A 67,858-nucleotide genomic window follows, 5' to 3' on the forward strand; every position below is an offset into this window, starting at 1 on the left:
TCTTAAACTGGTGATCGTATGAAAAAAAACATAAACCGTTACAATAGTCTGTCTGGGAAGTAACAAATGCATGTATTATTTTTTTTTCCCATTTGCATTTCGCTTACCGTATACAGCCAGAGATGAAATGAAGTCTGGTGATATCAATTACTTATCCTCGGAAACTTTTTTCTTTTGAGTTTCAAATTGCGCCACAGTGAACCAAGAACTCTCATTTTTTTTTAAACAGTTTATTGTATCCCATGTTATACATGTGTAATTGAGTTTTTGTTTCATGTTCAAAGTTGAGTTTGAGAGCTTTCACTTTGATGAAATTGTTGACGATTTAATGTAATTTCAGTTGATGATGTGACACTATATCAGTAAATTACACAATTATGATTCTATAGTATATATTTGATTTTACGGAGAAAAAAATCCAAGTATACATTTCAGAATGTGCTCTGTTAAGCAGCTAAACCGATTTAAGCACAGAAATTAATCATATAACATGTAATCAGTATCGAATATAAATATTCGAAAACTGTATTTTGAACATTACTTTAATTTAACATTTAGCTTTTAACAATGTGGAAAACCTTGTCCCACTCGTAATACATTCCATCAAATTCCTCTTAAGAAAGTTAAATTACAGAGAAATGTTGTCGTTGAAATGAACGAGCAAATCCCAGTCTGGCTCCTGCGAACAAAAAAATTCTTATTAAGTACTTAAATCTGTGATTATAGTTAACAATTTTAATCCCTTTGATTTTACAAATTATTGCAAACAAAGTCAGTTAATTACCTGTATTTTTGTCCATTTTTGTTTGTTTTGACTTCTAGATTTGGGGATCGTGTTAATGAAAGCCCGGGTTAACATTGTTTGAGGATGGATGGGGTGGAGGATGAATGATTAGTGGTGTCGAGGGGGTTAGGGATTGAAGATGAGGGGCGAGGAGCAACATATGATGCCGATTGTTACTTATCTTTCAATAATTCATCAAGAACAATGAATGGCACTAAGACGATGGTGTAGTCTACTTATCCCATTTACCCCACGGATTCTTTAAAAAAAATGCTGGATGTCAGGCCCATCTTTGCCCCCCCCCTCCCCCAATACAACCGGAAGCCCACCGACAAAGTTGTTCTGCATCCACCTGTGAAGGGCAGGGTGTTTAGGTGGGCTTGGGTTTGAAGGGGACAGGTTGCGTTTCGCAGATTAATGTGGGGGGGGGGTTACCACCCCCACCCCCAATATTTTGTAAAGACTGTCCTTTTCCATTCAAATGCCCCTTTTCAACGGGCTTACCCCCCCCCCATAATTTGTAAAGAGTGCCCTTTTTTTGAAGAAGAAGTGCCTTTTTTCTGATCAAGTGCCATTTTAAAAAAAAGTACTGGTGCCCTTTTTTGTGGGACATGCCGTTTTGGCTGCCCTTTTTCAGATGTTGGCACATGTATCGCGTAAAAAGCACCATATTATTGGCCGTTTGTGTGCATAATTGTTTGTTTTACACAACGCCCCCATCGACAGATGGTACCAGCCCCCCCCCCCCCCCCCCCCCCACGCTTTTCTATTTTACGGAGGCCAAGCGTCCGGAGAAAAAAAACTGTCTACATTTCACCACGGATGTGCAAGTGCCCTTTTCAAAAGAAAATTACCCCCCCCAATATAAATTACCATGCTCCGCCCCTGGAGATGGATGAGAATGAGAGAGAGAGAGCATTGGTGAGAGAGGCTAAATAGGGGGGGGGGGAGCTGTACGATTTTCTCACACGCTCATCTTTCAAACGCCGGGTATGTTAGGGCCAGGGTCGTCGCCACGTGCATGGGAGGGGTGGGTGGATGTGTGCAGGGGCGGAATTTTCGCGGAGGGGTTCATCTGCAAAACAAATCTGAAGGGAAATAGAGTCCGAATTTCATCACGTTTGAATTCATTTCTTTTTTTTGGAATTTATATTTTCTTCTCACGTTTTTAGAAAAGTAAATTCCAAAGCGACCACCGTGTACCAATTATGCGGCTGACGTTTGGGAGAGAAAAAACAAATCCCGCCCATGCAGGATGGTAAAGGGTGCAAACCGGTAAATAGGCTTAAACCCATCCGCCGAGTACATGAGAGAAAGTTATACCCTCAACATAATATTAGAGAGTTCTGAGAGACATACAATTGGGGATTTGAAGAGAGATTGTAATGAACTCTTTGGCCCGGACTTGGGGCTTCCAATTATGAGCATTTTGGATGCAATTGGGCTCGAAAGTGGCGCTATTGTGCAATGTTGTGGAGGGATCGTTTTTGAAGATGGCTACTATTCCACTTTGGGAATAAATAGGCGTCGCCCTCTTTGGGTAAGAATATCTCGAAAAGTCAATGGTCAACCCACAAAAAAATGAAAATAAAATAACAGATGACATGTTGATTACCTTTTTTTTTCTCTGCAATTATACCTGTGAGAGTTCTGAGTGTTTTTACAAGAATTTTGAAGTATGGGCATTTAGCATTGGTGTCTATGGGAATTGCACCCCAAGACCTGTAAATCGACACCTAAGGACATAAGTTATAATAACACGTACTTCCCGATTTTTTTAAATTTTTTTTAGTAATACTTATGACTGTAGATCTCCAACGCATGGTGTTTGACATTTTTATTGAATACATGTAGTATTTCTTGAGTTGTTGCCCCCAAAACGAGTTAATTCTGTATTTCAAAATTAGAATTTCGTCCAGTGATTTGTCATGATGACTGCGTAACATTATGATATTTAATATTATGGGGAAACTGTCAAACAATGAAATAATCATACAATATAGTATCTTAAACGCGAAAAATACAAACCGAATGAAAACAAAAAGTCAACGTCAAAGAAATATGACACACGCAATAACCCGAGCCTACCACGCCCAGGTGTTTTAAGTTGTAAGTTCGGCCAGTAATTGGTCTTGATGTATTATTCATAAGGAGATTTTATTTCTCGAGAAACCGTCGAACAACTGATGAAAGTTTAATTCGAGAAAGGCCGCGCTAAGCTAGTGTTAAGTTTCCATCAATAGAGGGGGCGCCTCATAAATAGTGGTCTCCACAAAGCGAGCAACTGCCAAGCCCCCTCTAGCAAAAACCATAAGCTTAGTTGAGAAATTATTCGCACACGGTGTTTCCGCAAACCTTTCATTATTTGTTAAACGTATTTACCAAATTGAACTCAATGTACAAGTTACACACTTGTTTGCACACTTGATTATGCGGGTAATGAAGATACCCTGAAACATTGTTATATTTTCGCTAAACTCAACTGGTTGCGAAAACACTTGCCCATGTTTTAGTGCATTTGAAATAAAGTTTTGCATCTTTGAATGAGCGGGGGTGAGAAATTGGACTAAAATTTGAATGAAGATGCTGCTTTAAAACTCACATAGATATGTCTTCTAAAAACATTAATGTGATTGACTTACCAACACACAATTATTGGTTAAACTCTCTTGCGTGAGCGGTCACTCTACTAATTATCACCACCTAGACACTCACTATAATATTAATGAGTCTGTATTTCATAGGGTCCTAAATTCACGCTACCAGGGATAAGAGACACCCCGGCGGAGACACGCCCAATGTACTATCATTTATTACTCTTCCGAAGGATTTGTTTTCTTTCTAAAAAACAAAAACAAACAAAGAAATGAGTTTGAATTGCACCATAGTGGACCAATGACTCTTAAATGTCAATATTGTTTTTTCTTTCTTGTGTGCCAAATTATTTTCATTGGATTTTTACCGTGTTAAAAGTTTCGTCTTAGAGTTTAATTCTGATGAAATAATTGTTAACGGTTTAATACCTTTTTTCGTTGTTAATGTGATAATATCAGAGCATTGTTAAAATGCGGTTATAATTCTATTAAAAGGTGGTGTTTATTTTCAAGTGTATTTACATTTCATAATATCTCTTTCTTAAATAAGCTTAACTAATTTAGTAATATCATTTGATAAGATATAGAATATAAATTCTAAAAAAACAATGTTTTGAAAACTCTAGTATTTGATAATGTGGGACATACATGCCCCTTGTAATACACTCTGAAAGAATGAAATCGAATTCTCTGGAAAATACAATTATTAAGACATTTTGAATATTTACTAAAAAGAAAGTTAAAGAAATCGTTTGTCATCGAAATGAACGAGCAAATACCAATTTAGCTCTTGTGAACAAATGTCTTATTAATTACTTAAATCAGTGATTATTATTAACAATTCTAGTCAATTTGATATTAAAAATATGTGCACTAATTCAGTGAATTACTTTGTATTTCTGTATAGTTATTTTGCTGTTTTGTCGTCTTGAATTTGGGGTTCGTGTTCAAGGCCCGGTACAGATGTGTGTCGAGGGGGTTAGGGGTTGAAAATGGGAGGGGGCAACAAAACTGATACCAATAGTTATTTATCTTTCAATAATTGAACAAGAGCAGTAAATATTACTAAGACGGTGGTGTAGTCCACTCGTTTTATTTCCCCCACGGATTCTTGAATTATAATAATTAATAATTTTGGAGGCTAATCATCCTTACTCGCAGCTGGGATGCTGAATTGCGAAGGACGCGGCTACAACGTGGTCGGGCCGCTGGCATGTAAAGGCGCCTATGGCTGCCGACCACATCGACCCATATATGACCACGGAGCACAGCCTGAGATCGAAAGTGTTTGAGGTCTGAGTACCCGATTTAGTAAACATGGTCTGCGCATTAAAGCTATAGTCCATCATTTGTAATTAGTGCATTTTGTTCGTTTGAAGCAACAAGAGTGTTCAAAATCTAATGAAGGATACTGAGCAACTAACCTGATGAAGTTTCAGCTAAGCTTCAGCTGTACATTCCGAGAAAAGCAGCATTCTAAGATCTCCATTTCAAATCAAAAGTTACTGAATTGTTTTGATTTGTTTTGAATTGCAGCTATACGCGGCGTCGCGCACTGTTCCGACGAATTATAACAACCGCGCGCGCGTGTGCGTCGTTCCAATACTTGTGCGCGCTGCGCTGAATAACAAAACGAACTACTTATTTAAATTTTCCTACGGTGCTTCTTAAGAATAACCGTTGGAAATGCTTTCTTTCGTTGATTACTTGAAAATTACAGTTTCCCAGAAAAAATAATTTCACAGGGAGTTTAGTTCCCTTACTATCTTTCAACCAAGTTTGTTTTTCAACAATAATTACGCCAGTTACTTTTCGGATGGCTGCAAATGATGAACTATAGCTTTAAACACGCGGCCAGCTCCTATAGGCCAGACGGCGTAGTATGGACGTCCTGTCCTCTTTGCCCCTGGTTTTAGCTGTCCCAACACCCCCCGTGATTTTTAAATTTTCGATGGCAGATTATTTCAGTAAAAATAGTATTGCTGTACGTTCCCATCGTGGTCAAACTCATGGTCCCGGCCAGATGTTGAGATACGATACGTCACTTCAAACTCAGTGGCGTAACCCGGAGAGCTAGAGAGGGCGTGACTCACCACTCAGCCTGCCTGGGATTCGGGGGAGGCGCGTAACTCTTTTGAATGCTTCCTCCAAAAAATGAGGAGTCTTAATTAAGGTCCCTTTAATGAACCACGTCAATGAGTAATACGTGGCAGCGTAATATCTCTCGAAAATACTAGGTTTAAAAACGACACACCCTAGATAGGTAAAATAACAGGTACTGTCTGGAATTGTGGGAAGTATTGTTCCGCTAGAAATCAGGGGCACACTTAGTGATCATTTTGGACTTTCGGTAGAATATGGGCCACCGTCTTTTCAAATTTTCTCAGTAGGTATTCTGATGGGCCGGTCTATTTTAGAGGGGAAAATTGTTAGTTGTCATTAGCAGAAAATTGATGAGTGAATAACTAAAAACAGTGGCACTCGATAGGTTACCCAACGAAAAACAAAATGTCACGACACGACTGATAATGCTGTAAAAATAGATTTACTCGTCCTCTTCCTTTCGACGAAACTATTAATAGAAAGGGGAACAACAGCACTCAGCATTAAATAAGCACCCCTTTCTCCGCCTCAGCCTATTGGTTCGGGATCCGCTGTTGGCTGCCAAGGGTGGTTAGGAGGGGGAAGGGATGGTGGGGGCAGGGGTTCAATATGGGGATTCGTGCTTGGCTTGGAGATCAGGCTAATGAAGGCTGGTGTTTCCTAAGGAAAGAAGTTTGTTGCACATGGTTTGATCATAGCAGTTGGGTAAGTTTGGGATTAGGTTTGATTGGGCGAGGGTCAAAATCGGAGTTGGCATGATTATGTATGTGGTTTTAGGTATAGGTTGGGCTCAATAAGCGGAGATTGGAGGGCCTCAATTAGCAGGGAGGGGGTCTGCAGGTGCAAGGTCGATTGCATGCCGAGAAGTTGCCGAGCAGAGCGCGCGTTTGACTAGTGGAAGGGGATAGATGAATGGTTGTAAATAAGTTGCCTTTGGGAACGGCTGGGTTCTGCATAAAAAGTATTCTTCACCGTTCGAGGGCGGCAACTGTACATGGACCTGATATTATGCACACAATATACTGAAGTTCTTATTACTTTTTCTTTTCAAGCTAAATTATTACGCCTTCACTTTTCTATTAAACATGTAGACTACATAACCTGACTTCAAAATACTAGCCACCAAATGCTTGGCTCCATTTAATAACACGAAGCGCAAAACAAACACTGATTGAATCACGTATGGCCGATGTACGTCATTATTCTATCCACCAATCAGAGTTAGTCACCCAACAAGTCGGTGACCACAAGTGAGTGGTCTGTGATTGACAGGTGCCAATCACAATCCACGTGTTTGAATGTGTCACCGACATCCATACAGTCATTCCACCAATTAGATGCGTCTATTTGAGTGTCGGCGATACAAGCTTCGGGTTTAACGTGTGGCAATGTAACATTAACATCATTTCCCTCTCATCAATATGAAGCGAGTCAGTGATGTGTGATTGACAGCGCGCAGGGGCCAATCACAAACCAGGCATGCAAGTTCCTCAGTCACTGCTCGGGAAATCGACGTCAATATTTAAGGCACAAGCTGCCGGCTCACTCCTAACAACAACGGCAGCTCACGTCCACGTTCAGACGACAACCCGAGAGAACTGCTTGCAAGATCGAACAAGAATTGCACGGTGAGTGTTTGAAACAATCTTTTGCGCTTGATATTCAGCTAAACTTTAGGATTGATCTTTTGCGATATGCATGTATGATATTGACACAAAATTGCTTATGGCCAAAACAGCGAGCTGTCAATATTTCAGACAAGGTGATTGCATTCCCATACAGTAACTCGATTACTTGGTGGTTGAATAATAACCAGCTTATTATGTTGTATAAAATATAGCTGAATCAACTTAGTCTCAACAGCTGATGCGGATTTGGACCAAATTTTTGTGAGGCCAAATTTTCAGGTAATAAATGCTATTGCTAAGAGCAAATGAGGCCAAAACAAGTCTCCGGTTTCTGGTCTGCGCCCGCGTTACCATACGCGTAGTCATGCACGTCGGCAACCAGTTATTTTTTTTTCCATCCAAGATTGGATCGAAATCCTGCTGCTTCACAATTTAAACATGTTTTTAGATGGGGTAACGATCGAGTGTGAGCTTTATGTGGCCTCTCTGCGCTTCCATATATTTTTCACTGATTTTTGTCGGGCAGCGGCTCCATTTGCAGATTTTGCAATTTCGTAATTGTGTGTCTGGAAGCCAAACTAAGGGTGTGATGGTCGTGTATCTATAACCTGTAAATGTTTAGAACCACAATATGTAACGGAGCAGACTAATGAACAGCCAGACAGCTCATGCACGATATTTGTCGCTGTATGGTGTGACGTCACCGATTTCTCTGATTTTTGTCTTGACTATCGTAATGCCCCCCCCCAAAAAAAAAAACAACATGTTTGTGTCGGTCGAGATAATAAGTGGGTGCAGAATTATCAAGCCTTGTGGCCTTCCTGGGGTCACCTCAAGCTCAACTCTGAAGGATATATTTTAAGAGAGTTTCAAGGGATCGAATCTTCATCGGCAACATGATCAGCCGCATCAGCCGACATTTTGAAGATAAAATCAGTTTGGGCAAAACAAAAACAAACAAAAAACACCCAAACCGCGCCGCACCACTTTCGGGGCAAGCTCCATACCAGATTTTTTTGGGCCTAATCAGGTTTTTATTTATTTGTTCAGATTTAGGAATTCCTGTCTGACAATATTTCCGCTTCTACTTCCATGGTGCACTCTCAACGCACAATAATATTTGTCAAATATACTGACTGATTTCTCTCGTTTTTTGAAAACTTGAATTTTTGTCGCTACAGGTAGCACACTCCAAATTCATGGAAGTTTTATAGTTTTGTGTTATTGTTCGCCAGTCAGATTCGCCAGTTTTCTAGTCAAATCTAGCTGCAGGTTTGTCAAAAGTGTAATACATCAAGTTCCCTAATGTTATGGAAAATCACGCACTTACACAATATTTCCGATGATAAATTAAACTCTTTTTTGTTGAGAAAAAAATCTTGAGAAAGCTCGACACTTAACCCATAATATCAGTTTGACCATTCACCCCTTTATTTTCTTGCTAGTTTTCCCTGCTTACTGTATCAAACATAAAATCCCGATGCGATGCGCTCACATTTCCCGGCAATCACTGTAACCAATTCAGGATAAAAGGTGATGCGGAAGTTGGCCACGGAAGAACGTATAAAGGAAATCGAGACATCTCAAACATCCTGTCCTATGCTGTGTTATTTAAAATTGGGATAATCTCAATACCTTTTGCACTTCGTTTTGAAACTGTGTCATTTCGCTAGTTGACAGTGCGCCATTCCTGTTTGATCTTTATATATCCGCTCCGTTAAAAAGGTATCCCCTCACTGGCAAAGAAGGAACAGTTGGGGGTGACCGACCGACGCCACCTTGCCTGACTGCAATTTTGCCACGACGCGCTGCCGTACCACTGCTCGTATACAGTACAAATCCCCTGGTGTTCGTGCGTCACACAACCAGCTACCTTAACCAGCTAAATGTCCCGCCCACTGAACTTCGTTGTTAGGTAAAAAGGGCCCCTCCTTGTTGGCGCACGGAGCCCATACGCCTAAGCGTTACTTTTAAGTATTAGGCGATACAAGTGTCACTGGTCAGAATAGACTAGTGGCGTACATACGAACGGACCGGACCATGAGAACACACTTTATTCAAGTTCAAATTGCTTTATGTAGCTGGATTCATTTCTAGGAATCATGTAAAGAGTTGATGTTCGTACAAATTATTCGGGCCGTCTCTCTGCTGTCCGACTTCAACGTTTGAAGCACCAGCTTTCAGTGAATTCAGAATTTAAAGAAGTGAGGGATCCCCCTGCCCTACAACCACCGTGAAACAGTGACAAATGGCCAATCACTGCTTTGAAATCCTGTTTGAAGCATACAAATTATTTAAAGACCGTCATTAATGTGGGATTTCCGGCTGAATTCGTTAAATTCAAATGTAATTGTGTTTTTTCAAATAAAAACAGTTTTGCTAACTCCTAAATCACTTAAAGTCATTCTCAGACTTGCTATTTTGTATACAAAGACTATCAATTTAGATTTTGCAGCTTTCTTTTTAGAAAGGCAGATTACTCGTCATGGCGTCACCGGGTTCTCCGGAAAAAAAAGTTTCATTTTTGTGTATGCCTACATCCAATTTACAAACTACAAAAATCAAAACAAAAATCAAAGAACTAAAAGAACTAAAATAGAGATACAGATACCAAAGATTGAAGACTGCATTAACCTTCAATCGTATTGGCGAAAAGAAATTTGATTGATTTTCAGTATTTTGTTTTCCATTAAGGGCTATCTTTTTATTTTCACATAGTGATAACAAAAATTAACTGGTCAATATAAACTGGTCTTTTTTCGTAAGAGGCCGATTTTGGGGCGAGTGCTAAAAAGTTCATTCTTTCTGTCACTTGATAGACACTTAACCCTGAGAGCAGCTTAGCAAAACAAACCACACCGTGGAACCACGTGGATAATTTGATCACCACATGTGTTTCGAGGTCAATAACCCCCGCATGCCTGTACATGCACAAGATATAGGTAATTCACATCGTCAGGGATTATTTACAACCTGCCTGAGCTCTGGGCGGCACGAGGGGTTGACAAAAAGAGATCGGCGGCACAAAAGTCTGGCCACCATTTTCTCCAATTACTGCACAAAGGCATGAGCCGCCATCTTGGCTTCTGTCTTTCAACACTCCTTACTCCGGAGTGGCTAAGGCCTGGCCAGTGGGAGTCTACAGGCTTGTGGTGTATAGTAGGGGTGAGGATTAGATGGAAGATGATTAGATGGCCAAATTGGTCCATTGAAAAAAAAAATGCCCACATTTGCAAACTGTGGAGAATTTTACCACCGCTTTGCTGCTCGGAGGGTTAACAATAAATTGTAAACTTCTGATTTGCACGTTTCATGATTCTTTCGCTGGCATTTAAAAAAATGGTACATTCCCGTATTCAACTTTTCCAAACATCATGTCATTTTATACCTTGTTTTAACACTGCCACATTATTTTCAAGGTCGGATCCAGAGAGTTTATTGCCGGGGGCGAAGTTTGTACTGGGAGAAAGGGTGAGGGTTGAAGGGCTCCCTCAATTGAAATTGGCTTTTAAGATACATTTTCGGTCACTGTCGGGGGGGGGGGCGCCCCCTCCAAGCCCACTGATTCGCCACTAATCTTGCTAAACTGCCGGATTTTATTATACATGTTCTACTTTTGTAAACGTATGCATGAATGTGAATTCCCGAGCAGGACTGAAATCAAAAGCACAATACATCCAATGCAAATGTAGTAGCTGGGAAGCCACATATCAAGGGTCACCTCGTCGGCAGGCCTCGCCGTTGTTTTATTCAACAGATGACATGACAAATGACAAGCTTCGGATCTATCTCTTATCTAGCTTTATTATCCCGAAGACAAGACTTCTTTCAGTAGAAGTAAAAACCCTGAAAAATTACAATAAGTGAGGTGACAATTAAGTTTCTAACAAAGTAATCGGTCTGATTTATAAACATTATTAAATAATAAATTATACAGATAAACCTACCCCAGTGCCTTTGGCTTCCGTTATTTAAGGATACACAAAAACAGCACAGCTCACAGCTTGGAGAGAAAGCCCTCGAACTGGTCTACACGTCGCAGACTTGGTATGTCTGGCTATGCTAGGCTCAGCCAACAGGAAAGTTATCGTCTAGCACTTCGATAATAGTACGCCAAAACAGCGTTATCTCCCTGCGTCTGCAGCATGCACTGGCTTTTGTGCGATGTGTCATATAGGTCCCAAAGTATACATTTGCCACGCAATGTATACATTTGCATCCAAAAAGTATGGCGTGCTTAAGCACGGGGTGACAAAATACGTTTTGATGATTTTCAAATTATTATAAATCGCCACAATTTCCCTGCTTTAAGTATCAGTCGCCCTCGAACGATCCTTAAGTCAAAAAATCATTTTTTTTCCGTAGTGATTTTGTACTAAATAAGTCAAAAAGGGTAACTACATATTACTCTTTATATATAATCCTCTTGCATGCATACACGGTTAAAGTATGACTAAAATATGTGAATCTGCCACAATATTCCTGCTTTTGGAATTCCTATTCCAAATCTTATCCAACACAAACTGGTTCCATTCCAGTAACTTTTAAACTACACGTGCAAACAAAGGGACTGAGTGATTTTTCAAGACTCAATATATGACAATAGTCAAGCACAAATAATATCATATTAAGTTAACGGTTTCCGTACTGAACTACTAATGGTGGGTACGATATAATTCAACATTTTTCCTTTTTGGAAATAAAAGCTTAAATCAGCAGTAACTTTACAATACAAGTTTGGTCACACGCTATTCAACTCAGAATGTGTGTAGCGGTTTTCTGAAAAGGTAATCAATAATGTGAACAAGCTTTACTTAAGCTTCGACTTTGGTTCCCATAAATCATATAGTGTATATGAACCCTGGATATAAAAGTGTAAGTTGAACAATATAAAATAAAAGTTAAACAGTGCACCGGAATCTCTTGATACACTTGTCAAGAGCAAACACTGCAGATAAACTCTATATAAAGGGTAATCAGTGTGATGATGTTTAAAGTCGCGATCAAAGCACGGATATGCCAAGACAGGGGCCGTGCACAGTACGTCTTTCAAAACATTGAAAGCGACGTCGGCCTCTTCTGTCCAAACAAATGGGGCTGTGGCCTTCCCTGCTTTTGATTGTGCTTTACCGGTGAGCGCGTGTAATGGCTCTGCAATTTTGGCGAAGTCGCGCACGAAACGCCTGTAGTACGAGGCTAACCCAAGGAAGGAACGCAGTTGATTTGCAGTTGTTGGGGTAGGCCAAGACCTCACTCGTTCGGTTTTATCAGGATCTACTGACACTCCGTTAGAGTCTACGACATGACCCAAATGAACCACGGAATCTCTAAATAACTGACACTTTGACCCGTTTAGTTTGAGATCGAATTGTTTGAAACGACTGACAACTTTGTCAAGTCTCTCAATGTGGCTGTCAAATGTGGCAGAGTAGACTAACAGGTCATCTAGATAGAGAATCAGCTCCGACAGGTTCAGATCTCCGAAAATGTGTTCCATTATTCTCTGAAACGTACTTGGGCTGTTGATGAGACCCTGGGGAGGACGTAAAAATTCATAGAGTCCCCAAGGTACCCTATCTTATCAATAGAATCTTCTTCCATGGCTACTTGAAAGAAAGAAAACACTTTAGCGCCACCAAGAGCCTCTAGGGTCTCGTCTATCCTCGGCAATGGAAATGAATCTTTGGCTGTCTTCGCGTTTAAGCACCTGTAGTCAATACATAATCTGAGTTGGCCACTTTTCTTACGCACAAGAACGATGGGACTCGCGTAAGGACTAGATGATCGACGTATTATGCCCCTATCGAGAAGATCCTGAAGCAGGGTCTTCACTTCTCCAACCTTAGAAGGTAATATTCTCCGATAAGGGAGGTTCACTGGAGTATCATCGCTCAGCCGTATTTTGTGAGGGATGATGTCACAATAACCCATATCAAAGGGCCCGGCTGAGAAAACATCGATATACTTTTTAATTAATTCCGCTGCCTTAATAGCGTCTTCTGGTGCCAAGTGTTTAAGGGTAAGACCAGGAGGCATGACCACATTGGTGCCGTCTGGAAAAACAAAGGTTTCCCTATTTTGGCTATCTGTCAGTGCATCCTCTTTTAACTCATGCTCATTGCAAGGCAAATTGCTATCTATGGAGTCATTCGGTTCGTTTTCTTCGCGAACACTGGCTACAACACGGTGTACTGACACGTAAAGTCCATCCCCATCCTGCTCAAGGAAAATCTGCTCCTCAGTATTAATTGCAGATAAAACTGCTACCTGAGTGAGCGCCGGGATAATCAAGGGCTCTGCACTAGCATTTGCTATATACACGTTAATATTTGCACCGTCAATTTGTCCGACGCCTTCAAGCACCTGACATTTGGCCAATGAACCATCTTCGTTACCTGACTTTACTTCTCGGAAACTACCATTGTTAGACAAGCAAAGAGGAATGCTGCTCACTAAAAACTCCTTGTTATGCAACGAATTTAAGTTGTGGTCATTCAACATACACATGACACTAGCCACGGTTTGTGGGGGCACAACAACACGTTCACACGTGTACACGTCTGCTGACGTGTACTCTGCGGTATGCAGGTCATCAACCAATACCGCGGTTTGCAACCAACGGAGTGCTAGATCCCAGTCTGGATCTAGCTGAACAGACCCATTTATCTTCGAATTGGCTGCAATTCGCCTCAAAATGTTACAGCCAAGTATCACGGGGCAATAGTTTCTCTGGGAGACGTTAGCGGATGCTGCCGTCTCTCTAGAAACTAAGAAAGTAGCCTTAAAACTTTGGCCCAAAACGTCTAATGAGGTCTCTATGTAGCCTTCTACTGGGATTTCGAGATCATTGGCGCCCATCAGTTTGATGAGCTTGCCCACGGGCTGTAATTTCCCCAAGGTGTTTGCTACATGTTTTTGATAAAACTGGCTTGACAGTAAAGAGACCTCAGCGCCTGTGTCAAGCAAACACTTTGTGGTGACCCCATTCACGATAACAGTTGCAGTAGGGCATTTACCGAGGAGCCTTTTACGAATCTCGGAAGCGGAAAGATTGACACTCCCGGCCAGTGGCTCATCCCTTTCAATAACAGAATTAGAAACAACTGAAATATCGGGTACAAAGTCCGTGGGCAAAAATACGGTATGAGCCTCCGTTACACTGCCGTCTGCGACGGAGGATCCACGTTTCCCGAGGTATGGCCTTCTGCGTTCTTGCCAGCATGTTCTACAGGCTTTGTATTTTCGATTCGCTTTCGCTTGTAGCAATTTTCAGCAGTATGCCCCGGCCTGTTGCGGAATGAGCATTTGACCACAGGCTTCTTAGGCCGCTGTGAAGTTAGCAAGTGCTTCACACCATCACAAATGACTTTTATGTCTGCATTCATCGAGGTCTGCTGCGCTACAAATTGCTGTACAGAAGTAACAAGCTGTTTTTGGTTCTCTAGAACTTCAGAAAGCGCTTTGCTATCGGGTACTGCGGCGGCCCTATAAGCAGTTGCAGTTGCAACATCAGAGTCATCAGGCGCCGAATTATTGGGGTGTGACTGTTCCGTGGTAGGAAATAATTCCAACGCAAACTCACGCAGCTCACAAAACAAGATATCGGCCCGGCTGTGACAGAGTTTTCGCAATTCTCGCTTGACTGAAGTATCCTCCACACCTTTCATGAATTGTTCTTTCAAGGTGCTTTCTCGAAGCTGAGCAAGTGCATTTTTCTCTTGCGCATTTACTGCAGCGGCTTCGATCCGATCATGCAACCGAATTAGTACACGACTGTAATCTGTAAGGCTTTCACCTTGCAACTGCATTCGGCCGTACAGGGTTCTTGTCAAGGATTGAACGGACTCTGGAGAACCGAACCGTTTTTTCAGCAGCGCGGTAAGCTTATTGAAATCATCCCTTTGTTGGTTAGGGGTACATAGCACTTCTTCCTTGGCAATCCCGCCCAAGTAATCTAAGGCAGTACTCAATTTTTCCCCATCTCCAAGTCCAACTTGCCTACAATATGTCCCGATATCGGCCAACCACTCATGTATGGTCTGATCCCCAGCTCTAGTGGGAGGCCCACAAAATTTCACCAGTCGTACTGTGCTGACTCGCTGGTACTTTAAATTCTGAAATGCCCCTGCAAGAGTGTCTGCGAGAGCTTGGTTCGATTGCAATATGGCATCAGCCACATCTGCAGGTAAGGCCATGATGCAAATATCAAATTGTCAGGACAATACGGTAAGCAAGTGAGGAGATTCAAGTCACACCGAACAGTAATATAATTTAAAAAGACTAACACATGTGTGGCATCTTCATTGTGTACAAAAACATGTAAAATCGCCAGTCAATCACAACAGTGTATCATTCATTGTCCATAAATACCAATGTGAATCGTGTAAATAAAATATCAATGGGACCAAAAACACAAATAACACGACCTGATATTCTACATGTAACTCCAAACCATGTGCCAACTTGCACGACGGGCTAAAATTGAAACTTGAACAAAGCTTAAAGCTTCTTCAAATAATCCCAATTAAACTCTTAAAACACATTTTATAATGAACAAATCTTTGATACAGCCCTATAATGATAACTTTGGACTAAATTTGACACTAGGGGTCTTGTCTGGAAGTGGAAAACGGCATGTCATCCGATCCTCGTCGCCATTTTGTAGTAGCTGGGAAGCCACATATCAAGGGTCGCCTCGTCGGCAGGCCTCGCCGTTGTTTTATTCAACAGATGACATGACAAATGACAAGCTTCGGATCTATCTCTTATCTAGCTTTATTATCCCGAAGACAAGACTTCTTTCAGTAGAAGTAAAAACCCTGAAAAATTACAATAAGTGAGGTGACAATTAAGTTTCTAACAAAGTAATCGGTCTGATTTATAAACATTATTAAATAATGTTTTATACAGATAAACCTACCCCAGTGCCTTTGGCTTCCTTTATTTAAGGATACACAAAAACAGCACAGCTCACAGCTTGGAGAGAAAGCCCTCGAACTGGTCTACACGTCGCAGACTTGGTATGTCTGGCTATGCTAGGCTCAGCCAACAGGAAAGTAATCGTCCAGCACTTCAATAATAGTACGCCAAAACAGCGTTATCTCTCTGCGTCTGCCGCATGCACTGGCTTTTGTGCGCTGTGTCATATAGGTCTCAATGTATACATTTGCCACGCAATGTATACATTTGCATCCACAAAGTATGGCGTGCTTAAGCACGGGGTGACAAAATACGTTTTGATGATTTTCAAATTATTATGAATCGCCACACAAATACCTAAATTGCCTACTTTTTTTACGCGTGAAGTGAAGATACCCTTAAATATTTTGATCGTTCGCTAAATTCAACTGGGTTTGAAAATGCTATCGTGTTTATATTCGAATTTTAAAGAAAGTGTTCGAATATTAAACGGGCAAATTGTGCAATTTGACGGGGAAAAAAGCTATTGGAATGCAGAATTTGCTGGTTTAAAAACTCGCATTATGCTTTCAAAAACTATTCAGTCGCTTTATAGTGCCTTAAAAATCCATACATTTGGGCGAGGGAGGAATTGTGTTTGAATAAATTGAACGGTGATTTCAGGCAGCATTTAGTTTCCCGAGAAATTTCACATAGCCACATTAAAACATGTTGTTTTTCTGGAGGTATTCGGCCAGGAAAATACTGGTCAAATAATAGTTTGTCTATAATTTACAAGTGTGTAACTGTTCCTGTTTTCGAATGATGATTTATAAAAATGAAAAAAAACCTCACAGTTTAATTAAAACCAATAATAACATTATTTCATTCCTTACTCAAGTATAAACGTTACCGGTTTTCTTTGTTCTTTTTTTTTCAGCCTACACTGAACTCCTTGTGGTCTCTTCTTGGACCTGATCTTTAAGTCTTCAAAAGCAAACCATCGAGGTCGGTGTGATGATGTTTAATTGATTCTATCATGACCGTGGAAAGGGCGTGCCGTCCCCATAGAAAAAAATAATGAAATTCGGTCTCCTTTACAAACTTTTATCTGCGGGCAAAACAATAATACTAACAAGTATGGATTGCCCGTAGTTGCCATGGCAACAGATTTAAAAAGAACCCATCTTTTTATTTACTTGTTATCCCCTTGCTCTCGGATAGGCCACTGCCGACACATTCTCTGAATAATGATTCCTCCAAATTATGTCTCGTATACAAATTCTTCAGTTTATGTAGTGATTTTGTTGGTAATTTTAGGCCCTGTATTGTTTTCCTTTCAGATGAAGATCTGCGTGGCCACCATTCTGTCAATCGCCTTCCTTCTGGGTAACTCTGTCAAGCTCCGAGCTTCCGTTACTGGGCCGGTTCCCTCGGATGGCGATGGTCCTGCGTCTCAGGTGTGTCAGCAGTGCTGCCAGGGACCTGCTGCAATACCCGGCATACCAGGTCTGCCTGGCCCAGTTGGACCGATGGGGCCGTACGGTCAGCCGGGGTCAAAGGGCGATGCAGGTCAGCAAGGTGAGATTGGCACTATTGGACCTATGGGTGAGCGGGGAGCACCTGGGAACACTGGGTCTAAAGGTAATGATGGGATTAGTCTGCCCGGCAAGATAGGTCCGAGAGGGCTACCTAGTTTTGTTGGAGGAACTGGGGAAACTGGTGTCAAAGGTCAGAAGGGTGAGCCAGGGGAGACACCAGACGACTCCAACCAGCGGGTCGCATTCACCGTGGTCAGGACGAGCAGCTCTGATACCTCTACGAGTCACGACACCCGTTTGCCATTCCAGCAGGCCGAGACGCTTCTGCCGGGTACCAGCTTCGATCTCGAGACCGGTTCGTTTACCTGTAGTGTGCCGGGCACCTACGTATTTACGTTTTCTGTTCTTAAGTATAGCAACAGCGATGGCCTTACCATCCATCTTGTTAAAAATGACTACACGGTGATCAGTACCCATGGTACATCAAATCAACTTGGTCAATTGTCTGGTAGCGCGGTGCTGGTTCTGCAACGAGGAGACACGGTGTATGTTGCCATGTACGGTAGGGTGCAAAGTGGTTCCATCTCTCACTACACCTCATTCAGTGGCTTCCTCCTTTACCCGGAGTCATTCAATTAATTAATAAATAATCACCACGCATAAATATACAGGAGCTGTGTTCCCACCCCCCCCCTTCAACATTTTCTTTGTTTTTTTTTTGGCCGAAACAATGACCAATTATTTAACAGAAATAATGTTCAATGTAATAATAATAAACAAAATGTCTGCTATTGGTACCATTAACAGGCATGATAAGAATTATTAATTTTAATATATATGTTCAGCGTTGATATATCAAAACAGTTTACAAAACATCAACACTCCTTTTTTAAAAATCATTAAAAATAAGATAAAAATAAAACTCTCATGTTTAGAAAGAAATATTTTAAACTGTTATTGAAAAAATCCAAATTCATAAATATTTCTCAATTAAGCTGGAAGTCTGTTCCCCAGATGTATACATGGTAAAAGCACAATCCCTGTGTCTTGGTAGGCTTTGGACAAACTTTAAAGTGGCTGAACTGAACCCCGTCGCAGCTTTTAGTGCGAATGTTAAACTCATGAACTGATCTCAACTCGACGGATAAGTCTGAAAACTAACAAAAGATCTTGAAGTCAACCCTTACCGTATTTATAACTGGGAGCAAATGTAGTTACTGAAGTATGGATGCATGTCCGCTTGACGATCTATCCTTCTTGGGATAACCAGTCGGACAGCAGCATTCTAAATCTTTTGTTCATTTTTTAAGCTGGTAATCATATGAACCAATAAATAAGAAATATAAATCAGGTCCTATAATCTAATCGGGAATTTAGATGCATGGTTGAATAAATTATGTACTTCTTTACATTTGCACTGCACAGTTCCGTATAGGCAATACATTTACAAGTTTGAGTGCTCGTTATAATTAGCTTTTCGTAGAAAGGTTTGAGAAATATTAAACAAGTATGCATTAAAATTGTTGACAACAATTATATTTGTATCCACTGTGGCATGAAATATTGTTAATAGAGTTTTAATAACAATGTGAACAAATAAATTATTTAAGAAAATATGTTATTTGTTCACTTTGTATGTGAACATGCATAATAAGTAATGCCGATTGAAAAACGTACATATTTCTGCACCGGTTGGGTTATTCTTAGGTGGGTGGAGACTCGCCCCGAGTCATTATTTAAATCTTGGAACGATTTTGTTTATTGCTGAAAAATGTATTAATTTGAATTTCACCGCAGAAGCGAATGTATTGTATATAAATGAGTGACGTTACGTACCTTTTTCATATTACGAACCACGGCATATATCAAAGTGTAGACCTTTTTAATATAAAATGCTTTGTTTCTGAAAAACTGTATGCATCCACTTTTTTAAATTAGAGTTTAGTTCAAGCTCGAACAAGCTTTGTGTTTGAACTGTTTTGTTGCTATATTAATAGTTTTTGGAGTGGTTCATAATTAGATGTCACTTTGTAGAGATATTTGGCTGTTTCCGACTCTGTTTTTTAGTGCACCCAATTTTCACAATCAGAATACGCAATTATTAAAGTAATGTTATGAATGTATTGTATTTTTTGAAAAGGTTTTACAGATGTTTGGAAAGTTTAAAAAGAGTACTGTTGTGTTTATGGGTCCTTTCAAACCAGTAAATAATGGAACGAACTCACCGAGTCTTCACACGAACTTGTGGCATGGGCGCCGCCATTTTAATACACACTGTAACTCATAGAACGTGTAGTTGGTGTCTCTCACAGAACGTATGGACATACGACAAGAACGTGACAAAAATTCCTTTAGTTATAAATTTTTGCAATGTGCACGAACTAACAGTTTTATAAACAGCTCAAATTTGAACTGCATTGAAGCATTTTTGCTTTATTTTTTTAGATCTCTTTGATAATTTGATCTTTGCAGTATTTAAAAAGAATATAGCAAAGTCAACATGTGCCTTCTGGAAGTAGCATAAATATTTAGATGAACGATGCTGCACTTAAAACAGTCAAATATGTAGAATTGTGTGCATTGAATGGTTTGTTTTAATAGCATTGTAGCTTTGGTACATCGATCGATAGGAATACATCACACCCATGGGCGTAGCACGGTCATTTTTATGGGGGGGGGGGGTTAACATTTGTTGATAAAGGCACTTGCACATTCGTTGTGAAATGTAGACAGGTGTTTTCTCCGGACACTTGGCTGGTACCATCTGTCGATGGGGGCGGTGTTCAAAACCGACAATTATGCACACAAAGGGCCAATATATGGTGCTTTTCAGGGCGGATACATGTGCGAAATTCCGAAAAAGGCACCCAAAACGGCAGATGCCGCAAAACAAAGGCACCACTTCTTTTTTGAAAAGGGCACTTGTTCAGAAAAGGGGGGGGGGGGGTAAGTCCGTTAAAAAAGGCATGTAAGTGGTAAAAGGCAGTTTTTACAAAATATTGGGGGGTAAATATCCCCTTACCCCCCCCCCCCCCACGCTGGCTACGCCTATCACACACATATATAGCGATTTTTGATATACATTTTCAACAATAAAAATTATCGTGATGGATTGTCAAATCCCACCCCATCATTTTTATACAAAAATAAATAAACCATGTTTTTTTTTTTGCTTTATTGATTACAAATTAAAAGCTCAAGATTTATATTGATAATCAGGTTGTTGAGATGTGTCCTATTATCAAACAAAGCGGCCCTTTTTCACTTTAGAGAACAAGAAGTAAAGAAACTTAAATGAAATCGACCTCGGAAATCAACCCAAAACACGTAAACGTAGTGAATATTTAGTTTATTACAGCCCCATCTTTTTTTTTCCCCTGGAGTTTTGCCCCGAAGAAAATATTGCTTTAAGGCTACAAAGGTTATTCACTTGTGAATAAGCCGCCGACCAAAACAATCGGCCCACGTTTAGTCTTTTGTTTGTAAAATACGCTTCATAACCTGGAACTTTAGACATTTCTAGTTTATATTTATTTAATTTGTAGCCTGACATTTATTTGTTTCTTGCAGTGTACAATGCATAGTCCTCACCTCCGTTTTTTTAGGCTTGATAATATAGGAAACCCGAACCGGTCTACTAGCAGCAGTGTAGCCAGAGTTCCCACCATGGGGGATTGGTGGTACAAGATGTTATTCCAGTGGGAGGGAAGGGGGGGCAAAATTCTGTTATACCTCTTAATCGCATGGTCATTTATTGGAATTAATTATTTCCGAGGGGGGGGGGGGACTGCGGGACATTATGTTCTACTGGTGCGTGTAAGCCCAAGTACCTTACACCACCCGACCCCACCTGGCTACGCCGCTGTCTACCAGCAGGGCAGATTAGATATATCTTTTAAGCAAATTAAAGCGGCCACGTCAATTGGGAAAAAAAACTATTATTTTAAAACGAATACAATAGACTATATGACTGTTGTAAAATCAACTAAGTATCCTCTTCCTCTTGATGGAAATATTAATGGAAAGGAGAACAACAGAACCCTGGCATTAAATAAACGCCCCCCCCCCACATCTTGATGCCACCTTACCGTAAATTTGGGGTATTGGGGATCCGCCGTAGGCTGCCCAGGGTGGTCAGGAGGTAGAGGGATGCATAGGCGTAGGCAGCGGTGGGGGGTGATTTACTCCCGCCCCCAATATTTTGTAAAGAGTGTCCTTTTCCATTGAAATGCCCTTATTTCACCACCGCTTACCACCCAATAATTTGTAAAGAGTGCCCTCTTTGTTAAGTGCCCTTTATAAAAAGAAGTGGTGCCCTTTTTTGTGTGATATACCGTTTCGGATGCCTCTTTTTTTTAAAAGCACGCCTGTATCGCCCAGAAAAGCACCATTTTATTGTCGGTTATAGTGTTCATAATTGTCGGTTGTAAACAGCGCCCCCCTCGACAGATGGTACCAGCGTAACCACCAACCCCTCCCCCCTGCTTTTTGATTTTACGGCGGCTAAATGTCCGGTGAAAAAATGTGTCTATATTTCACCACGGATGTTCGAAAACATTTTAACCCCCGACTCAATAAATATGACCGTGCTACGCCACTTTTTGCTTCGGCTATTGAATGTTGGGATTTTGATGAGGAAAGAGGTATGTTGTATACGGTTGGTTCCAAACAGTTGGGTGAATTTGGGATTAGGTGTTGGTTGGGCAAGTGTCAAGATTGGGGTTGGCATATTTCTGTGTTTGGTTTTGGCATAGAGGTCTTGTTCAATAAGCAGAGAGGGGGTTTTGCAGGTGCAAGGTCAATTGCATGCCGAGAAGGTGGTCTGTTCGAGCGCGCGTGTGGATGGGGGTAGATCAATGATTATAATAAAGTTGCCTTTGGGATCGAATGGGATGAGCAAAATAAGTATATTTTCACCGTTAGAGGGCGGCAACTGTACATGAACCGGATATTATGCACACACAGTATATTCACGTTCTTTTTTTCTTTTTTCTTTTTCAAGCTAAATTCATTTCATCTTCACTTTGTTATCATAAATATAGACTGCATAACCTGACTACAAAATATATACTTGCCACCAAATGCGTGGTTCCATTAAAATCACGAAGCGCAAAACAAACACTGATTAAATCACTTAAGACCGGTGTACGTCATTATTCTATCCACCAATCAGAGTTAGTCACCCAACAAGTCGGTGACCACAAGTAAGTGGTCTGTGATTGACAGATGCCAATCACAATCCATATATTTGAATGTGTCACCGACATTCATACGATCATTCCACTAATTGGATGTGTATATTTGAGTGTCGGTGATACAAGCTTCGGGTTTAACGTGTGGCAATGTAACATCATTTTCGTCTCATCAACATGAAGCGGGTCAGTGATGTGTGATTGACAGCGTGCAGGGGCCAATCGCAAACCGGGCATGCAAGTTCCTCAGTCACTGCTCGGGAAATCGACGTCAATATTTAAGTCACAAGCTGCCGGCTAATTCCTCACAACGACCGCAGCTCATGTCCACTTCCAGACGACAACCCGAGAGAACTGTTTGCAAGATCGAACAAGAATTGCACGGTGAGTGTTTGAAACAGTCTTTTACGATAATTCTGCAAACTTTGGGATTGATCTTTTGTGATACATGATATTGACACAATGTGCTTATAGCCAAAACAGTGCGCTGTAAATATTTCCGACCATGATGATTCCATTTCCATACGGTTGTTCGATAACTTATCATGCGATATTGGTGCTTGAATCATAACCAGGTATTATGATGCATAGACTACAGCTGAATAAGCTGTAGTCTGAAAAGTTGATGCGTATTCAGACCAAAATTTTGTGAGGCCAAAAGCAGGCAATAATATAGCTAAGAGCAAATACATGTGTATAGTCACGATTTTTTGTATTTGTTCGGGATTCCTGTCTGACAATATTTCAGCTTCTACTTACACCCTCGACGCATTTTAATTGTTCTAAATACTGAATAGTGAAAAAAAAAATATAAATTCCTGGAAGTTTTGTAGTTTTATTGTCATTCAGATTCGCAAGTTTTCCAGTCAAACCTGGCTGTAGGTTTTTCAAGAGTGTATTACATCAAGTTCCTTATTGTTATTGAAGTTCATGCACTTTCACAATTGTGTCAGATGATACATTTAAACCTGTTCGTATTTAACGAAAGAAATCTTGCGAAAGCTCGACCGCCCATAATATCACTATGATCAATCACCTCCTTTATTTTCTCGCTAGTTTTCCCTGTTTATTGTCAAACCTGAAATCCCGATGCGATGCACTCACCTTTTTCCACCGGAAATCACTCTAGCTAATACAGTATAAAAGGTTATGCGGAAGTTGGCCACGGAAAAACATTTAAAGGAAATCTTGACATCTGAAACATCCTGTTCTATGTTGTGTTATTGAAAATTCGGATAATCTCAATACCTTTTGCGTAATGTGTATTTTAAACTGTGTCTTCAAACCATTTCTGTTTGATCACTACATGGGTGCAGGCCAGCAAATCAGGTCGAAATTGCCTTCGCCGGCAAAATCACGAACTGCATGCCCTCAAATTCTTCAGAATTAGAGCATTTTGAAGGCCGTGAACTTGATTTTTTTTTTAAAGAAGAAGGTTTGAAGCCGTGCAGAGGACTGCGAGCTCGTATTTCTGTGAAATGTGGATAATGATTCGTCCCTAATGGCTCTATTTCGCAATGGAGCGTAGGCGTCCATTTTCAAAATGGCGATGGGCTTCAGGACTGCTTTTAGGGGTGATCATCTTTGATCACCTAGATGATTGAACCACAGAAAAATGAACAGAAAATTAAAGATGGTGAAATAATCTTTAATTTGATGTGTGTTTCACCTCAATTCTTGAAGTGGGGACATAAAACTTTTAACATGGGGTCTATTGAAATGCATTACTGGTCTGCAACGATAGGTCTAAGCGTTATTTTCAAGCGTTGCAGGATAAAAGTGTCAATTGTCAGAATAGACTTTCGGGCGCAACGAACAAATCGGATCATGATCACACACATTTTATTCATGTTTAAATTGTCCCCCGGACATGCAAACAAAACAGAAACAGGAGAAAAAAAAATTAAAAGAAAAAGAAGAAAGAGGTGCGAATATCATATTGTTGTTAATTTAATTGGTTGGGGTGCAAATGTCCCTGGACACCCTCAAAAATGTATCAATCGGGAAAATGATATGGGGGGGGGGTGTGCTTTGTCCTCCTCTACACACAACAAATCCTGGCGACGCCCATGGCTGGATACATTTGTAGAATCATGTTAAGAGTTGAGGTTTGCACAAATTATTCGAGCGTCTATTTCGATTTTGCATCTTCCCTTTAAAAAAAAGCAGATTTCTTGTCCTAATTTTACCCGGTTCTTCATATTGGTTAATGACGAAACACGAGCGAGATTTTTTCTTTCATGTTGACGTACATACATTCAGTTTCGTAAAACAAACCTCCCCCCCCCCAAAAAAAAAAGAGAACTAAAAGAACTAAAAGAGAGATATGCATGCAAACTATAGAAACAAGATTGAAGACTGCATTAACCGTTTATCGTGATGGCGATAACAAAATGAATTTGATTGATTTCGAGTATCTTTTTAATTATCTCATTATTTCCACAGAGTGATTACAAGTAACAAACTGGTTCATATGGTCTAAATATGAAAAAAAGTATATTTTGGCGCAATAAACCTCATTTTGGACGTGTGCTCAAAATGTCATTCTTTCTATAATCTAGCCACCTAACAGTGTTCCTGTCATGTTTCCTTCCCTGACAATTAAAACAAAAGTGTGTAAATTGCTTCATGAAATTTTATCAAAAGTCATGTCATTTTATCATTTGTTTTAACACTGCCACATAATATTTTCAAGGGCGAATCCTGAGAGTTTATTGCCGGGCGAAGTTTGAGCCGGGAGAAAGGGTGAGGGTGGAAGGGCTCTCTCAATCGAAATTTGCCTTTTTTGATAAATATTCGGTCACTGCCTGGGGAGGGCGCCCCCTCCGCACCCCTAGAGCCGCCACTGATCTGGCTAAACTACCGAATTTTATTAAACATGTATGACTTTATTGAACTTAAGCATGAAGTTGAATTCCCGAGCTCGACTGAAATCCAAAGCAAAATATATTCAATACAAATACGTCAATTGCCTACTTTTTTTAAGCGTATAGTGGAGATACCCTTAAATAATTTGAACGTTCGCTAAATTCAACTGGGTTTGAGAAGGCTTACACGTTTGTATGCGAATTAGATGGAAAATGTTCACACATATAAAGTAAGGTGTGAAATTGGACGGGAAAAACATATTTAAATGAAGAATATCCGGTTTTAAAAACTCAGATAATTATGCTTTCAAAAAGATTCAATGACTTACTTGTGCCTCAAAAATACACAGATTTTTTTTTTGTATAATGAATATGAACAAAGGCTTTCATGAAAGCGTTTGAATCAATTTAATGTTGATTTCCGGGAGCATTCAGGTTCCAGAGAAATATGTCACAAAGCGTCATTAAAACATGTTGCTTTTTCTGGGCGTATTCGGTCACGAAAATGCAAATAATCTTTCACCATTGTTTTTTTTGTGAATAATTGTTCCTGGTTTCGAATGATTATTGATCAAAGTGAAAAAAAAACCTCAAAGTTGTATTAAAATCAATGATTAAAGTGTTTCTTTCTTTACTCAAGCATAAACGTTACCGGTTTTCTTTGTTTATTATTTTTCAGCCTACAGTGAACTAATTTTGATCTCTTCTTGGACCTGATCTTTAAGACTTCAAGACCGAACCATCGAGGTCGGTTTATGTAACATGTTTATCGTTTCGTATTGATTTTTGTTTTGGTTTATAAATAAGCCCTTTATTCTTTTCTTAACAGATGAAGATCTGCGTGGCCACCATTCTGTCAATCGCCCTCCTTCTGGGTAACTCTGTCAAGCTCCGAGCTTCCGTTACTGGGCCGGTTCCCTCGGACGGTGATGGTCCTGCGTCTCAGGTGTGTCAGCAGTGCTGCCAGGGACCTGCTGCAATACCCGGCATACCAGGTCTGCCTGGTCCAGTAGGACCGATGGGGCCGTACGGTCAGCCGGGGTCAAAGGGCGATGCAGGTCAGCAAGGTGCGATTGGCCCTATTGGACCTATGGGTGATCGGGGAGCAACTGGGAACACTGGGTTTAAAGGTGATGATGGGATTGGTCTGCCCGGCAAGAAAGGTCCGAGAGGGCTACCTGGTGTTGTCGGAGGAACTGGGGAAACTGGTGTCAAAGGTCAGAAGGGTGAACCAGGGGAGACACCAGACGACTCCAACCAGCGGGTGGCATTCACCGTGGTGAGGACGAGCCACTCGGATACCTCTACGAGTCACGACACCCGTTTGCCATTCCAGCAGGCCGAGACGCTTCTGCCGGGTACCAGCTTCGATCTCGAGACCGGCACGTTCACCTGTAGTGTGCCGGGCACTTACGTATTTGCCTTTTCTGTTCTTAGGCTAAGCAACAACGTTTACCTTTACGTACATCTTGTTAAAAACGACTACAAGGTAATCACTACCTTTGGTACATCAAATCAACTTGGTCAGTTGTCTGGAACCGCGGTGATGGTCCTGCAGCGAGGAGACACTGTGTATATTACCATGTACGGTGGGGCGCAAGGTGGTTCCACCTATCACTACACCTCATTCAGTGGCTTCCTCCTTTTCTCCGAATAAATAAATATTTCACGTAATAAAATTAAATAAATATAATGAGATCACAACGCATAAATATACAGGAGCAGTGCTACACTACGCTTTCCATTTTGCCAACACAGTAACCAATGAATTAAAAGAAAAAAATGTTCAATGTCATTATAATAAGAAAGATAATTGATTCTTAATACAAAGCATTTTACATTCAAGTATCAAAACTACGTAAAAAACGTTAATTTAAAAGAAGTTAAATATATGACTTTTGAAAAAGAAGGTTTTAGATGCGATTGAAAAACACTTCAAATGCATTATTTTTCGCTAAAATAACGTGGAAGTCTGCACGGTCACTATATGCCTTGCCAGGCTTTGGACGAACTTTAGGAAGGTTAAACTGAACCCCATCACAGCTTTTAGTGCGAATGTTAAACGCATGAACTGATATTTACTCTGTGAGGTACCGTAACGCTGCCTCACCATGGCGGATAAGTTTGAAAAGTACCGAAAAATCTTGAATTCATTCCGCACCGTAACCAAGAGCCAACGTAGTTCCTGTCGTATTGGCATACGACCCTTCCTTCTGCATATATGTTGTCATTTCTTAAACTGGTAATCGTATGAAAACAAAACATAAACCGTTACAATAGTCTGTCTGGGAAGTAACAAATGCATGTATTAAAAAAATATATATATATATATATATTTTTTTTTTCATTTGCATTTCGCATACCGTATACAGCCAGAGATTAAATGAAGCCTGGTGATATCATTTATTTATCCTCGGAAACTTCTTTTCTTAAAAAACAACAACAAGAGTTTCAAATTGCGCCACAGTGAACCAAGAACTCTCAACTTTTGTTAAACACCTCATTTTGTATCCCATGTTATACATGTATAATTGAGTTTTTGTTTCATGTGAAAAGTTGAGTTTTAGAGCTTTCACTATGATGAAATTGTTTACGATTTAATGTAGTTTGAGTTGATAATGTGACACTATATAAGCAGATTACGCAATTATGATTATATGGTATATAGTTGATTCTAAGACACATTTTTTTTCCAAGTATACCTTTGAGGATGTGCTCTGTTTATAACAGCTTAACTAATTTCAGCACAGAAATTAATCATATAACATGTAATCAGAATCGAATATAAATACTCGAAAACTGTATTTTGAACATAACTTTAATTGATCATCCCTCACGATGACTGCGTAACATTATGAGATCTAATATTATGTGGAAACTGTCAAACAATGAAATAATAATACATGTTTGACCGAAACAAATATAGTATCTTAAACGCGAAAAATACAAACCGAACGAAAACAGAAAGTCAACGTCCAAGAAATATGACACACTCTTTTTTTTACGGCCGGACAATAACCCGAGCCTACCAGGCCCAGATGTTTTAAGTTGTAAGTTCGGCCAGTAATCGGTCTTGATGTATTATTCATGAGGACATTCTATTTCGCGAGAAACCGTCGAACAACTAATGCAAGTTTATTCCGAGAAAGGGCGCGCGAAATTAAACTAGTGTTAAGTTCCATCATTAGAGGGGGCACCACAAAGCAAGCAACTGCCAAGCCCCCATTGGCAAAAACCATAAGCTTAGTTGAGGAATTATTTGCACACGGTGTTTCGGCAAACCTTTCATTATTTGTTTACCAAATTGAACTCAATGTACAAGTTACCTAGATTGTTATGCGGGTAATGAAGATACCCTGTAACATTTTTATATTTTCGCTAAACTCAACCGGGTGCGAAAACACTTGCCCATGTTTAAGTGCATTTGAAAGAAAGTTTTGCATTTTTGAATGAGCGGGGGTGAGATATTGGACTAAAATTTGAATGAAGATGCTGCTTAAAAACTCACATAATTATGTCTTCTACAAACATTAATGTGATAATAATAATAATAATAATAATAATAATAATAAGCAAAGATTTATATAGCGCCCAATCCATCGAAAAAACAATGCTCCAGGGCGCTTACAGAGTAACATATAGAAAATCCCTTTAAACACAAAGTAATTATTAGAATTAACAAGAAAAATGTAAAAATCAGTTTAAAATCAGCATGAAATTACAAACAAAAAATGACAAGTAAATATAGAAATATACAATATTTTAAATTCCAAAGGTAAGTAAATGTAAAACAGACCAGCTGTGACCGCATATTCACTAAAATGTGTGTTAAAAGAGACATACACCAAAACTTAATTCCTAAAGAAAATTAAGAATGGGAAATAAGTGCTAAAATAAACCTTCAGGGGATAGTAAAAACCACAACAACTACAAATACATGTGTCTATAAGATCATAAAAATGCCTTTCGAAAGAAATAAGTTTTCAGCCCGGATTTAAAAACATCGATACTTTCTGTTTCCCTGAGGCACGAGTTCAGCTGGTTCCATAATTTAGGGGCAATGGCGGAAAAAAGCTCTATCCCCAAATGTGCATAATCTGGTGTTATAGTGCTGTGGTCTGGTTTTATCACATGACAATCGTGTGTTTCTACGTGAACTGGAACAAGTAGTATGCAGTAATTCACTGAGATAGTCAGGGGCTAGACCATTTAAACATTTATGAACTAAGAGACAAATTTTATACATGATTCTATAATTCACCGGAAGCCAATGCAGTTTCATAAGTACAGGGGTGATATGCTCACATTGTCTGGTTCCTGTGAGAATCCTGGCAGCACAGTTTTGTACTCGTTGTAATGGTGCAAGTGTGGACTGGGGTAAACCTGCAAACAAGGCATTGCAATAATCAATCTTAGACATGACTAGCATGGTGATAACCTGCTCAGTGACAGAATAATTCAGGTATTGTTTTATCTTACTGATATTATGCAGATGGTAATATGCATTGCGAGATACCTCACGAATATGACTTTGCATGTTTAAATTACAATCAAAGATGACCCCAAGATTTTTCAACTGTTTGGAGGATGTAATACAGTGACCTCCAATATCAATGTCTACAGCAGAAACTTTCTTCAGGTTCGTAGTCGTGCCAACAACAAGAACTTCGGTCTTGTCAGTGTTTAGTTTCAAGAAGTTGTAGGCCATCCACCATTTTATGTCGGTACAGCATTTCTCAATGACATTGACATTCGCTGCAGCGTCATCAGATGTCGGTGATGTTGAGATGTAAAGCATGGTGTCATCCGCGTAAAAGTGACAAGTCAGGCCATGCTTGCGGATCACTTGACCCATGGGCAGCATGTACACGTTGAACAACAGTGGTCCCAATACTGAACCTTGTGGGACACCAAACTTAAGCTGATAAGTTGCAGAACCTGTTTTGTTGTCTTTGCATATTCTGACAGTTTGGGATCTGTCAGAGAGGTACGATCTAAACCAGCGTAGAGTATCCTCCGACAAACCAATATGCGACTGAAGTCTTTGAAGAAGTATCTGGTGATCAAGTGAATCAAAAGCCGCGCTGAGATCCAGCATGACCAGGATAGCTACTTTGCCCTGGTCAACACTTAGTAAAATGTCATTCTGGATGCACGTGAGAGCAGTCTCCGTCCCGTGGCATCTACGGTAGGCGGATTGATAGGGCTCGTTCAGTTGATGATCAGACATGTATTGTGTCAATTGTTGAGCAACAACTTTCTCCAAGATTTTGGAGCAGAAGGACAAGTTTGTTATTGGCCTGTAATTTATTGGATCCTCAGCAGCGTCGTTTTTCATTTGTCGACGTTTGGGAATCGGTGTGACGGAGGCTGACTTTAATGCTCCAGGTACTACTCCATGGACAATCGACGAATTTATGATGGATGTAATTACTGGGGCAACAACCTGGGAACATGATTTAAGCAACTTGGTCGGAATTGGATCCAGATGACAAGATTTCGTAGGTGATGTGCGAACAATTTTCTCGACTTGGATCGATGAAACTGTTTTGAGTGAAAGTTTACTTTCCGGGCTGTGAGTAGGATATGCATCAACGTGACCCCGCAATACTGCGGAATCACGATGCACAGCCTCCTTGCAGATCATGCGTATCTTGTGAATTTTTGACTGGAAGGACTGGCTGAAGAGATGCGCGATCTCATCTGCTGAACCACATGAAGGTAGACAAGTTTCAGTTTTACGCCCCAGTAGATTGTCCAGCCCTTTAAACATGCGATTTCCATCACCTCGGCAGTCTCTAATGAGGTCTTGGTAGTAACTGCATTTGGCTGTTTTGAGAAGTCCGATGACCTTGTTCCGTTGATTTTTGTACAAGTCTCTGTCAATTGTAAGTTTCGTTGAGCGCCATCTGCTCTCTAGTCTCTTTCTCTTCGCTTTCTCCCTGCGCAGACCATCAGAGTGCCAAATTATTTTCATTCGATTTTAACATGTTAAAAGTTTGGTCTTAGAATTTAATTCTGATGAAATGATTGTTTACGATTTTATGCAATTTTAGTTATTAATGTTACACTATCAGAGCATTGTTAAAATGCAGTCATAATTCTATTGCAAATGATTATTTTATTGTACAAAAGATGTTGTTTATTTTCAAGTGCATTTACATTTCATAATATCTATTTGTTTAATAGCTTAACTAATTTAGTAATATCATGTGATAAGATATAGAATATAAATTCTAAAAAACAAGGTTTTGAAAACACTAGTTCTTGATAATGTGGGAACTGCATGCCCCTTGCAATACACTCTGGAAGAATGAAATTCGAATTCTCCGGAAAATAGAATTGCAAAGACACTTTGAATATTTACCCCAAAAAAAAAAAAAAAAATCGTTTGTCGTCGAAATGAGCGAGCAAATACCAATCTGGCTCTTGTGAACAAATGTCTTATTAAGTACTTAAATCAGTGATTATTATCAACAATTCTAGTCAATTTGATATTAAAAATGTTTGAACCAATTCAGTGAATTACTTTGTATTTCTGCATAGTTATTTTGTTGTTTTGTCGTCTTGAATTCGGGGTTCGTGTTCAAGGCCCGGTACAGATGTGTGTCGAGGGGGCTAGGGGTTGAAAATGGGAGGGGACAACAAAACTGATACCAATAGTTATTTATCTTTCAATAATTGAACAAGAGCAGTAAATATTACTAAGACGATGGCGTGGTCCACTCGTTTCATTTTTCCCACGGATTCTTGAAATATGATAATTAATAATTTGGGAGGCTAATCATCCTTACTCGCAGCTTGGGATGTTGAATTGCGATGGACGCGGCTACAACGTGGTCGGGACGTTGGCACGTGAAGGCGCCTATGGCTGCCGACCACATCGACCCATATATGACCATGGAGCACAGCCTGAGATCGAAAGTGTTTGATTTTTTCCGGAGGGAGGAAAACCGGAGGCCACGGGAAAAAAACCCTCGTGGCACAGGAGAGAACCAACGCACAACTCTACTCACACGTGATCCGCGGCCAGGATTCGAACCGTGGTCACCTTGGTGAGAGGCGAGCGCTTTTAATACGCACAAGTCACCCACGTCACCCAAAATGCTAGTTTAATGTAGTCAGGAAAAAATAATGAGAGAGGCTGGATAGGGTGAAAGTTGAACCCACGTCAGCTTACGTGCAGATATGTAAGGGGCAGGGTCGTTTGACAAGTGTAGCGGTGAGGTCTGAGTACCCGATTTAGTAAAAAAAAAAAAGGTCTGCGCATTCAACAGGCGGCCAGCTCCTAATTCAGACGGCGTAGTACGGACGTTCTGTCCTCTTTGCCTCTAATTATAGCTGTCCCACCCCCCCGTGATTTTCAAATATCCGATGGCAGATTTATTTCAGTTAAAGAGGATGTGGAATGCTCGAAGACATTTCCGTCATTTTTCGGGTATATGTAGCCTAAGGTGTGATGAAATAAAAACGACTATTGTTTCTGTCATGAAATGAGTACAAAAGGTACTTTGAGAGCTGTTTTTCAGGTCCAGTTTCGACCCGAACGTGCAACCGTGTAAAAGTCGTCGTCGCGGGCAGCAAACAAAACACAGTAAATCGTGACGTAATAAACAGGACTCGTGTATGCTACTGTGCATCGGGAGTCCTGTTTATTACGTCACGATTTACTGTGTTTTGTTTGCTGCCCGCAACGACGACATTTACACAGTTGCACGTTCCAGACGAAACTGGACCTGAAAAACAGCTCTCAAAAGTACTTTTTGTACTCATTTCATGACAGAAACAATAGTCGTTTTTATTTCATCACACCTTAGGCTACATATACCCGAAAAATGACGGAAATGTCTTCGAGCATTCCACATCCTCTTTAAAATATTATTGCTGTACGTTCAAATCGTGGTCAAACTCACGGTCCCGGCCGGATGATGAGAAACAATACGTCACTTCAAACTCAGTGGCGTAACCTGGAAAGCTAGGACGGGCGTGCCTCACCACTCAGCCTGCCTGGGATTCGAGGTAGGCGCTTAACTCTTTGAATGCTTCCTCCAGAAAATGATAAGTCTTAATTAAGGTCCCTTTAATGAACCACGCCAATGAGTAATACTTCGCAGCGTAATATCTCTCAAAAATACTAGGTTTGAAAACGACACACGCTAAACAGGTATAAGAATATGTACTGTTTTGAATTGTGGGCAGTATTGTTCCGCTAGAAATCAGGCACACTCAGGGGCACACTTAGTGATTATTTTGGACTTTCGGTAGAATATGGGCCACCGTCTTTTCAAACGTTCTCAGTAGGTATTCTTTAAGGCTGGCCTATTTTAGCGGGGAAAACTGCTAGTTGTCATCAGCATAAAATTGATGAATGAATATTACTAAAAACAGTGCCACTCGATAGTTTACCAAACGAAAAACAAATGTCACGACACGACTGTTAAATAAGCACCCCTTTCTCTACCTCAGCATATTGGTTTGGGTTCCGCTGTTGGCTGCCCAGGGTGGTTAGGAGGGGGAAGGGATGGTGGGGGTAGGGGTTCAATATGGGGATTCGTGCTTGGCTTGGAGATCAGGCTATTGAAGGCTAGTGTTTCCTAAGGAAAGAAGTTTGTTACACATGGTAAGATCCAAACAGTTGGGGTAAGTTTTGGATTAGGTTAGATCAGGCGAGGGTCAAGATTGGCGTTTCCCTAATTATGTGTTTGGTTTTTGGTATAGGTTGGGCTCAATAAGCGGAGGAGGCGGGGAGGGGGTTCTGCAGGTGCAAGGTAGTTTGCATGCCGAGAAGTTGGCCGGGCCGAGCGCACGTTGAATGGTTATAATTAAGTTGCCTTTGAGAACGGCGGGGTTCTGCAAAATAAGTGTACTTCATCGTAAAAGGGCGGCAACTGTACATGGACCTGTTATTATGCACACAATATATTGAAGTCCTAATTACTTTTTCTTTTCAAGCTAACTACTGACTACAAAATACTAGCCACCAAATGCGTGGCTCCATTAAATAACACGAAGCGCAAATTCAACACTGATTGAATCACATATGGCCGGTGTACGTCATTATTCTATCCACCAATCATAGTTAGTCACCCAACAAGTAGGTGACCACAAGTGAGTGGTCTGTGATTGACAGGTGCCTATCACAATCCACGCGTTTGAATGTTTCACTGACATCCCTACGCTCATTCCACCAATCAGATGCGGCTATATCAGTGTCGGTGATACAAGCTTCGGGCTTAACATGTGACAATGCAATATTAACATAATTTCCGTCTTATTAATATGAAGCGAGTCAGTGATGTGTGATTGACAGCGCGCAGGGGCCAATCACAAACCGGGCTTGCAAGTTCCTCAGTCACTGCTCGGGAAAATCGACGTCAATATTTAAGTCACAAGCTGCCTGCTCAATCCTCACAACGACCGCAGCTCATGTCCACGTCCAGACGACAACCCGAGATAACTGTTTGAAAGATCGAACAAGAATTGCACGGTGAGTGTTTGAAACAATCTTTGACGATAATTCTGCAAACTTTGGGATTGATCTTTGGTGATATATGACATTGACACAAATTTGCTCATAGGCAAAACGGCGAGATATAAATATTTCCGACCATGATGATCCCGTTTCCTTACGGTAACTCGATAACTTATCGATATTGGTGCTTGAATCATAACCAGCTATAATGTTGTATAGACTATAGCTGAATTAGCTCTTAGTCTGAACAGTTGATGCGGATCCAAACCAACATTTTGCGAGGCCAAATTGTCAGACAATACAAGCTATAGAATAAAAATCGTGTTTTTTTTTTTCTATTTTGTTCGGAATAAGGAATTCCTGTCTGGCAATACTTCTACTACTACTTACATGGTGCACTCTCGACGCACAGTAATTGCCCAAATACTGAATTGTGAAAAACAACACTATGAATTTATGGAAGTTTTATAGTTTTTATTGTCATTCAGATTCGCCAGTTTTCCAGTCAAACCTGGAGTGTATTACATCAAGTTCCTTTTTGTTATTGAAGTTCACGCACTTACACAATATTATGCAGATGAAAACTTTACACCTGTTTGTGTTCAAATAAAGAAATCTTGTGGAATCTCGGCACTTGACCCATAATATCAGTATGATCAATCACCCCCTTTATTATCTGGCTAGTTTTCCCTGTTTATTGTATTAACCATATTAATCCCGATGCGATGCGCTTAGGCCTACATTTTTTCCGGCAATCACGAATTCAGGATTAAAGGTTATGCGGAAGTTGACCACAGAAGAACGTATAAAGGAAATTGGGACATCTCAAACATCCTGTCTTATGTTGTGTTATTGAAAATTGGGATAATCTCAATACCTCGTGCACTTTGTTTTTCAACTGTGTCATTTCACTAGATTACAGTGCGCCATTCCGGTTTGATCACTCTATAGGCCTGAACGTTCATACTTTCAAGCATTGCACGATAAAAGTGTCACTGGTTAGAAGAGACTAGAGGGCGCAAATACAAACGGACCGGATCATTATTACACACACAATTTTATTCGAGTTCAAATTGCTTTATCTGGCTGGATTCATTTCTCGAAATCCTGTTAAGAGTTGATGTTTGTCCAAATTAGTCGGACCGTCTGCTGAGCTATCCGACTTCCACGTTTGAAGCATCAAATTTCCGTGGGCGTCGCAAAGGCCGGGGCAGGGGGGAGGGGCGCTTGCAAAACAAAAAGGAGAAAAAAGGGGGAATAAAGAGAGGCGTGAAATCATAATGCTGTTAATGTAATGGGAGTGGGGGAAAAAATGATCAATCGTGAAAATGCTGCAAAATAAAGGGATTTTGGGGAAAATGTGCTTCGGTCACTGCCAGAGGGTAGGGCGCCCCTCCGCACCCTGAATCAGCCACAGATCTTGCTACACTGCCTGATTTTATTGAAAATGTGTAACATTTTGTAAACGTATGCATGAAGTTGAATTCCCTAGCGGGACTGAAATCCAAAGCACAACAAATTCAATGCAAAGTAACGTCAATTGCCTACTTTTCTTACGCCTATATCGAAGATACCCTTAAATGTTTTGATCGTTCGCTAAATTCAACTGGCTTTATAAATGCTTGCCCGTTTTTATGCGTTTTTGAAAGAAAGTATTCAAATATTGAATGAGCAAAGTGTGCAATTGACGGGAAAAAGAGCTATTTAATTGAACAATTTGCTGTTTTAAAACTCACATAATTATGCTTTCACAAAATTTCAATGACTTATTAGTGCCTAAAAATTGCTAACCCTTGTTTGGTAAAATGGAATGCTGGTGCTATGGAGCATTCAGTTCCCCCAAAAAACTTCATAAAGCGACATTAAAGCATGTTGCTTTTTTCTGGACGTATTCGGCCAGGAAAATACCGGTCAAATAATAATTTGTCCCTTATTTATTAGTGTATAATTGTTCATGTTTTAGAATGATGATTTGTCAAAATAAAAAAAGCTCACAATTTAATTCAACCGGTTTCGTTGTCTTTTTCAGCCTACACTGAACTCCTTCTGAACTTTTCTTGGACCTGATCTTCAAGTCTTCAAGAGCGAACCATCGAGGTCGGTGTGGGGATATTGCGACGCCCACGGAAATTTGATGCTTCAATATCAGCGAGCAAAAGTAATAACCAGCCCAATGTGTGGATTGCCCACAGCCACAGTTGTCATTGCAACCCGACTTTTCATGAAATTGTAACCCCTTGCCCCCGGACAGGCCACTGCCATTATCACACCGAACACATTGTGTGAATAATGATTTTTCAACAATTATTATGTAGTCATACATGTTTTTTTTAAGATAAATTCTTCAGTTTATGTAACATGTTTATCGTTTCGTATTGATTTTTGTTTTGGTTTATAAATAAGCCCTTTATTCTTTTCTTAACAGATGAAGATCTGCGTGGCCACCATTCTGTCAATCGCCCTCCTTCTGGGTAACTCTGTCAAGCTCCGAGCTTCCGTTACTGGGCCGGTTCCCTCGGACGGTGATGGTCCTGCGTCTCAGGTGTGTCAGCAGTGTTGCCAGGGACCTGCTGCAATACCCGGCATACCAGGTCTGCCTGGTCCAGTAGGACCGATGGGGCCGTATGGTCAGCCGGGGTCAAAGGGCGATGCAGGTCAGCAAGGTGAGATTGGCCCTATTGGACCTATGGGTGAGCGGGGAGTACCTGGGAACACTGGGTCTAAACGTGATGATGGGATTGGTCTGCCCGGCAAGATAGGTCCCAGAGGGCTAACTGGTTTTGTTGGACGAATCGGAGAAACTGGTGTTAAAGGTCAGAAGGGTGAGCCAGGGGAGACACCAGACGACTCCAACAAGCGGGTAGCATTCACGGTGACGAGGACGATCAGCACGGATACCTCTACGAGTCACAACACCCGTTTGCCCTTCCAGCAGGCCGAGACGCTTCTGCCGGGTACCAGCTTCGATCTCGAGACCGGTACGTTCACCTGTAGTGTGCCGGGCACTTACGTATTTACGTTTTCTGTTCTTAAGTATAGCAACAGCGGTACCCTTGTGATCAATCTGGTTAAAAACAACCACAAGGTGATAACCACCTATGGTCAAGTAAATCAACGAGGTCAGTTGTCTGGAAGCGCGGTGCTGGTTCTGCAGCGTGGAGATAACGGTGTATGTTACCATGTACGGTAGGGCGTATAGTGATTCCACCTATAACTACACATCATTCAGTGGCTTCCTCCTTTACCCGGAGTCAATTAATTAATTAATAAATAATCACTACGCATAAATATACAGGAGCAGTGCCTCCCCCCAACAAAATGTTTGGTTTTTATTTTGTCGAAACAATAACCAATGATTTAACAGAAATAATGTTCAATATAATAATAATAACCTATGGGTACCATTAACAGGTATGACAAAAATGATTAATTTTAAATACATGTTTAGCATTGATATATCAAAACGGTTTACAAAACATCAACACTCCTTTTTTTTTAATCATTAAAAATTAGATAAAAATAAAACTCTAATTTTTAGAAGGAAATATTTTAAGCCCTTGATTGAAAAATTCCAAATTCATTAAATTTTCTCAATTAAGCTGAAAGTCTATTCCACAGATGTATACATGGTAAAAGCACAATCCCTGTATGCCTTGGTAGCCTTTGGACAAACTTTAGGGTGGCTGAACTTAACCCCGTCGCAGCTTTTATTGCGAATGTTAAACTCCTGAACTGATCTCAACTCGACGGATTATTCTGAAAACTAACACAAGATCTTGAATTCAACCCTTACCGTATTTATAACTAGGAGCCAATGTAGTTCCTGAAGTATGGATGCATGTCCGCTTAACGATCTATCTTCTTGGGATAACCAGTCGGACAGCAGCATTCTAAATATGTTGTCATTTCTTAAGCTGGTAATCATATGAATCAATAAAGAAGAAATAAAAATCTGTTCAGATAATCTAATCGAGAATTTAGATGCATGGTTGAATAAATAATGTATTTGCTTACATTTGCACCGCACAGTTCCGTATTGGCAATAGATTTACAATTTTGAGTGCTCGTTATAATTAGCTTTTCGTAGAAAAGTTTTGAGACATATTAAACAAGAATGCATTAAAATTGTTGACAACAATTATGTTTGTATCCACTGTGGCATGAAATATCGTTATAAATAAAGTTTTAATAAAAATGTGAACAAATAAAATATTTGAGAAAATATGTTATTTGTTCACTTTTGTTATGTAAACATGCATAATAAGTTATGACTTTTGTAAGACCTACATATTTCTGCACCGGTTGGGTTATTCTTAGTTGGGTGGAGACTCGCCCCGATATCATTAATCCTCGGAAAGATTTTGTTTCTTGCTGGAAAAAAAAAAAACAATTTGAAGGGCACCCTGGTATCGAATGTATTGTATATAAATGGGTGACGTTACGTACCTTTATCATATTGTGAACCACGGCCTGAATCGAAGTGTATCCCTATGTGATATAAAATGCGTTATTTCTGAAAAAAAAAAACTGTTTGCATACACTATTTGTAATTAGAGTTTAGTTCAAACTCAGCAAGTTTTGAGTTTGAACTGTAGTGTTGCTTTATTAATAGTATTTTGAAGTGGCTCATGATTTGATGTTACTTTGTAGAGATATTTGGCTATTTCCAACTCTGCTTTTCAGATGTTTGTGTACTCAATTTTTACAAGCAGAATATGCAATTATCAAAGACAAGTTATGAATGTATTTTATATTTTTTATGTTTTTACAGATGTTGGAAAAGTTTAAAAAGAGTCCGATACAAAGAAGTATAAGAACCAGAAAATGCCTTCAATTTGTAAATTTTGCAGTGTTCACAAAATAACATCTATATAAACAGCTGAAATTTGCACTGCATCTAACCATTTTTGTTGTATTTGTTTTTAAAGACCTCTTCTTAGCAGTATTTAAAAAGACTCAACGTGTGCCTTCTGGAAGAAGTATTAATATTAAGAATGCTGAACCTGACATAGCCAAGGGTGTAGACCTGTGTGTAACGAATGGTTTGTTTTAATAGCACCGTGAAGCTTTGGTAATCGATCGATAGGGCTACATCACTTTCGATATTAGCGATTTGTAATGTATTTTCTACTTAGTTCCTCACTGAAGTAACGTGCAGAGAAAGTTATCGTGATGGATTGTCAAACATTTAGCCCATCCCATCATTTTTGAAAGCTTGAACTTGCGAGTTTTTATGTAGCAAATAAACCATGTCTTTTCCCATTTTTTTAATTTATTGGTAACAAATAAAAAAACTCAAGATTTATGTTGATAATCAGGCTATTTTTGTGACACGTGTCCTGTCATCAAATAAAAAGCCCATTGCAACGACTACAAAGGAGAAAAATAGGCGGGATTCGTTGTCATGTTTTGGGACAACAAAACGGCCCCTTCTCACTGTAGCGAAAAAGAAGTAAAGAAACTTAAATGAAATCCACCTGGGAAATTAACCCAAAACACGTTAACGTGGTAAATACTAAGTTTATTACAGCCCCATCTTTTTTTTTTTCCACGAGATTTGTTTCTAGGGCTACAAAAGTTATTCTCTTGTGCATGAGACGCCGACCAAAACAATCAGCCGTTTTGAATGCTCCGAGGAATAAAATAGAGTAGATAACAAACGTTGATTCTTTTGTTTGTGAAATATGCTTCATAACCCGGTGTCATATGAAAATCGGACTCGTATAAAAATCGGACTCTTTTTCCCTCTTACTGGTTAAACCATCTCAAGTGACCGTTCCCTCTCCTAATTATCTATGCATGAGCATGCGCAATACCACCAATGAGTCCGTATTTCATAAAACCTAAATACATGCTACATCGGTACTGCTGATATTTTCTAGTTTTTATTTATTTAATTAATTTGTGGCCTGACATTTATTCGTTTCTTGCGGTGTAGACTGCATGGGTCCCCACCTCCGTTTTTTTAGACTCCATAATATAGGAAACCGGAACCGGTCTACCAGCAGCAGTGAAGCCATGGGGAGGGGGGAGCTGCAAGATGTTACAGTGTGAGGGAGGGAGGGGCAGTTTCTGTTATACCTAATAACCGCATGGTCAATGGGAATTATTTATTTCGGGGGGGGGGGATGGGGCGACTGCAGGACATTTCTTTTTCTATTTGTGTGTGTAAGCCCACCCCTTACACCCCTACCCCAGCCTCCCCACTCAACCTGGCTACGCCGCTGTCTACCAGCATCTTTATAGCGAATTAAAGCAGCCACATCAATTGGGGAAAAATCAATTATTTTACAAGAGCTACAATAGACGACAGGACTGTTGTAAAATCGATTTACTTATCCTCTTCCTCTTAATGGAAATACTAATGGAAAGGAAAACAACAGAGCCCTGGCATTCAATAAACAACCCCCCCCACCCCCGGTCTCGAGCCGCCTTAGCATACATTTGGGGTTCGGGATCCGCCGTGGGTGGAAGGGATGATGAGAGCGGGGGTTCCTAGGAAGATTCGTTCAAAGGCTATTGAAGGTTGGGGTTTTTTTAAGGAAAGAAGACTGTTTCAAATGGATGGATCGAAACAGTTAAGCTTTGGAATGGATTTGGTTGGGCGAGGGTCAAGATTGGGCTGGCATAATCTGTGATTGGTTTTGGTATAGGTTGGGCTCAATAAGCGTGGAGGTGGTTCTGCAGGTGCAATGTCAATTGCATGCCGAGAAGTTGGTCTGGCCGAGCGCGCGTTTGACTTGTGGATGGGGATAGATGAATAGTTATAATTAAGTTGCCTTCGGGAACGGCTGGAGTCTGCAAAATAATTATACTTTCAGGGCGGCAGTTGTACATGGACCGGATAATGCACACAATATATTCAAGTTCTATTTACTTTTTTGAAAAGCTGAATTCATTTCATCTTCGGTTTTTTTATCACTGCATAAGAATACTAGCCACCAAATGCGTGGCTCCATTAAATAACACAAAGCGCAAAACAAACACTGATTGAATCCCGTATGGCCGGTGAACGTCATTATTCTATCCACCAATCAGAGTTAGTCACCGAACAAGTCGGTGACCACAAGTGAGTGGTCTGTGATTGACAGGTGCCAATCACAATCCACGTGTTTGAATGTGTCACCGACATCCATACAATCATTCCACCAATTAGATGCGTCTATTTGAGTGTCGGTGATACAAGCTTCGGGTTTTACGTGTGGCAGTGTAACATTAATATCATTTCCGTCTCACAAATATGGAGCGAGTCAGTGATGTGTGATTGACAGCGCGTAAGGGGCCAATCACAAACCGGGCTTGCAAGTTCCTCAGTCACTGCTTGGGAAATCGACGTCAATATTTAAGTCACAAGCTGCCGGCTCACTCCTCACAACGACCGCAGCTAATGTTCACGTTCAGACGACAACCCGAGAGAACTGTTTACAAGATCGAACAAGAATTGCACGGTGAGTGTTTGAAACGATAATTCTGCTTACTTCGGGATTGATTTTTTTTTTTGATATATGATATTGGCACAAATGTACTTTTAGCCAAAACAGTGCGCTATAAATATTTCAGACCATGATGATCCCGTTCCTATACGGTAATTCGATAACTTATCATGCGATATTGGTGCTTGAACCATAACCAGGTATAATGTTGCATAGAATACCACTGAATTAGCTCTAGTCTGAACAGTTGATGCGGATTCAGACCACCATTTTCTAAGGCCAAAATCAGGCAATAATAGCTCAGAGCAAATAATCTCGGTTTTATATTTGTTCAAAATAAGGAATTCCTGTCTGACAATAGTTCCGCTATTGCCATCATAGTGCACTCTCGACGCACAGTAATTGCCCAAATACTTACTGGTTTATCTAGTTCTTGAAAAAAAAAAAACTATAAATTCATGGAATTTTTGTAGTTTGTATTGCCATTCAGGTTCGCCAGTTTTCCAGTCAAACCTGGCTGTAGGTTTTTCAAGAGTGTATTACATCAAGTTCCTTATTCTGATTGAAGTTCACGCACTTACACATTTTTTTTCAGATGACAAATTTAAACCTTTTTGTGTTCAAAGAAAGAAATCTTGCGAAAGCTGACACCTGACCCATAATATCATTATGATTAATAACCCGCGTTGTTTTCTTGCTGGATTTTCTTGTTTATTGTATCAGACATAAAATCCCGATGCGATGCGATCACAATTTCCGGCAATCACTGTAACTAATTCAGGATTAAAGGTTATGCGGAAGTTGGCCACGGAAGAATGTATCAAGGAAATCGGGACATCTCAAACATCCTGTCGTATGTTGTGTTTTTGAAAATTGGGATAATCTCAATACCTTTTGCACTTTTCGCTAGTTCACAGTGCGCCATTCCGGTTTGATCACTATATAGGCCTGAACGTTCATGGGTCATTCCATGTCAGACCAACGCACTTTTTTACCTCATGTCTTCTGATTTTGATAACAATTGCTGTGCTTGTAGGTCCTGATGAGCAATGAATGCACACAATTTTTAGCCCGATCCGACCTACCATGTGGTCAGGGCAGAAACCACAAAAACGGACATTTTTAGAGTAAAATACCACCTTTTTGGGTAGAAATATGTCAAACCATGTCAATTTTCATCGAATATATGCGAATTTGGTAGTAAAATAAAAAGAATTTGCATGCTCAAATCAACTCTTTTGTCAAAATGTTGTGAAAAAAATGTTGTCGTGACCTTTGATCCAATTTATGTAATAATGTATCATTCCGAAAATCAACGAAATGAAAATGACTGGATAGAACATGTGTTCCTCTATCAGAATCTACTAAAAATCAATTGGGGTCTTCAAAATTTTCAACTTTATGACTATTTTCGTACAGTTGGTGGGTTACAAATGAGTCAATTTATAGACTTGACATTAGAAATCCACCCACACAACTTACTATTCTTTTTCTAAAGGTACTTAAATTAGTCTTGGTTTGGGAATTTCTCATGTTCAGGGCTGATGAGGTCTAACCAGACTCATAATATAAATTATCAGCAGTGGCGCACCCAGGATTTTGCTTGGGGGGATTCATAGCTTTTTGTTGTCAAATTGACAACCTTGGAGGGGGGGGTTCAAGCCCCTCGATCCCCCCCCCCGATCCCCCCCCCCGTGCCACTGATAATTAGTTATCCCACGAGCGTGCTTGGAATATTGGAATATGAAACAATGCAATGCTGCTGTGACTCATATGCCACCCGACGCACTGCATTATCCCATGTTCCACGAGCCATAACGAATTTATCTTAAAGCAAACTTGACGTCGAATGCGTACATTGTACGTGGTGAGGGATGTAGGTTCATAGTGTATCGGCCCTTCAGCAGCAAATAAAAAGAACACAATACATACTTGTACATGTACAATCGATATCTGGGGCACAATATAGCTGTGCAGTATTATATCCAATCACACTGTTGTTGCTATACTTGTAGATGGACTAATCAGGGTCTAGGATTCAAGGTTGCTTAAAGATAATACTCAATATCGCAATCAAAGTTCGGGTGGCATATGGGTCACAGCAGCATTCCATTGTTTCATATTCCGAGCGCGCTCATGGGATAACCAATTATCAGTGACACCCCAGGGTGGGTGGGTGGGGGGGCTCAATTCACAGCGCACTCGTGGGATAACTAATTATCGTTGGAACCGATGGGGGGGGGGGCTCGAGGGCTGGACCCCCCCCCCCCAAGGTTGTCAATTTGTTTGTTTGATTTTGGGTTTTTTTTTTAATCTTTTACAGAAATTTGAAAACAAACAAATTATGAGCCCCCCTCCTAACACAAAAAAGCAAAATCATGGGTGTGCCACTGCTGATAATCTATATAATGAGTCTGGTTATACCTAATTATCCCTAAACATGAGAAACTCCCAAACCAAGATTAATTTAAGTAGCTTTAGAAACAGAATAGTAAGTTGTGCGGGTGGATTTCTAATGTAAAATCTATAAATTGACTCATTTTGTAACCTACCAACTGTACAAAAAAAGTCATAAAGTTGTAAATTTTAAAGACCCCAATTGATTTTTAGTGGATTCTGATAAAGGAAGACATGTTCTATTAAGTCATTTTCAGTTTGTTGATTTTCGGAATGATACATTAGTACATAAATTGGGTCAAAGGTCACGATAACATATTTAAAGTCACGTGACCTACTTTTCACAAAATTTAATTTTGACAAAAAAGTTGATTTGAGCATGTAATTCTTATTATTTTGATACCAAATTTGCATATATTTGATGAAAATTGACATGGTTTTGACATATTTCTACCGTAAGGATGGTATTTTACTCTAAAAATGTCAGTTTTTTGTGGTTTCTGCCCTGACCATATGGTAGGTCGGATCGGGCTTAAATTGGTGTGTATTCATTGCTCATCAGGACCTACAAGCACAGCAATTTTTATCAAAATCGGAAGACATGAGGTAAAAAAGTGCGTTGGTCTGACATGGAATGACCCTCATGCTTTCAAGCATTGCACGATACAAGTGTCACTGGTTAGAAGAGACTAGAGGGCGCAAATACAAACGGACCGGATCATTATTACACACACAGTGTAATTAAAGTTCAAATTGCTTTATCTGGCTGGATTCATTTCTCGAAATCCTGTTAAGAGTTGATGTTTGTACAAATTATTCGGACCGTCTACTTAGCTGTCCGACTTCCAAGTTTGAAGCATCAGCTTTCATGGGCGTTGCGAGAGGGGGGGTGGCATTGGGCGCTTGCTGCCCCCGGACATGCAAACAATAAGGAGAAAAAAAGGGGAAAAATAAAAAGACAGGCGTGAAATCATACTGTTGTTAATTAAATGGGAGTGGGGGCAAAACAAAAAAATCAATCGGGAAAATGCTGCAAAATATTAAATGGATGGGGGGATGTGCTTCGGTCACTGCCGGAGGGGAGGGCGCCCCTCCGCACCCTGGATCCGCCACTAATCTTGCTACACTGCCCGATTTTCTTGAAAATGTGTAACATTTTGTAAACGTATGCATGAAGTTTAATTCCCGAGCGGGACTGAAATCCAAAGCACATGTGATTTCGATGCAAAGTAACGATGCAAAACTTGCTGTTTTTAAAACTCACATAATTATGCTTTCACAAAATTTCAATGACTTATAAGTGCCTAAAAAAATGCTCATCCTTGTTTGGTACAATGGAATGCTGGTGCTATGAAGCATTCAGTTTCCCAAAAAAAAATTCACGAAGCGACATTAAAGCATGTTGCTTTTTCCTGGACGTATTCGGCCAGGAAAATACCGTTCAAATAATATGTAATTTTTCCATGATTTATTAGTGTATTATTTTTCCTGTTTTAGAATGATGATTTGTCAAAATAAAAAAAAGCTCACAATTTTATTCAAATCGATGATAACATTATTTCATTCCTTACTCAAGTTTAAACGCTGCCGGTTTTCGTTGTTTTTTTTCAGCTTACCGTGAACTCCTTCTGATCTTTTCTTGGACCTGATCTTCAAGTCTTCAAGAGCGAACCATCGAGGTCAGTGTGGGGATATTTAATTGATTCTATCATGACCGTGGAAAGAGCGCGCCGTCCCAAAATACCCTGATGTTAATGGGTCTTCTTTGCTAACTTTTATCAGCGGGCAAAAGTAATAACCAGCCCAATTTGTGGATTGCCCACAGCCACAGTTGTCATTGCAACCCGAATTTTCAAAAATTGTAACCCCGTGCCCCCGAACAGGCCACTGCCATTATCACACCGAACACATTGTGTGAATAATGATTCTTCAACAATTCTTTTGTAGTCATACATGTCTTTTAGACAAATCCTTCAGTTTATGTAACATGTTTATTGTTTCGTATTGATTTTTGTTTAGGTTTATAAATAGGCCCTTTATTCTTTTCTTAACAGATGAAGATCTGCGTGGCCACCATTCTGTCAATCGCCCTCCTTCTGGGTAACTCTGTCAAGCTCCGAGCTTCCGTTACTGGGCCGGTTCCCTCGGACGGTGATGGTCCTGCGTCTCAGGTGTGTCAGCAGTGCTGCCAGGGACCTGCTGCAATACCCGGCATACCAGGTCTGCCTGGGCCAGTAGGACCGATGGGGCAGTACGGTCAGCCGGGGTCAAAGGGCGATGCAGGTCAGCAAGGTGAGATTGGCCCTATTGGGCCTATGGGTGAGCGGGGAACTCCTGGGAACACTGGGTCTAAAGGTAATGATGGGCTTGGTCTGCCCGGCAAGATAGGTCCGAGAGGCCCACCGGGTCTTGTTGGAGCAGCCGGTCAGGCTGGTGTCAAAGGTCAGAAGGGTGAGCCAGGGGAGACACCAGACGACTCCAACCAGCAGGTGGCATTCACCGTGGTGAGGACGAGCCCCTCGGATACCTCTACGAGTCACGACACCCGTTTGCCCTTCCAGCAGACCGAGACCCTTCTGCCGGGTACCAGCTTCGATCTCGAGACCGGTACGTTCACCTGTAATGTGCCGGGCACCTACGTATTTTCGTTTTCTGTTCTTAAGCATAGCAACAGCGGTTACCTTGACATCCATCTTGTTAAAAATAACTACCATGTGATCACTACCCATGGTAACTCAAATCAACGTGGTCAATTGTCAGGTAGCGCGGTTCGGGTTCTGCAGCGAGAAGACACAGTGTATTTGACTGTGTACGGTCGGGCGTATAGTCAGTCCATCTATCACTACACCTCATTCAGTGGCTTCCTCCTTTACCCCGAATAAATAAATCAATTAACAAATTATCACCACACAAAAATCAAACAGTAGCAGTGCTGCAAAAATCAATTCGCTGTCCATTTCGCCGAAACAATAACTAATGAATCAAAAGAAATGTCATAATAATAATGACGACAAAATGTCGATAAGTAAGGTACCGTTAAACAGGTATGATAAAACTGGTTGATTATTAATACATGTATAGCATTGTAAATTAAAATATAAACACGGTTTACATGACAGTAAAACTAATTATAAAAAAAAAAATCACTAAAAATCAGATAAAAATAATACTTAATTTTTTTTCTATGAAATTAATTTAAGCTGTGATTTAAAAAAAAAAAAATCATAAATCTTTCTCCATAAGCTGGAAGTCTGTTCCACAGATGCATATATGGTAAAAGCACGAACACCGTATGCCTTGTCAGGCTTTGGACGAACTTCAAGACGGTTGAACTTAACCCTATCATAGCCATTAGTGCGAATGTAACACTCATTAATTGATATCAACTTGACTGATAAGTCTGAAAAGTCTAAGGATCTTGAATTCAACCCTTATGCATGTCTTCATGACGATTTATCCTTCTCGAGCAATTACAAGTCTTGCAGCAACATTGTTGGTATGTTGTCATTTCTTAGCTGGTAATCGTTTGAACCAAAAAAGAAGAAATAAACTGTTCCAATAATCTAATCGGGAACTAACAAATGCATGTATGAATAAATAATGTATTTGTTTACATTTGCACCGCACAGTTCCATATAGACAATAGGTTTTTAAAAATGTGACTGCTTGTAATTTAGCTTTTTTCGTAGAAGAATATTTAGAAATGTTAAATAAGTATGCTTTAAAACTGTTGACAACAGTTATATTTGTATCTACTGTGGAATTAAATATTTGTAATATAGTTTAATAAGGGTGAGTCGGAAAAACGGAACCCACAAACCCCAAATACTGTATTTCATATTTAAAAACATATGAAGCCCCGAAAATAATAATGACTTGAAAGCCAATTTCATAAACTACTATTAGATGAAAATATTACTGAAATTGCTGAATCCTTTCAAACAATATCGCCATTTAAACACAATGATAATAAAACCTCTTTCGTTTAAAAATGCAATTTTAAAAATCGTCCTCACAATTTTCTTTAAACATCACCACCGATAAAACCTCACTAAAAGTTAAAAATATTCAACAAAGTCCTTTTGAAGGTCCGTCTTTACAAAAAGTAGATGTCATAAATCATATTGTTTGCCTTACCAGGGTTGTTAATAAAGATTTTGTGTACTACAGTGACAGTTGTTGAAACAAGAAATGTGTCGTTTTCTCTGTTGTTCCAAACAGTAAATAAATACACAATAAATTGCCTCTTTTTAATTTTTTTTGTACAAAACAGGTTTTAGGGTCATTGCATTTAAATGGCGATATTCTTTGAACGGACTGAGCAATATGAGTTATTTTTTTTCATCTAAAAGTAGCTCATAAAATTGACTTTTTGTCCAATATTATTTTTGGTGCAACATATTGTTTTTATATGAAATATAGTTAATTTGGTTTTGGTTCCGCTTTTTTTCGACTGACCCCCTAACAAAGTGAACAAAGAAAATATGTAATTTGTTCAATTTGGTATGTGATCATAGATAAAAACAAATAACGATTGTAAAACATACATTGTTTCTGCACTGGTTGGGTTATTCTCAGGTGGGTGGAGACTCGCCTCGATATCATTTATTCATTCTCGGAAAGATTTTGTTTCTTGGCAATTTTTGTTGTAGTTTTCAACTTAGGTTCATATACTGAAGTAAGGATTGTAACGTGCAGAGAAAGTTATCGGGATTGATTGTCAAAAATGTAAGCCATTCCATCATTTTTGAAAGCTTGAAATTGCCAGTTGTCATAAAGCTAATAAACTATGTCTTTTCTCATTTTTTTGCTTTATTAGTGGCCAATAAAAAGCTCAAGATTTATATTGATAATCAGATTATTTTTTTAAACGTGTCCTGTCACCAAATAAAAACCCATTATACAACGACTGGAAAGGAGAAACTAGGCGGGGTTTGTTGTCATGATTTAAGACAACAAAACGGCCCCTTCTCTCTTTAGCGAACAATCAGTAAAGAAACGTAATAAAATCGACCGAGGATTTCAACCCCAAAACACGTTAAGCCCTGTTAAGTATTTCGTTAATAATTACTGCCGCAAATTTTGTTTTCCGTCGAGTTTTGCGCAGATGAATAGATTCATGTTTTTTTTTCTAGGGCTACAAAGTTTTTTTTTTTTTTTTTTTTTTCTGGGGGGGGGGGAATAGGCCTCATTGCCCCGTACTTTAGACATTTCGAGTTTGTATTATTCAATCGATTTGTGGCCTGACATATTCGTTGTCTTTGCGGTGTAGACTGCATGGGTCCCGACCCCCGCTTGTAGTCTCGATATAATATAGTAAACCGGAACCAGTCTACCAGCAGCAGTGCATGAAGCCAGGATTCTTACCGGGGGGGGGGGGGGGGAGAGGACATAAAGAAGCTGCACAATGCTACATTTGGAGGAGGGTGGTATAAATTGTTGTTCAACATAATAACCATGATCATTTACACATATTTTTTTTTGGGGGGGGGGGCGCTTCGTGGCTTTTTTTCTTTATTTTTCTATGGGCTGTCTACCCAAAGGGCGGATTTGATATATCTTTTAAAGCGAATTAATTAAGGCGGTAAAAACTTTTTTTTTTTTATAAGATCTCAATAGACGACACGACTGTTGTAAAATCAATTTACCGATCCTCTTCCTCTTGACGGAAATATTAATGGAAAGGAGAACAACAGCACCCTAGCATTAAATAAGCACCTCTCCGCCTCAGCGTAAATTTGCGGGTTAGGGATCCGCCGTTGTGGATAGGAGGGGGAGGGATGATGGAGACGGGGGTTCCTAGGGGGATTAGTGCTTGGCTTGGAGATCAGACCATTGAATGTTTTGCTAGGGAAAGAAGTCTGTTGTACACGGTTTGATCGACACAGTTGTGTGAGTTTGGGATTGGGTTTGGTTGGGCGAGAGTCAAGATTGGGATTTGCATATTTCTGCATGTGTTTGGTTCTGGTATAGATTGGGCTCAATAAGCGGAGATGGGAGGCCCCAATTAGCGGGGAGGGGGTTCTGCATGTTCAAGGTCGATTGCATGCCGAGAAGTTGGCTGGGCCGAGCGCACGTTTGACTAGTGGATGGGGATAGATCAATGGTTATAATAAAGAACGGCTGGGATGCGCAAAATCAGTATATTTTCACCGTTAGAGGGCGGCAACTGTACATGGACCTGATATTTTGCACACCATGTCATAGTGTATTCACCTTCTTAGTGCGCTTTTTTTCCAGCTAAATTCACTTCATCTTTGTTTTTCTATCATAAATAAAGACTGCATACATAACCTGACTACAAAATATATACTTGCCACCAAATGCGTGGTCCCAATAAAATCACGAAGCGCAAAACAAACACGGATTGAATCACTTATGACCGGTGTACGTCATTATTCTATCCACCAGTTAGAGTTAGTCACCCAACAAGTCGGTGACCACAAGTGATTGGTCTGTGAATGACAGATGCCATCATTTTTGGAAGCTTGAACTTGCGAGTTTTATACAGCTTATAAACCATGTCTTTTTCCAGTTTTGTTTACTTTCTTAGTAACGAATAAAAAACTCAAGATTTACGTTGATAATCAGGCTATTTTGTTGAGAGGTGTCCTGTCATCAAATACAAATTCCACTACAAAGGAGAAAAATAGGCGGGGTTCGTTGTCATGATTTCAGACAACAAAACTGCACCTTCTCACTGTAGCAAACAAGAAGTAAAGACACTAAAATAAAATCGACCTAGGAAATCAACCCAACACACGTTAATGTGTTAAATACTTGGTTTATAACAGCCCCATTGTTTTTTCCTCGATTTTTGTATGATCCGAGGAGTAGATTTGTTTCAAGGCTACAAAGGTTATTGTAATACTTGTGAATGAAACGCCGACCAAAACAATCGGCCGTTTTGAATGCTCCGAGGAATAAAATAGAGTAGATAACAAACGTTAATTCTTTTGTTTGTGAAATATGCTTCATAACCCGGTGTCATATGAAAATCAGACTGGTATAAAAATTTAACTCTTTTTCCCTCTTATTGGTTAAAACCTCTCACGTGACCGTTCCCTCCCCTAATTTATCTATGCATGAGCATGCGCAATACCACCAATGAGTTCGTATTTCATAAAACCTATATTCATGCTACATCGGTACTGCTGACATTTCCTAGTTTTTATTTATTTAATTATTTTGTGGCCTGACATTTATTCGTTTCTTGCGGTGTAGACTGCATGGGTCCCCACCTCCGTTTTTAGACTCCATAATATAGGAAACCGGAACCGGTCTACCAGCAGCAGTGAAGCCAGGGGTCTCACCATGGGGGGGGGGGGGGGGCTGCAAGATGTTACAGTGTGAGGGAGGGAGGGGCAATTTCTGTTAAACCTAATAACCGCATGGTCAATGGGAATTATTTATTTCGGGGGGGGGGAGGGGGCGGGGGGATGGGGGCCGACTGCAGGACATTCTTTTTTTTTTTTATTTGTGCGTGTAAGCCCAACCCCCTACATCCCCACCCCAGCCTCCCCACTCAACCTGGCTACGCCGCTGTCTACCAGCAAGGTGGATTAGATACATCTTTACATCGAATTAAAGCAGCCACATCAATTGGGGAAAATCGATTATTTTACAAGAGCTACAATAGACGACACGACTGTTGTAAAATCGATTTACTCATCCTCTTCCCCTTAATGGAAATATTAATGGTGAGGAAAACAACAGAACCCTGGCATTAAATAAGCACCCCCCCCCCCCCCCCTGATCTCAAGCCGCCTTAGCATACATTTGGGGTTCGGGATCCGCCGTGGGCTGCCCTATGGTGGTAAGGAGGTGGAAGGGATGATGGGAGCGGGGGTTCCTAGGTGGATTCGTGCTTAGGCCATTGAAGGTTGGGGTTTTGTTCAGGAAAGAAGACTGTTTCAAATGGTTGGATCGAAACAGTTAAGCTTGGGAATGGATTTGGTTGGGCGAGGGTCAAGATTGGGTTGGCATATTTCTGTGATTGGTTTTGGTATAGGTTGGGCTCAATACGCGTGGAGGGGGTTCTGCAGGTGCAATGTCGTTTGCATGCTGAGGAGTTGGTCTGGGCGAGCGCGCGTTTGACTTGTGGATAGGGATAGATGAATGGTTATAATTAAGTTGCCTTTTGGAACGGCTGGAATCACCGTTAGAGGGCGGCAATTGTACATGGACCGGATAATGCACACAAAATATTCAAGTTCTTATTACTTTTTTGAAAAGCTGAATTCATTTCATCTTCGGTTTTTTTCATCACAAATATAGACTGCATCAGAATGCTAACACAGAGCGCAAAACAAACACTGATTGGATCACGTATGGCCGGTGTACGTCATTATTCTAACCACCAATCAGAGTTAGTCACCCAACAAGTCGGTGACCACAAGTGAGTGGTCTGTGATTGGCAGGTGCCAATCACAATCCACGTGTTTGAATGTGTCACCGACATCCATACGATCATTCCACCAATTAGATGCGTCTATTTGAGTGTCGGAGATACAAGCTTCGGGTTTAACGCGTGGCAATGTAACATTAACATCATTTCCGTCTCACAAATATGGGGCGAGTCAGTGATGTGTGATTGACAGCGCGCAGGGGGCCAATCACAAACCGGGTACGCAAGTTCCTCAGTCACTGCTCGGGAAATCGACGTCAATATTTAAGCCACAAGCTGCCGGCTCACTCCTCACAACGACCGCAGCTCATGTCCACGTCCAGACGACAACCCAAGAGAACTGTTTGCAAGATCGAACAAGAATTGCACGGTGAGTCTTTGAAACAATCTTTTACGATAATTATGCAAACTTTGGGATAAATCTTTTGTGATATATGATATAGACACAAAGGGCTTATAGCCAAAACAGTGCGCTGTAACTATTTCCGACCATGATGATTCCATTTCCATACGGTTATTCGATAACTTATCATGCGATATTGGTGCTTGAATCATAACCAGGTATTATGATGCATAGACTACAGCTGAATAAGCTCTAGTCTGAAAAGTTGATGCGGATTCAGACCAAAATTGTGTGAGGCCAAAATCAGGCAATAATATAGCTAAGAGAAAATACATGTATATAGTCACGATTTTGTTTTATTTGTTCGGGATTCCTGTCTGACAATATTTCTGCTCCTACTTACATAGTGCACCCCCGACGCATTTTAATTGCCCTAAATACTGAATAGTGAAAAAAACCTATAAATTCCTGGAAGTTTTATAGTTGTTATTGCCATTCAGATTCGCCGGTTTTCCAGTCAAACATGGCTGTAGCTTTTTCAAGAGTGTATTACATCAAGTTCCTTATTATTGAAGTTCATGCACTTTCACAATTTTGTCAGATGATAAATTTAAACCTTATCGTGTTTAACGAAAGAAATCTTGCGAAAGCTTGACCGCCCATAATATCAGTATGATCAATCACCTCTCGCTAGTTTTCCCTGTTTATTGTCAAACCTGAAATCCCGATGCGATGCGCTTACCTTTTTCCACCGGAAATCACTCTAGCTAATACAGTATAAAAGGTTATGCGGCAGTTGGCCACGGAAAAACGTTTAAATGAAATCGTGACATCTGAAACATCCTGTCCTATGTTGTGTTATTGAAATTCGGATAATCTCAATACCTTTTGCGTAATGTGTTTTTTAAAGTGTGTCTTTAAACCATTTCTGTTTATGGGTGCAGGCCAGCAAATCAGTCCGAAAATGCCTACGCCGGCAAAATCACGAACTGCATGCCTTCAAATTCATGAGAATTAGAGCATTTTGAAGGCCGTGAACTTGATTTGTAAAAAAAAAAGTTTAAAGCCGTGCAGAGGACTGCCAGCTCGTATTTCTGTCAAATGTGGATGATGATTCTGCCCTAAAATGCCTCTATTTTGCAGTGGAGCGTAGGCGTCCATTTTCAAAATGGCGATTGGCTTCAGGACTGCTTTTAGGGATGAAAATCTTTGATCACCTAGATGATTGAACCCCAGAAAATTTAACAGAAAATGAAGGATGATGAAATAATCTTTAATTTGATGTACGTCTTGTACAGTCCTCAAAGAGTTATGTGTATTTTTCCTGAATTTCTAAAGTGGTGACATAAAACTTTTAACATTGGGGTCTATTGAAATGTATTACTGGTCTGCAACGTTAGGTCTAAGCGTTACTTTCAAGCGTTGCAGGATAAAAGTGTCAATTGTCCGAACAGACTAAAGGGCGCAACGAACAAATCGGATCATTATCGCACACATTTTATTCATGTTTAAATTGCCCCCCCCCCCGGACATGCAAACAAACAGAAACAGGAGGGAAAAAAAGGGATAAAAAGAAAAAGAAGAAAGAGGTGCGAATTTCATATCGTTGTTGATTTGATTGGTTGGGGTGCAAATGTCCCTGGACACCCTCAAAAATGTATCAATCGGGAAAATGATATGGGAGGGGGGGGGATGTGATTTGTCCTCTACACACACAAAATCCTGGCGACGCCCGTGGCTGGATACATTTGTAGAATCATGTTAAGAGTTGAGGTTTGCACAAATTATTCGAGCGTCAATTTAGATTTTGCATCTTCCCTTAAAAAAAACCCAGATTTCTTGTCCTAATTTTACCCGGTTCTTCATATTGGTTAATGACGAAACACGCACGAGATTTTTTCTTTCATGTTTACGTACATACAATCAGTTTCGTAAAACAAACCCAACAAAATAAGAGAACTAAACGAACTAAAAGAGAGATACGCATTTAAACTATAGAAAATGATTGAAGACTGCATTAACTGTTTATTGTGTTAGCGATAACAAAAGAAATTTGATTGATTTTGAGTATCCTTTTAATTATCTTTTTATTTCCACAGAGTGATAACAACAATTAACAAACTGGTTAATATGGTCTAAATATGAAAAAAAAGTATATTTTTGCGAAATAAACCTCATTTTGGGCGAGTGCTCAAAATGTCATTCTTTCTATAATCTAGCCACCTAACAATGTTCCTGTCATGTTTCCTTCCCTGACAATTAAAACAAAAGTGTGTAAATTGCTTCATGAAATTTTATCAAAAGTCATGTCATTTTGTCATTTATAACACTGCCAAATAATACTTTCAAGGGCGGATCCAGAGAGTTTATTGCCGGGCGAAGTTTGTGCCGGTAGAAAGGGTGAAGATGGAATGGCTCTCTCAATCGAAATTTGCCATTTTTGATAAATATTCGGTCACTGCCGGGGGAAGGCGCCCCCTCCGCACCCCTAGAGCCGCCACTGATTTGGCTAAACTGCCGAATTGTATTAAACATGAATGACTTTTGTGAACGTAAGCATGAAGTTGAATTCCCGAGCTTGACTGAAATCCAAAGCACAATAAATTCAGTGCAAATACGTCAATTGCCTACTTTGCATGTGTATAGTGGAGATACCCTTAAATAATTTGATCGTTCGCTAAATTCAACTTTTTGAATTTGAAAGAAAGTGTTCACACATTAAATGAGCAAGGTGTGAAATTGGACGGGAAAAAAACATATTTAAATGAAGACTATGCTGTTTAAAAACTCAGATATTTATGCTTTCAAAAATGATTCAATGACTTACTAGTTCCTCAAAAATACACAGGTTGTTTTTGTTTAATGAATTTGAATAAAATGTATAATGAATTTGAATAAAGGCTTTCATGAAAGCGTTTGAAAAATTTAATGATGATTTCAGGGAGCATTCAGGTTCCAGAGAAATGTGTCCAAAAGTGTCATTAAAACATGTTGCTTTTTTCTGGGCGTATTCGGTCACGAAAAAGCAAATAATCTTAGACCATTGTTTTTATTTGTGAATAATTGTTCCTGGTTTCGAATGGTTATTGATCAAAGTGAGAAAAAAACCCTCAACATTGTATTAAAATCGATGAATAAAGTATTTCTTTCTTTACTCAAGCATTAACGTATAACCGTTGTTTTCTTTGTTCATTATTTTTCAGCCTACAGTGAACTCCTTTTGACCTCTTCAAGTCTGATCTTCAAGTCTTAAAGAGCAAACCATCGAGGTTGGTGTGGTGATGTTTATTAATTGATTATATCATGACAGTGGAAAGGGCGCGCCGTCCCCATAAAACAAAACTAATGTAAGTCGGTAAAAACCTTTTCATATAATGTTATAGCCCCTTGCCCCCGGATAGGCCACTGTCATCACGCCGAACACATTCTCTGAATAATGATTCCTCAAAAATTATTATGAAGTCACACTTGTCTTTAAGACAAACTCTTCAGTGTATGAATCATCATTACGCTTATTTCTTATTGCATATTGATTTTGTTTTTAGTTTTACATATAGGCCCTGTATTGTTTTCTTAACAGATGAAGATCTTCGTGGCAACCATTCTGTCAATCGCCCTCCTTCTGGGTAACTCTGTTAAGCTCCGAGCTTCCGTTACTGGGCCGGTTCCCTCGGACGGTGATGGTCCTGCGTCTCAGGTGTGTCAGCAGTGCTGCCAGGGACCTGCTGCAATACTCGGCATACCTGGTCTGCCTGGGCCAGTAGGACCGATGGGGCCAGTAGGACCGATGGGGCCATACGGTCAGCCGGGGTCAAAGGGCGATGCAGGTCAGCAAGGTGAGATTGGCCCTATTGGCCCTATGGGTGAGCGGGGAGCACCTGGGAATACTGGGTCGAAAGGTGATGATGGGATTGGTCTGCCCGGAAAGATAGGTCCGAGAGGCCCACCGGGTCTTGTTGGAGCAGCCGGTCAGGCTGGTCTTAAAGGTCATAAAGGGTGAGCCAGGGGAGGCACCAGACGACTCCAACAAGCGGGTGGCATTCACCGTGGTGAGGACGAGCAGCTCGGATGAATCTAGTAGTAACGACTACCGATTGCCCTTCCAGCAGACCGAGACACTTCTGCCGGGTACCCGCTTCGATCTCGAGAGCGGCACGTTCACATGTAGTGTGCCGGGCACCTACGTATTTACGTTCTCTGTTCTTAAGTATAGCAGCAGCGGTTACCTTTACATCCGTCTTGTTAAAAATAACTACAAGGTGATCACTACCTATGATACATCAAATCAACTTGGTCAGTTGTCTGGTAGCGCGGTAATGGTCCTGCAGCGAGGAGACTCGGTGTATCTTACCATGTACGGTAGGGTGCAGGGTTCTTCGACCGAACACGACACGTCATTCAGTGGCTTCCTCCTTTTTTCCGAATAAATAAATAATTAAATAAATATAATGAAATCACAACGCATAAATATACAGGAGCAGTGCTACACTACGCTTTCCATTTTGCCAACACAGTAACCAATGAATTAAAAGAAAAATGTTCAATGTCATGATAATAAGAAAAATAATTGATTCTTAATACAAAGCATTTTACCTTCAAGTATCAAAACTACGTAAAAAAACAGTTAATTTAAAAGAAGTTAAATATATGACTTTTGAAAAAGAAGGTTTTAGATGCGATTGAAAAACACTTCAAATGCATTATTTTTTTCGCTCAAATAACGTGGAAGTCTGCACGGTCACTATATGCCTTGCCAGGCTTTGGACGAACTTTAGGAAGGTTAAACTGAACCCCATCACAGCTTTTAGTGCGAATGTGAAACGCATGAACTGATATTTACTCTGTGAAGCGCCGTAACGCTGCCTCACCATGGCGGATAAGTTTGAAAAGTACCGAAAAATCTTGAATTCATTCCGCACCGTAACCAAGTGCCAACGTAGTTCCTGAAGAATGGGCATACGACCCTTCCTTCTCCATATATGTTGTCATTTCTTAAACTGGTAATCGTATAAAAAAAAACATAAACCGTTACAATAGTCTGTCTGGGAAGTAACAAATGCATGTATTAAAAAAAATGTTTTTTTTTTTTTGTTTTTTTTTCATTTGCATTTCGCATACCGTATACAGCCAGAGATTAAATGAAGCCTGGTGGTATCATTTATTTTTCCTCGGAAACTGTTTTTCTTGAAAAAAACAACAGTTTCAAATTAAGCCACAGTGAACCAAGAACTCTCAACTTTTGTTAAAACACTTTATTTTGTATCCCATGTTATAAATGTATAATTGAGTTTTGTTTCATGTTAATAGTCGAGTTTTAGAGCTTTCACTACGATGAAATTGTTTACGATTTAAAGTAATTTGAGTTGATAATGTGACACTATATCAGCAGATTACGCAATTATGATTCTATAGTATATATTTGATTCTAAGAAACATTTTTTTTCCAAGTATACATTTGAGGATGTGCTCTGTTTAACAGCTTAACTAATTTAAGCACAGAAATTAATCATATAACATGTAATCAGTATCGAATATAGATACTCAAAAACTGTATTTTGAACATTACTTTAATTAAACATTTAGCTTTTAACAATGTGGAAAACCTTGTCCCACTCGTAATACATTCCATCGAATTCCTCTCAGGAAAGTAAAATTACAGAGAAATTTTGACCGTTTACTGAATACAGTCAATAAAATCGTTTGTCGTTCAATGAACGAGCAAATCCCAGTCTGACTCTTATGAACAAAATGATTTCTTATTAAGTACTTAAATATGTGATTATAGATAACAATTTTAATCCCTTTGATATTACAAATTATTGCAAACAAAGTCAGTTAATTACCTGTATTTTTGTCCATTTTTGTTTGTTTTGACTTCTAGATTTGGGGATTGGTGTTAATGAAAGGCCGGGTTAACATTGGTTGAGGATGGATGGGGTGGAGGATGAATGATTAGTGGTGTCGAGGGGTTAGGGATTGAAGATGAGGGGCGGGGAGCAAAATATGATGCCGATTGTTACTTATCTTTCAAGAATTCATCAAGAACAATGACTGGCACTAAGACGATGGTGTAGTCTACTTATCTCATTTACCCCACGGATTCTTAAAATGCTAAAACATGTAGACAGAACAAAATGAGAAATGAAAAATGCTGGATGTCAGGCCCATGAATCTTTGCACCTCCCCCCCCCCCTCCCCCAACACAACCAGAAGCCCACCGACAGTGTTGTTCTGCATCCGCCTGTGAAGGGCAGGGTGTTCAGGTTGGCTTGGGTTTGAAGGGTGATAGAGATAAGGTGGTTGCGTTTCGCAGATTAATGGGAGATGGGTGAGAATGAGAGGGAGAGCATTGGTGAGAGAGGCTGAATAGGGTGAAAGCTGTACGATTTCCTCACACGCTCAGCTTACAAACGCCGGGTATGTTAGGGCCAGGGTCATCGCCACGTGCATGTGGGAGGTGGGTGTGTGCAGGGGCGGATCCAGGAATTTTTGCAGGAGGGAGGGGTTCATCGCCAAAACAAATCTGACATGCGGTCATTATTATTGTTACCAGTAAAACATGTTCTTCCGCAATTTTTAAATATCCGTTGGCAGATTTATTTCAGTAAAAATAGTTTTGCTGTACGTTCCCATCGTGGTAAACCATGGCCCCGGATGCGAATTATCTTTTCCTAAACTAAAACCACATACATAGGAGTCACCTTCTTTGGGTGAGAATATCGAGAAAATTCATTGGTCAACCCACCCAAAAAAAAATGAAAAGAAAATAAAAGATGACATGTTGATTACCTTTTTTTTCTGTGCAACTATAGACCGCTTGCAGATGCGTTCGATAATCGACGCGAAAAGGCGCGCGACGCCATGTTGTGGGACAAGCGTATATCTATCTATGCACATTTTGTCCCATAACATGGCGTCGCGCACCTTCGCGTGTCAAGTATCGAACGCATCTGCAAGCGGTCTATACCTGTGAGAGTTCTGAGTGTTTTACCAGAATTTTGAAGTACGGGCATTTAGCACTGGTGTCTATGGGAATTTTAATACAGGGCTGCACCCCAAGCCCTGTAAATCGACTTCCAAAGACATAAGTGATAACTACACGTACTTCCCATTAAAAAAAAATAATAGTCATGACTGTAGATCTCCAAAGCATGGTGTTTGAAATTTTAATTGAACACATGTAGTATTTCTTAAGTTGTTGCCCCCAAAACGGGTTAATTCTGTATTTCAAAATTAAAATTTCGTCCAGTGATTTGTCATGACTGCGTAACATTATGAGATTTAATGCTATGGGGAAACTGTCAAACAATGAAACATTAATACATGTTTGACCGAAACAAATATAGTATCTTAAACGCGAAAAATACAAACCGAATGAAAACAGAAAGTCAACGTCCACGAAATATGACACACTCGTTTTTTGGGGGGCCGGGCAATAACCCGAGCCTACCAGGCCCAGATGTTTTAAGTTGTAAGTTCGGCCAGTAATTGGTCTTGATTTATTACTCATAAGGAGATTCTATTTCGCGAGAAACCGTCGAACAACGAATGAAAGTTTATTTCGAGAAAGGGCGCGCTAAATAAAACTAGTGTTAAGTTTCCATCAATAGAGGGGGCGCCTCATAAATAGTGGTCTCCACAAAGCGAGCAACTGCCAAGACCCCATTGGCAAAAACCATAAGCGATAAAACATTATCTGCAATTGTGTGTTTTCTTGTGGTGTGCCCCCCCCCCTCCCACAGCTGGTAATGTGGCCCCTCCCCCTCCACCATGCCCGGAGCTGGCCATGGTGCTGCTCCTCAGACACTCAGGTTAATACTGATTCCCGATAAATTTCTCTCATCCAAACTTCATTGAAGAAAAAGAGGCTTTTTTCCTTTCCGCTTTCATATGAAAATCAGACTCCTTTGAAAACTTATAACACCTTTACCCTAGTATAAGTTGAATTGTTTTACTTTGGTAAACGTATTTACCAAATTGAATTCAATGTACAAGTTACCTAGATTGCGCACTTGTTATGCGGGTGATGAAGATACCCGAAACATTTTTATATTTTCGCTAAACTCAACCGGGTGCGAAAATGCTTGCCATTTGAAAGTGCATTTGAAAGAAATTTTTGCAATTTTGAATGAGCAAGGGTGAGAAGTTGGACTAAAATTTGAATGAAGACTTTGCTGCTTTAGACCTTACATAATTATGTCTTCTACAAAAATTAATGTGATTGACTTACTAGCACCCTATTATTGGTTAAACTCTCTCGCGTGAGCGGTCACTCTACTAATTATCACCACCTAGACACGCACTATAATATTAATGAGTCTGTATTTCATAGGGTCTTAAATTCACGCTACCCCGGATAAGAGACACCCGGCGGAGACACGCCCAATGCAGTATCATTTATTAATCCTCGGAAGGATGTGTTTTCTTTCTAAAACAAAAACAAAGAAATTAGTTTGAATTGCACCATAGTGGATTAATGACTCTCAAATGTCATTGTTGTTTTTGTTTTGTTCTTGTGTGCCAAATTATTTCTATTTGATTTCAACGTGTTAAAAGTTTGGTCTTAGAGTTTAATTCTGATGAAATGATTGTATACGATGTAATGAAATTTTAATTGTTAATGTGACACTATCAGAGCATTGTTAAAGTGCTGTAAAAATTCTATTGCAAATGAATATTTTATTGTACAAAAGGTGTTGTTTATTTTCAAGTGCATTTACATTTCATAATATTTCTTTGTTTAACTGCTTAACTAATTTAGTAATATCATGTGATAACATATAGAATATAAATTCTAAAAACAATGTTTTAAAAACTCTAGTGTTTGATAATTTGGGACATACATGCCCCTTGTAATACACTCTGGAAGAATGAAATCGAGTTCTCCGGAAAGTAGAATTGCAAAGACATTTTGAATATTTACTAAAAAAAGTTAAAGAAATCGTTTCTCGTCGAAATGAACAAGCAAATACCAATCTGGCTCTTGTAAACAAATGTCTTTTTAAGTACATCAATCTGTTAATATTATGAACAATTCTAGTCAATTTGATATTAAAAATATTTGCACTAATTCAGTGAATTACTTTGTATTTCTGTATAGTTATTTTGCTGTTTTGTCGTCTTCAGTTTGTGGTTCGTGTTCAATGCCCGGTACAGATGTGTGTCGAGGGGGTTAAGGGTTGAAAATGGGAGGGGGCAACAAAACTGATACCAATAGTTATTTATCTTTCAATAATTGAAAGAGCAATAAATACTACTAAGACGATGGCGTGGTCCACTCGTTTCATTTCCCCCACGGATTCTTGAAATAATAATAATTAATTTTTGGGGGCTAATCATCCTTACTCGCAGCTGGGATGCTGAATTGCGAAGGACGCGGCTATAACGTGGTCGGGCCGCTGGCACGTGAAGGCGCCTATGGTTGCCGGCCACATCGACCCATATATGACCACGGAGCACAGCCTGAGATCGAAAGTGTTTGATTTTTCCGGAGGGAGGAAAACCGGAGGGCCCGGAGAAAAACCCTCGTGGCACTGGAGAGAACCAATGCACAACTCTACTCACACGTGATCCGCGGCCAGGATTCGAACCGTAGTCACCTTGGTGAGAGGCGAGCACTTTACGCACAAGCCACCCACGCCACCCAAAATGCTATTATAATGTAGTCAGGAAAAATAAAGAAGGAAAAATGAAAGGCATCCCCACGCCTTTTGATTCTCTAACGGCCAGCTTGCGGGGTATCAGGCACTTTTACCTGCCCCCTTCCCCTCCACTCACCGCCTAACATAACTGGAAGCACATGGACAATTTGGGCGTTTTCGAATCCCTGTTCTTGACAACACTCGGGTTAACCCGACACGAGAACAGCGGTCTCGAACGTGACGAACAGACCCGAGAGGGCGTTCGCGGATCGATTTCTTCACTCACGGGTTGATGGAGGGTTCGGCGAGGTGCAGCTTGAAAAAAATGGCGGACTGTGAAGATTCACTGCGCAATAGTCGTAGCCTTGTTGCCGTTTTGTGATTGGTCAATTAACGACGTTGAAGTACATGTACGCAAGTACGTACGGTACAATGTACACGTACGGGCGCCGCATGTACATGTACATGTTCATCGTACAAGGCCAGATTCTGCAGGTTTTTTGTGACACATTTCGTTCACATAATGATACAGAAAGGGGAAAAGAAAGATCATTGCACAAAACCCTACTGTGTATATATCTCGATATTTAAATGAACATTGCAAACTATCTGCAATGATTCGTTGGACATTAATTTTGTGCATAAACTTTGGGAATGGAAGAATTACTTCTCTCTTTTAAAAAGAAACTTATATCATTCATCTAAAAAGGACTGATAATGCGACCGGAAGAATTACTCACTCCAATTCCGTATTCACTTTCATGCATTTATGGGGGTGTGTCTAAACGATCTCAAAATGTAATCATAGATCATTTGGAAAATTGGAAATTTATTTTCTTTACATCTTTACATGATGTTCATTTATGAAAACAGACCGTCACTAAAATGATTCTGAACGTATTGTATACTGAGTGCGGACGGATCCCAGGTGCGTAAGCAGCATAAATCACTTGCGACCGCGCTTGCAGCTACTTGCACTGGAGATACGAAGACACCATCAAATGAACGTCGTTCATTGTCCAATCGCAAAATGGCAACAAGGCTAATACCCTAATGATTGGAATAAGAATACCATTATAGTGCAGGTCTGCAATTTCATCCCCGCATGTCCAGTTTTGCAACAGTCGTCCTTGTTCATTTGGAATAGGCCTAAGTACAAATTCAGACGATTGTCGGCCATTTTGCATTGCTTTATATCGACGCGACACGCACTCGCGCGTTCGTAACAACCAGCTCGAGAACACGTTCTCGTGTTACACGCGTGTTGTCAAGAACAGGGATTCGAAAACGCCCTTTGGCTCTGTATCCGCCGTGAAGGGGCATGGTATTTAGGCCGTTTGGGTCTGAAGGTTGTAAGACTTTAATTAGGTGGTTGCGTCCGCAGATTGATGGTAGATGGGTGAGATGGGGATGGGATGGCAAAGCCTTGGTGAGAGAGGCTGGATAGGGTGAAAGTTGAACCCACGTCAGCGTACGGGCAGGTGTGTTAGGGGCAGGGTCGTTGCCAAATGCAGCGGGGAGGTCTGGGTACCCGATTTAGTAAAAATGGTCTGGTCATTAAACAAGCGGCCGGCTCCTAATCCCAGACGGCGTAGTACGGACGTCCTGTCCTCTTTGCCACTGGTTGTAGCTGTCCCCCCCCCCCCCCCCCTCTTGTGATTTTCAAATATCCGATGGCAGATTTATTTCAGTAAAATATTAGTGCTGTACGTTCGCATCGTCGTCAAAATCATGGTCCTGGCCGGATGATGAGAAACGATACGTCACTTCAAACTCAGTGGCGTAACCCGGAAAGCTATGGAGGGCGTGCCTCACCACTCAGCCTGCCTAGGATTCGGGGGAGGCGTTTAACTCTTTTGAATGCTTCCTCCAGAAAATGAGGAGTCTAAATTAAGGTCCCTTTAATAAACCACGCCAATGTGTAATACTTCGCGGCGTAATATCTCTCGAAAATACTAGGTTTAAAAACGACACAACCTAGATAGGTATAAGAATAGGTACTGTTTGGAATTGTGGGCAGTATTGTTCCGCTAGAAATCAGGCACACTCAGGGGCACACTTAGTGATTATTTTTGACTTTCGGTAGAATATGGGCCACCGTCTTTTCAAATTCTCTCAGAAGGTATTCTTATAGGCCGGCATATTTTAGCGGGGAAAACTTGTCATATGCAGAAAATTGATGAGTGAATTACTAAAAACAGTGGCACTCGATAGGTAATACCCAAAGAAAAACAAATGTCACGACACGACTGTTAATGCTGTAAAAATAGATTTACTCTACCTCTTCCTGTCGACGAAACTATTAATAGAAAGGGGAACAACAGCACTCTAGCATTAAATAAGCACCCCTTTCTCCGCCTCAGCTATTGGTTCGGGATCCACCGTTGGCTGCCCAGGGTGGTCAGGAGGGGGAAGGGATGGTGGGGGCAGGGGTTCAATATGGGGATTCGTGCTTGGCTTGGAGATCAGGGTATTGAAGGCTAGTGTTTCCTAAGGAAAGATGTTTGTTGCACTTGGTTGGACCAAAGCAGTTGGGTAAGTTTGGGATTAGGTTTGATTAGGCGAGGGTCAAGATCGGAGTTGGCATAATTATGTGTTTGGTTATAGGTATAGGTTAGGCTCAATAAGCGGAGGTGGGAGGGCCTCAAATAGCGAGGAGGGGGTTCTGCAGGTGCATGCAAGGTCGATTGCATGCCGAGAAAATGCCGAGCTGGGCGCACGTACGCTTGACTGGTGGATGGGGATAGATGAATGGTTAAAGTTGCCTTTGGGAACTGCTGCAATCTGCAAATTAAGTATACTTCATCGTAAGAGGGCGGCAACTGTACATGCACATGATAAATTACTACGCTTCGTTTTTCCATCAAAACAGTAGACTGCATAACCTGACTACAAAATACTAGCCACCAAATGCGTGGCTCCATTAAATAACACGAAGCGCAAAACACACTGATTGAATCACGTATGGCCGGTGCACGTCATTATTCTATCTACCAATCATAGTTAGTCACCCAACAAGTCGGTGACCACAAGTTAGTGGTCTGTGATTGACAGGTGCCAATCACAATCCACGTGTTTGAATGTGTCACCGAAATCCATACAATCATTCCACCAATTAGGTGCGTCTATTTGAGTGTCGGTGATACAAGCTTCGGGTTTAACGTGTGGCAATGTAACATTAACATCATTTCCGTCTCATCAATATGAAGCGAGTCAGTGATGTGTGATTGACAGCGCGCAGGGGCCAATCACAAACCGGGCTTGCAAGTCTGTTCCTCAGTCACTGCTCGGAAAATCGACGTCAATATTTAAGTCGCAAGCTGCCGGCTCACTCCTAGCCCTCACAACGACCGCAGCTCATGTCCATGTTCAGACGACAACCCGAGAGAACTGTTTGCAAGATCGAACAAGAATTGCACGGTGAGTGTTTGAAACAGTCTTTGACGATAATTCTGCAAACTTTGGGATTGATCTTTTGTGATTATGACATTGAAACAAATTTGATTAAAGGCAAAACGGCGAGATATAAATATTTCCGACCATGATGATTCCGTTTCCATACTGTAACTCGATAACTTATCGATATTGGTGCTTGAATCATAACCAGATATTATGTTGTATAGACTATAGGTGAATTAGCTCTTAGTCTGTACAGTTGATGCGGATTCAAACCAATATTTTGTGTGGCCAAAGTTTCAGGCAATTAAAGCTAAGGGCAAACTAATCAGGGTTTTATTTTATTTGTTCGGAAAAAGGAAATCCCGTCTCACGATATTATCGCTGCTACTTCCATGGTGCACTCTCAACAAACAATTGTCCAAAATTCTGACTGGCTTCTCTAGCTCTTGAAAACTTACTTGAATTCTTGTCGCTTACGATAGCACACTACAAATTCATGGAAATTTTATAGTTTTTATTGCCATTTAGGTTCACCAGATTTCCAGTCATTCTCAGCTGAAGGTTTTCAAGAGCGTATTACATGAAGTTCCATATTGTTATTGAGGTTCACGCACTTACACAATATTTCAGATGATAAATAAAACTCCTTTTTTTCTCACAAGAAAGAAATCTTGCGAAAGTTCGACACTTGACCCACAATATCAGTATATGACCATTCAGCCCCTTCATTTTCTCGCTAGTTTTCCCTGTATAATGTATCAAACATAAAATTTCGATGCGATGCGCTCACCTTTTTTTTTCCGGCAATCACTCTAACTAGTTCAGGATTAAAGGTTATGCGGAAGTTGGCCACGGACGAACGTGTAAAGGAAATCAGGACTTCTCAAACATCCTGTCCTATATTGTGTTATTGGAAATTGGGATAATTTCAATACCTTTTGCGCTTTGTTTTTAAACTGTGTCATTTCACTAGATCACAATTCGTCATTCCGGTGTCACATGAAAATCCGACTTCTATGAAAATCGGACCCCTTTTCCCTATTATTGGTTAATCCCTCTCACGTGACCGGTCACTTTCCTAATTACCATACTTACGCATGCGCGTTATTACCAAAGAGTCCGAATTTCATAAAAACGTAAATTCACGCTACACCGGTTT

At 40.3% G+C, this 67,858-nt stretch overlaps 2 protein-coding genes and 1 pseudogene across 2 annotated transcripts; all 3 read left to right on the forward strand.

Moving 5' to 3' along the window:
* Positions 1-23,063: 23,063 nt before the first annotated feature.
* Positions 23,064-27,252, forward strand: LOC119744359 (complement C1q tumor necrosis factor-related protein 3-like; the record flags this gene model as incomplete). The annotated part of the gene is made up of 3 exons (XM_038220241.1): positions 23,064-23,124; positions 26,437-26,665; positions 26,771-27,252. Coding segments are annotated over exons 2-3 (711 nt in total), but the record flags the coding sequence as incomplete, so codon positions are not given.
* Positions 27,253-42,415: 15,163 nt separating this feature from the next.
* LOC119744395 (collagen alpha-1(X) chain-like) lies at positions 42,416-47,791 on the forward strand. Its single transcript, XM_038220305.1, has 3 exons — positions 42,416-42,527; positions 46,521-46,588; positions 46,964-47,791. Exon 3 carries the CDS (start codon positions 46,964-46,966, stop codon positions 47,789-47,791), a length of 828 nt encoding a protein of 275 aa, XP_038076233.1. The 5' UTR covers positions 42,416-42,527; positions 46,521-46,588.
* Positions 47,792-57,239: 9,448 nt separating this feature from the next.
* LOC119744326 lies at positions 57,240-58,074 on the forward strand (annotated as a pseudogene).
* Positions 58,075-67,858: the final 9,784 nt, after the last annotated feature.

This window comes from Patiria miniata, unplaced genomic scaffold (assembly GCF_015706575.1).
Source record: "Patiria miniata isolate m_02_andy unplaced genomic scaffold, ASM1570657v1 HiC_scaffold_7, whole genome shotgun sequence".
NCBI classification, from domain to species: domain Eukaryota; kingdom Metazoa; phylum Echinodermata; class Asteroidea; order Valvatida; family Asterinidae; genus Patiria; species Patiria miniata.

Excerpts from the sequence above, each read along its gene's own strand:
- LOC119744395 (XM_038220305.1), top strand. The coding sequence starts at position 46,964 with ATGAAGATCTGCGTGGCCACCATTCTGTCAATCGCCCTCCTTCTGGGT.